Source organism: Dromaius novaehollandiae, chromosome 12, assembly GCF_036370855.1.
Source record: "Dromaius novaehollandiae isolate bDroNov1 chromosome 12, bDroNov1.hap1, whole genome shotgun sequence".
In the NCBI taxonomy this organism is placed as follows: Eukaryota; Metazoa; Chordata; class Aves; order Casuariiformes; family Dromaiidae; genus Dromaius; species Dromaius novaehollandiae.
Window position 1 is genome coordinate 390,737 of NC_088109.1, and position 66,582 is coordinate 457,318.

The window sequence follows — 66,582 nt, forward strand, 5'->3', positions numbered from 1 at the left end:
TAGACCATCAACAACATAGAGGAGCCTTATTTCCTGGTGGTAAACTGTACTGTATATTTTTGTGTACAATATTTGACTTAAAGATGAAGAAACTGAGAGAAAGGGTAGAATAGAGTAGTGGCATAGGTTAGAGAAACAGACAGCTGGAAAGAGCTTTAAATATAGTGTTCTAACTTTGTAAACATTGACAAGTGTTTCCTGTCTAAACAAGTCAATTAGTAAGAGCAGCAGACATAAAGGGAGGTATTGCACAGTTTAAATTCAAATATCATTAATTCATTTCCTTATTTATCTATCTAGATATCTCTTGATTTATTTATCAACCTATCTGCATTTCAACTTTACTCTTTTTCTTGATATGCATGTTGGAGGTAGGTAAATCCACTGTTATTTTACTCTTTTTATGGGTAATTTTGGGACATAAATATGCATGCAGTTATTATCTCATTACACTACATTTTCTACTAACACACTTGCTGAATACTTTCCAGTATGTATTTGAAGAGAGAAGGACGCATAACAAACCCTTAATGACATCTTAAGAAAAAGGACCAACTTTTCTTTCTTTGGTGAGTACAGAAATTCCAAACCAAGTAAGTCAGTGAATGTCTATTTTGCTGGGACTGTAGGTTACTGTGGATTTCTAGAGGCAAGACAATGCAGTGCAGAATCATGCTTGTACATACATGTAGAAAAAAGCTAAAGTGAGCAGGCTTTGCCACTCTTTATATAGCCAAACCCCTTTCAATTTAACCCTGTAGGAGCTTTGCAATGCACACCAAAGCATCTCCACAGCTCACATCTGCTCCTGGTATCAGTGGGAAAAGAGTTAAACAAGAGATGCTACCTTTTAGCCAGACTTCTTTTCTTTGTGGATGGCATTCTGTATGTTTTCTTCAAGCTGAATGGACTAGCTTCATCTGTTTTTTAAAAAAACAATTAATAGAATTAAGCCCTTAAAACAGTAATTAAAGAAAAAGCCTTAGGAGCTTTTACTGATTAAGTGAAGTATGGGTGGGATTAACTTCACCTGACTTTTAACCACAATTGTTTTGTTTTTCATGTTCATCAGCTGGCCCTTTGTACAGCCAGAGGGAAAATGTTATTCATTCCAGGAGTGATTGATTCATCTCACTCAAAACATCTGTCTGAGTTAAATAGAGTGAATTTGCTATTCAAAGTGCCAGTCTTTCTCCTTTCACTGTGTAGGGTGCCTAGAGGTGAGGATCATCTCCACTGCAGGGAATCTAGTCATTCTAGTCTCCTTTTTATACTTCCTGTAGAAAAATAGGCACTTTTAAGGTACTATTAATGTGACTTAAGTTAGATATCTATGTTAACATGAGAAGAACCACACCTTTAAAATGTAAATCCCTTGCTGTTGAGTATAAAGAGAGTCTATGGTGACTGGTGTCATCTATACCGTAAAAGTCCAAAAGAGTAAAATGTATTCTTCCTCTAACATTTTCTGATAATAATCATACTAGATCCATCAGTCCATCTGTCTTGTCTCTCTCTCTATGTATTTTTCCACTGTAGCTTTCAGAATCAAAGTATCTAACTGAAATACAGTTCAATTCTGCTTTTATGAAAAATAAAGCTTTTTTAAGACTGGGGCGGGGGCAATTTCCTTTCACATGGCCAGTTTTCATTCATCTAAATCAATAATTTTTTTTATAAATGTTCAGAAAATCTTTTGCATTGCAGAAGAGACGTGTTACTTTTTAGCCATCAGAATGTATTGCTATTGTAAATGATGAGAGAAAATCATTTCCAAATGCTTACTCATTTCCAATATCTTAAATGCTAACTGACATGAATCCTCTTCCAGAGAGCCCCATTTTTTTCTTAAATAGAAAGAGGGTGCAGGCAATTAGCTTTTATTTCTGTGACTAATTTCTAAATAAGTCAAAATTGGAAACACCATCCCATCTCAGCTGTTTATATTTAAGAACATGTAGGTAACAAGACTTTCTGAAAATTAATAAGTTTCCCAGCTGCAAATCACTGTACTTAAGGGAAAGAACTCAAGAACGATGCAATGATTTAAATGAGAAAAAAATAATAGATCTGTGGTAGGAAATCATGTCTCACATTGTGGAAGTCTTTTCACTTCCTGTAGTACCGTGATTCCTCTGAGATCAAGCTCATACTTGCTCTGAATCTTTCTGAGGGCCCATGCATGCAACATGTTGGATCTGATTCCACCTAAACTATGGAGTTAGTTAGCTAGTTTTTCAGAGCGGGAAATCCATGTCGGATGTGGAACCGCTAAAAATGGGAACAGGCTCAAATTTCAGTTCTGCCTCTTGATACATTGTACTTAAATTCAGGGAGACACTTGGCTGTGATGGTCTGTGTCATTCCATAACTGAGATAATTTGCTTATTCTGCATTCCAAGTTGTGAACACCTATGTACTTGTGATGCATCGCATCTGTATGCACCATTAGACATATCTCAAGTAAAGTAACTAACAATAATGATACAGACTGGGAGACTATGATGCTTGGGATTCTGATGGCTTTTTCCCTATATAACTTCCTTCATTTTACTGAAAAGGGTAATGGGGGGTGTAGTTCAGAAAAGTACCTTTGTACAGAAAATATCCCATGAGCTTTCTCTACTTTAAAACCCAAAGATCTGTGATTTTGGCAGCATCATCATGCAGAAAACCAAGATCCTCCTGCAAAACAACAATAACAACAAAAACATGTAAACAGTTCATCCCCAAACTTCCACTTGCCATAATTCAAAGTGCAGGACACAAACACATCAGTAGATATATCTCAAAGGCATTACGTAGATAAATCTCAAAGGCATTACGTTCACAGGTGCTGTACCGAAGCCATATGCAGATGAGAAAAATGTAAAACAGCGGAATTCCTGAGAACAGGAGGAACCTTTTTAATATGTAGTTCAGGGCTGGAGTTCTAAGTTTGGACTGAGGTTATAAGTTTGGAAGCAAAGCCTTGGACTAGGGCATGGAATAACTGTAATTGCTACTCTCTTCTCATGCTTGGTGATAGGCACTCCTGATTTGCAACTCTGGGTTGTCAGGAGGAAGACTGACTTCCAAAAATCAGAAAAGATTTCAGCATGCCTTCAATTTCAGGCTCACCTTGCAAGATCTCCAGCCTTGTGTGGAATCTGAAAGACCCTAGGAAGAAAACAAAATGAGCAGGAGCAGGAAGTCCCAGCTGGGCTCAGTGGGGAAATGGACCTATTTCAAACCCTTTCTGCATGCCTCCTCCAAAACCCTGCTTCCTAACCTGGACTGAAATTTCTTTCTTTCCCCCACATGGAGTATAACAAAGTTCTGTCTGTTCACATTTCCCTGCTACCTCGGAGTCAATTCATGTGATTGTTCTATGTTCTGATTCCTGCCCTAATGTCATGGGTTTTTCTCCTCTTCAGGTCACCTAGAGTAAGTGGAAAACCAAACAAATGAACCTGAGTTTGTTCTCTTGGGACTTACAAGATTCACACCTTCAAAGCTTCCTGTTCACTGTGTTCTATTTACATAACATTTTGTTAGGAAATACGACAATCATAATGGTCATAAGCACTGATCCCCACCTTCACTCTCCTGTTACTTCTTCCTCTTTCATTTAGCCCTTGCTGACATCTGTTACGCCACCACTACTGTTTCTAAAATGCTAGTGAATTTCCTTGTGAAGCGCACAGCCACTGCTCTCAGGGCCTGTATCAGTCAAATGTTCTTCATCCTTCTCTTATCTGCTAGTGAAGTGTTTATGCTATCAGCAATAGCATATGGCTAATATGTGGCCATCTGTAATCCACTGAAGTATTGAGAGGCTATGAGCAAACATTTCTGTAGTCAGCAAGTGGGGAGTGCATGGGCAATGGGTCTCATATTCAGTTCTAAACACAATGTCTGTGTTAAATACACAATTCTATGGACACACAGAAATCAAGCATTTCAGCTGTGAGCTGCCCCCTTTCCTGTCTGCTGCTTGCAGTGGGACCTTCCTCAATAAACTCATTATTCTTGTCTCTACTGTGATATTTGAGTCATGCTCCTTCCTGCTTACTGGCATCTCCTACATTTGTATCATCTCCACTGTCCTGAAGATACGGTTTGCAGAGGGGAGGCACAAAGCTTTCTCTGTGTGCAGCTCCCACCTCGTTGTAGTGGGATTACTTTACACAACTGCTCTGTTCCAATACACAAAACCTAGCTCAGTATCAGCAGTTACTCTAGATGAAGTATCCTCCACCCCATACAGCACCCAGTACCCATGCTGAATCCCATCACCTACAGCCCAAAAAATAAAGACGTGAAAACAACCTTGGGAAGAATTCTAAGGAAAATGCAATTTGTGTAACCATCGCTAAGCTGCATACTTCAAATAAATGTAACTTAAAACATGGCGTTATGAGCAAAGGACCTGTTGAGATGCACTTGTGTCTACATGAGCAGCCTGGCTTATTTGCAGGTTTGTTTTGTGCTTTTGTTCCCCACCTTGTCCTTACTGCAATTTTACTTCTTTGCTACTGGGACCTTTCTGATGTGCTACAACTAGGTCTTCCTCCAGAAGAAAAACATGGAGCACTTCATTACTTAGGTAGGTCCAGGGCCTGCTTCCTCAAGCAGCGTGGGGGAGTTTCTGCTAGGTCTAACACCTACCTATTCCAGGTTTCCAATATTCTCCCAGCTGGATTCATATTCCCAAATGCCTTTATGCTTCATGCTTCTCTGGGCAGCACAGACATTTAACACTACACTATGATAGCAGAAATGTAGAGGACTGCAAAGTAGGGAATGTGTATGGAGCAGGGAAGTTTTTTATATGACTTCTGCAGAACTCTGGGGAGGCCTGTGGGGGAACAGATGCCCAGGGCAATGACCTCCCAAAGTGGGGTGTGGTGTTCATAAGGCCAGACTCGCCTAGATTTGCCAGCCATGAGCACTACAAATGTCAGCCAACATGTTTCAGTCATTCTGAAGAACAGGCACTGCTTCTTGGAGTGAATCAGAAAAACAATTTGCATTTCACATGAGACAAGAACAACTATGTTGTCTTAGCATGGCATTTCCATCTCTCATACAGTACTTTGGAAATTTTTTCTATTCCAGGCACTTCAGCTGTCAAAAGGGAAACATGAATCTGGACTTTGCACTGGGTTCCAAAAGTACAGTAATGTGCTTGCTCCATTGTCGCAATTTTAAGTGTATGAATCCCCCTAAAATGTAGCACAGCTGGTTGAAGACGTTATCTAATAAAGCTTATCTAAGAAAAGCTGCATTTTGCCTTTGTGCGGGGGCTTTTACAGGTCACTTGTTACAGAGTGCTTCAAATCCATACAGCTAATAAATAAAAGTATAAATGACAATTTGTGTGTCCTTGACACTCTCTTCTTACATTTTCTTCTCTTAATTTTCCTATTATCTCTAATCTGCACAATATGCTTTTAATTTGATTACTGTAGTTGTTTTTTGCTGAGTCTAGATACTCTCTTTAGCGACAAAGAGAAGCAGCTAATCAGGAGAATAGTAGCTTTTGTTCCCTTATGACTCACAACATGGATCACTATCACTAAAGCGACTTCTTGATGTCACAGCTACAGCACTAAGCAACTCATATGAACTTGTTTCTCTCTCCTCTTTTTTGGAAAGTCCTGAAGTCACCAGCACTGCTGCTGAATTAATTTTGGCTCCAAATTTTTCATAAGGTTGTCTTTTTTCAGCCTTCAGAAAAGAAGGTGTACACAGAATGCCAGGGTACATCCTGGAAGACAGCAGTTCCTTCCAAAGCCCAAAGTCTGTCTTCTCCAAATAGCTAAGTAGTCAGAGAAGTTCCTGTTTAAGAGATGTTTTCAGAAGAGGGGAACTGGGCTAAACTGGAATTCTGTCACTACATTATTGTAAAATCTTTGATATAAATCATGCTTCTGCCATCAGATTTCTAGTTTATTGTTGTTGATTCTTTGTCTGAGAGCACTCAGAGGGCAATTCCTCTTAACTACGTCAGGAGGAAAGAATACCCCTTGAGTAGTTCATCTCCCTCTTTGACAGCTACAGAGGAAGCCTAGATGACTAAACTATAAAACAGGTTGTTAGGTTCAGATTAAGATGCAGCCACCTAAATACAGATGTCTCGAATGCAGGCATACACATGTAGGTATCTAAAGTCTTGACAATGGCAAACAACAGGAAAAAAAAGTAGGATACACTTCTATTCTTACATCTAGCCCCTGTTAGAGTTGGCAGAGATCTAAGACTCAATTCAGCCACCACAGTACAAGATCTACCACTTCAGGTGCCACAGGGTAGCCAAGATACCTGCATGGGTCTTGCAGATATGGTGCAGGACTTAAAAAGGGCCTTCACTTTGCTGGAGTTGCAGCTGAAGTTCTGGGCAGGATAATAAGCCTAAGTGGCAGGGACAACACTAGGTGCTCACATTCAGGCAACTGAACCCGCTCACATGGAGTCTAGAGAGCCTATCATGATGGAGTGATAGTAATTAAATAATTAATGTCCCATTTGTATATTTTCTTGGTCACTGGAAAATCTTTGCTAGTCCTTTATCTCCTGTTAGAGGTAAGTTTACAACAATATTTTCCCCAGTCCCTGTTTTAGGTCAGACTGAATGAGAAGAGAATGAGATAATTTGGCATCTAGAGACACTGAAAGGAACAATAAAAACAACTCCACTCCACACAAGTCTCTAATTTGGATATAAACTGCTTCCTTTTCTATTTGCAATTCCTAATGATTTTATTATTTATGCTTTCACCTTGAAATGTTTTCTGTTTTAGAATCACAGACATTGCCAGAGAGCTGTCTGTGTGACCACAGAATAGAAGCATACAGTCTTGGGATAATTCAGATTGGAATGACATCTGGAGGCAATCCAGGCAAACGTCTTCCACAAAGCAATGCTGACATTGAATTCAGAACAGGTTCTTTGGGGTTTTGTCCAGTTGAGTCTGAGATCCCCTAAGGACAGAGATTCCACAGTCTTTGTGGGCAGCTTGCTCCAATGCTCGACTATCACACATAGACACACCCACAGAAATGAGTCTCTCTGGTAGCTGGTTCAAACTTATGACCTTACCAGTAGCCAACCCCCAGACCCCCTGGTCCCTCCAGTAGCCAGCTCTCAGGCCCTGTGGTCTCTCCAGTATCCAACCCAGACTTACGGCCACTCCAATATTAGGCTCCCAAGCCTCTTATCCAACTCGCCAGCTAGTCCAACTTGATGTTTGCTAGTGATTACATGCTGAAATACACACACATAAAAATATGCACACGCTCCGGTCTCTCCAGTTGTGGCACCACAGACACACAGGTCCTATGACCCGTGGTCTGACTCCAGTTGCTGGAGTCTGATCTAAGTGCCTCTCCTGTTTCATGATCTACGTGGTGACTGTGGTAGCATCATTCTCACTGTTGTGCTGGTGATAGCAGACCAGCACCTCTGTATTCCTGGAGTTTGTCCAACTTGGAGACTTGCTAAAATTCTATCATCCTTTCCCAATTGCTGGCCAGGTCCCCACCTGGGGACAGGACCATCTCTATTCAACGCTGCATGACACAGGTCTAAAATTTGGCTGAAGAAAGATGGAAAGATTGAAAAAGAAGGAAAAAGAAATATATTCTGCACCTCTGTGCATTCATTGGGAAACTATAGAGAGTCTGGGCACTGTGGAACAGCTCCATAGACAGGAGCTAAGCTTCATGTCTCTTAAAGCAATAGAACATTCCATTCCGTACACCTTTACCAGTTCCTTTTTTGTTCCTCATAAGAAAGAAAAAAGGTAACCTAAAATAAAAAAACAATGATGTTGATTGTATTTTAAAAAACTAAATGAATCATACAGATTCATAAATACTACATCTGATCAACAGGACAGCTTGTCCAGATGTTGCTATCTCTATTCTAGTTCTTTGGGCTTCAGGGAGTAGAGGCTCTAGTGCAAGTTCACTCTGAATTTAAGCATTTTCCTCAGTGGGTAACTAACTACACTGTCTTTCTCCTTCTTCACTCTGGGTGTATCACCTTGCATTGTGTGCGCTATAGCCTGAGTGGATTGATTAGAAGGGCAGCTAACAGGGCAGGATGGTGGAGCTCAGGCTTCAAACAACCCTCATGACCCCAATGGTCAACATGTGACCAACAATTCTTAAAAAGTAGATCCATTGGGAGGGAACAGGTGAAAAGCAAAGCACTCACTAGTTGCCTCTGTTTAGGCTTTGAAGAGCATTAAAATTCTCATGCAGATTCCTTCACCAAAAGTATTGGGAATGAATTCCTATCTCACCAAATGATTTGCAGTGCTTCAAACTGGGCCCTAACAAGATGCACCCATGAGTGCTGAAGGAGCCGGCTGATGTCATTGCAAAGACATTCTTGATTATCTTTGAAAGATCATGGCTACTGGAGAGGTTCCTGAGGACTAGAAGAAACAAATGTCACTCTTATCTTCAAGAAAGGCAAGAAGGAGGATCCTGGCAACTACAGGCCAGTCAGCCTCCCCCTGACCCCAGAAAGGTGATGGAGCAACTCATCCTGGACACCATTTCCAGGCACATGAAGGACAGGAAGGTGATCAGGAGTACTCAGCATGCATTCACAAAGGGACAGGTCCCATAGTCCAGATAGGTAAAAGGTTTAGCATTTGTGGGGAACCAGTCCCCCAAGGCTGCCTTTGCACTGGGCTCCACAAGAGCTGTGTCAAAGATTTCTTGCATGGAAGGAAGACTGAGGAAAGTTTGCTCATCCAAGAGATGAACGGGCTTGGGTAGGAGTGGCTGACCCACCCTTTCTACAACAAGGTGAAGGGAGAACAGCTGCAGCTGGAGCCAAAGGTGCATGACTGCAGGGGAGCTTGTTGATTTTAGGGTGATGGAGTGGAAAAGGGCATGGGGCAATGAGACACAAGGTGTTGCTTGAATCTTCCGTCTCAGATCACAGCCATAGCAAAGCTCTGCCCACACAAACCTCTTCCTCTGCTTTTGCAGCAGGTTACTTGCCTAGCCTACCCACCTGCTGCCATCTCCAGCTCTGACCAGAGGCTAGGCCTGCAGATGGGCCTGTCAAGGGGAGTTTTAGTAAACAATAAAGGCAGGCTGCTCTTCAAGGGAAGGGGAGACAGGAGACTAACATGATGATAAAGCATGTAGAGGCAGTAGCCTCACCAACAGTGGTGCAGTCCCACTGTACTTGAACAAGGTGATCAGAGCAGGTCTGGTGATGGTAACCAGGTTTAGCCAAGAGTCCAGATCACCAGACAAGTCCATGATGATGAGGCAAGTCTAAGGTCAAGCCAAGAAGACAAGCCAAAGCAGGTCAGAGTGAGGATCAGGTATGAAGACAGAAACCAGGGTCAGCCACAGTCCAGTGATCATCAGGCAAGCCCACTGTGATAGGGAAGGCCCCAGAACAAGCTAGGAAGTCAGTCCACAGGTCAGGCTCAGGTTCTGGATCAGCGAGGCAGATGGCCAATGCACAGGCATGGCCGCAATGTAGCTGAAAATAACTTGGGCAGGGGTCAAGCAAGAAAGACTTAGCTTAAATGGAGCTCCAAAGTGAAGGTGGAATGCCTGCAGAGGCTTCATAGTGGAGCAGTTCTGGAGGAGCCTCAGCTGAGAATCCTCCAACTTTTTCTCAAAGAGCTCCAAGGCTTGCCAAGCCTTCTTAAACAGTTCTCTCTTATCAGTAAGTTGGATTTGAATGCAGCCAGCTAATCTGGGGTGTGGTGAGACACTGTGCTCAGGAACTTGACAAGGAGAAATGAAAGGGGAAATGCAAATTGTCCCTCATGAGCCTTCATATAGAAAAGATCTGGTTTCTCTAATCAGGCTAGAGAATGGGGACTATGATGAGCATAAGGCAGATACGGACAGAAGGATGGGTTATGAGCAAAGGGCTTAGAGGACCATCTAGAATCAAAAGCACAGAGTAAAACTATATCAGGCTCTGACTGCTGTCTCTGCTAGCCTGATTGCCATGGAACAGAAAGAGAGTCTCTGCTGATGCACTCTCCTGGACAGGTGTTCTCACAAGAGAGAAGGTCTCCTCAGACGTCTTCCTCAGGTGCTAAGAAGGAGATGGGAAAAGCACTGAAGACTGGCATAGGAGTGGGTTTTTAGGGACAAGTTCACACCAAAGGATGCAGGAGCCTTGTTCATCTTAGTTGATCCTTGAGCCTCCCTGGAGAGACCATGGAGGTGCTTTGCATATGCATTTGTGAGGTGCAATGCATACGGCCTGTGTTCCTCATCAGCCTTAGGGTGGGTTTAGAATTTCAGAGAAGCTTCCACTGAAGTCACTGCCTACAGGAGTGAGCGCTGTTGGCCACACGTGTGACTGGGGACCTTTCAGATGCCCTCAGGTTGCCCTGCTTTCTCTGCTTGCCCCTCCTGCCTTGAACTCTGAGCAGATCTCATCAGTAGATCCCTGCTCTATATGCCACCTCACATAAATGGAGGAGGCACCCACATGCATGTGGATAGCTGTGCTGAACCACAGAATTCCACTGAGTAGACAAGTAACTGGGGTTCCTGGCAGAGATTCAGACTGCTACACTAAACATGCATGACTGAAGGAGAGGGATATCATCTTGGGAATTCACAGCTAGAATAATGTAGCCACACTAGCCCCTTGAAAGAGCACATTTGAACCAAAGGTCACTGATTAGCTCTTCAGGAAGAGAAAATGTTGATATTTCAGCAATTACCATACACAGGGCTATCAGTTTGTTTACTTTAAGGGAACAAGCCAACCAGTGACATTTTTCACAATCTCTTTTAAACTATAAATATATTTGCTGCAGGAATTCTGTCCTCCCTTTCCCTTCTCATTCCATAAACATTCTCAATGTCATATATTTTTAAAGGCAAAACTTGTCTGCTGCTACAGAGTTGCCAAATCTGGCAGCCTAAGAGAGGCAAGGCTGATGCAGCTCCACGCCCCCAAGTCCAACCAGCAGTGAGGCTGCGCCTATCTCCCAATAGGCACGCAAACAAACACACATATACAATACATATATGCACATATAAACACAGACAGCCACATAAAACAACACAGACACAAACACAAGCAGCACCAATAGCCTCATTCTGTTCCCTTCTATGGCTGATCAGGATGAAGGTCCATCAGTGGGAAATATGTACATTTTTTATATATATACAGCATGGATTCCTACAGTAGCTGGGCTTAGACACTCAGTATACCCAGTAGCTGGCCCCTGGATCCCCAGTCTCCCCAGTTGTCGGCACTTGGACACGTGAGTCCCCAAGGCCCACAACTCCAATTGCTGGTACAGACCCCCTCGCTCATGGACATACACATATGCACACACACGCATACACACATGCGCGCGCGCGCGCGCACACACTGTGGATCCCTCAGTAGCTGGTCTCAGACACCCTGTCTACCCAATAGCCACCCCTGAACCCCCAGTCCTCCCAGGCGCTGGCATCTGGGCATACAAGACCTTGAGGCCTGCAGCCCCACTCCAGCTGCTGGTACAGATCCCCTTACACACACCAACACACACAGAGACACACATGCTGTGGATTGCCTCCAGTAACTGGGCTTAGACACACAGTCCATCCAATAGCTGGCCCTGGACCTTCACTCTCCCCAGTTGCCTCCTGCACAGAAACACACCTACACACAAATGGATCTCTCAGTCAATCCCCAGACCTTACAATCTCTCTGGCAGTTGGTCTAGACCCTTTGGTCTCTTCAGTAGCCTGCAGGTGCTTCACCTTCAGAGATACACACACATAGTTGGCTCTCAAGCCACTTAATCTGCTTGCTGGCTTGTCTGGCTCAATATTTGCTAGCAACCATGAACTGACGTACATACCCTCACTCCAGTTTCTGGCACCCCCAACACACAGGCTCTGTGACCCATGGTCCCACTCTAGTTGCTAGCACTTAATTTCACTCACTCTGGTCTCTCCAGTTGCTGGCACCTCAGAAAAATAGGCCCCTACAGCCCATGGTCCCACTCCAGCTGCTGGCACTTAGACCTCCACACACACACACACACACACACACACACACACACACACAGAGAGAGAGAGAGAATAGTGAGTCTCTTCACCCAGGAAAATAGTTAGAAACAGAGTTTAGCAAGAAGACATGGCAGACTGTCCTGATCAGGCACTGGGCGTGGTCAGAAAAGTGTACCGACCAGCCCTGTTCATGTGTAAGTGGCCCTTTTTATCCCTGCAGCCCTCTATTTTCCCACTCTCGTTCCTCCCCAAACTTTGATCCCTCTCTTTCTCCACCTTTAGTTCCTCCCCTATACATTCCATAATAAGTCCTGTGCAACACCCAAATGCTCATACCCACATCCCATCTGTCCCCCACCCCTTAGGCAGTAGCCCCCCTCAGTCTTTGAGGTGATCTGGATACCTGGAAAAGGGGTCTGACAGCTCTCTTGTGACAGCTCCGAGTACCCATTTCTCTGACAGGGTTTTTGGAATTTCCCCATCTGCCACTGTTTTTCTATGCTCCTCTGTGTTTGTGGAGATAAGCCTGTCATGGGCTGATCACTCTCCTGTGATGGGCCTGGGAATAGCCTGGTGACGATATTCCTCAGGTTCCCTTGTCTGCCATTGTTCCTCTGTGCTCTGATTTGTATGTGGAGTTGACCTTTTTATCACATAATCAAACATACAAAACAGATTCTGTTCCATGTTCTCTTTATCAGTTAGCAGTAGAACAAGAACAGTAGATACAAAACTAGTATGAGCTCTTTCTGCAGCCAAAGCTCTCTTGAGAGCTTTTCCAAGTGCTCCCTTGACTTCCTTGTCCTCAGACTATAGATGAGTGGATCGACCAGGGATGTGAGGACAGTGCAGAAAAAAAACAGAATACCTTGTTCAGCTGTCTCCATGGGGCTGTTCTCAGCATCATATAAAAAATAATGAGGGTCTCATAACAGTGACCGTGGTGAGGTGAGAGGAGCAGGTGGAGAAGGCTTTCTCTCTGGAAGGGATCCTTAAAATGGCACCTCTAGTACAGACATAGCATGCCACAGTGAATAGAAATGGGGAAACTATATCCAGGAAGGGCAGTATGAAAGCAATCACTGTTAACATCCTGGTGTCATCATAGGAAAGCTGTAGCAATTGGGTAAAATGACAGAAGTGGTCAATCGCATTAGGAGCACAGGACTCTACCTGTAATAAGCAGCCAGTTCTTACTGTAGATATTGGCAGTCCTCCTACCCAAGACCCAGCTGCCAACTGGAGACAGAACTTCCAATTCATGAGTCTTGCATAGAGCAGGGGTTGGCACATGACCAAGTATTGATCATAGGTCATGGCAACCAGCAAGTAACTCTCAGAAGATATATAAAAAATAGCAAAGAAATATGTTGAAAAATACACACGTACATAAGAGCAAATATAAGGATGTACAAAAATAGCAAAGAAAGATGCTGGTGGATATGAGCCCCAGAGGGGTCTGTTTTGAGCCCATGCATCTGCAGCTGTAGAGATATTTAAAGGTATTTTGCTGGCCAAAGCAACATTTTGATTCATACAAAATATGATCTTCGCTACTCCTACTTCAATCAATGACAGAGTTTTTTCAAAGGAATGGACCTAATCACACATCTTTAAATCAACAATGGATAATTACAGTGTAGCAGAGGTAGTTAAATTGAAGCCTCTAAAATTAGTACAGTTGTAATCAGAAAACAGAGACAATTTCAACATACCTCCTACTGACAAGTCAAAGGCCACCTGCGGAAAGCACAGTCATTCTGGGCTCAGTAAACAGCCACCAAACTTAGTCCTGAAGAAATGGTTGTTGCATCTATCAGTTGGTTGCTTGAAACTCAGGAAAGAATGGGAACGGGACAAAATCTGGCAACTTAGAAGCACACACAAATTGCACCAAATGAATCTTTTAGCTGGAGTTGTTTCATGAATGAGTGTCTATAAACAGATGAAAAAAGTGGATTCTTCTGCCTGGGGAGACTGGTAAACTGACATGAGTGGGCATTTTAACTTGAGTTCATTCTCCTTTCCGTTACATTGGGGCCCAGAAGTTCCACCAGTGAGGGAGAAAGGAAAACCACAGTAAAAAGTCTGTGCCTAAATATACTGAACTATCTTAGCTATGTACAAAAGACAAATCTGTTGGTGCACAGGGAGGGGAAGCCCTGGGCCTGGCTGAGGCTGGGGTTTGGGGCTGCTAGAGCTGGAAGGCACAGACCCAGCGTGCAAAGTCACACACCTGCCCCTGCCGGGGAAAACGGGGATTTGAAGCCTGTTGTTCATAGACGGCGAGTGCCTGGAATGTCTTTTCCTGCTATTTCTGTATCTAAATATGCATTTTCTTTTTCCTAGGGGGTTTTTGCTGAGAATAACTGCTGTTTCACCTCTTGCCCACTCTTCCACCAGCCAGCCACTGGCACTGTTTTAGACTCCAGCTGGAGCTGCAAAGAGGAAGTGATCTCGCTTTCCAGAGATCCCTTTCAAAGGACCAGGGACTTGATTTGGCCTTCGCTCACCCATGCAGGAGCTGCGCAGAAGGAAAGGGCCTGTGTTTGCCAGCTCTCTCTGCTCCCCACAGCCCTCGTACCCCTGTCTCTCGGGAGCTGTGCCACAGGGGGACAGCAGAGCAGGAATCAGGTATGGCAGCAACGCACTGGGTTGGTTTTGGTCTTTGAAATAAAAATTGGAGCAAGACACAACTGAGACAAGGTGACACTGGGTTAAATCAATGCATGGTTTATTTAATCCATGCTAACAGCTCTCAGAAGGATGTACCACCTCACCACCACCACCCTTTCCCAGCTTGTCCCTCAGCTCCTCTGTGGGGAAGAGCTCACTGCTGCGCCACAGGAGCTAAAAGGGGCCTGCCAGAAACCTTGTCACTGCAGCTCTTATCCCCTTGCAGTGGGTAAAGGCCGTGCCAGAAGGGGCTGCTTCTCCTCGGTGACAGCTTCACCCTTCATCCCAAGGCGTGTGCTTTCCTCTGCTGCAGCATGGCTCTTGCTAGGTGCAGCCCCTCTTCCCATCCCCTCGCTGAACATTTCCATTCACTGCATGGGAGAAAGCACTTCCACCAGGAAGGGCAAGGTGGCTGACAGGGGCAGCCCAAGCCCCTGTTTGTGGGTGGGGGGAGGCAAGGGAGCAGTGGTTGCTGTAGAGCCTGTTTGTGTTGTGTGGGAACAGAAAAGCCATTCTGGTTTTGTGCCCCCATACAACTCAGAGGAGGGAGCGTGGGGTCTGGTCCCCTCCCTCAGCTGCTTCAGTTGGGCCCCCATCACCCACTTCTGCTCTTACAAGGAATTCTTAAGGTCTTTAAGAGTATCTTAAAGTCCCTTAAAGACTCCCTTTAAGGGCAGAAGTGGGCAGCGGGGACTGGCCCCAACCTGAGTGGCTCCCTCAGCAGTGCCAGACAGACCCCGGCCAACTGGAGCAGCTGAGGGAGGGGGCCAGACCCCCCACGCTCCCTCACCTAAGTGAGTTGTGTGGGGACAGAAAATAAAGAGAGGCTTTTTCGTCCTCACACAACCCACTTACTCTGTTTTTCTGAGAGGGGTGGGAGACCAAAGAGGTGCTGGGCTTTCCCTGCCAGCCTCTTTTCTTAAGGGAAAGGGGTGGGGGGGAAGACCCAATTTTGGGGAGGGTGCCCCAAATACATCCAAGATATGGGCTCTTCCACCCCCCCCCCCCCCCCAAGAAAACAGGCCAAGTTGCGTGGGGACAAAAACTAGAGAGCCTGGCCCCTCCAACATTGCTTAACCTCTCTGGGTTTTGTCCCTGCTCCTCTCCTTTAAAAAGGAAGCAGTGAAGCAAAGTGATCAAGGGCAAAAAAGCCCAGTCTTGGGGGCTTTTTACCCCCACAGATCTCCCTTTGCCCCATGACACTAATGAAGGTTGCTCTTCCTCTGGCAGTTTTGTGTTCTCCAAAAGGGCCCCGGCCCTGGGTGTGCTGGCTGCTGGAGCTTGGTTTATTAACAAACAGATCCCATTTCCCCAATGTGAATCCTTTTGCCATTCTGGGGAGGCTGTGTTCTCCAGGCCCCAGGGTGAAGTTGCGGCTGGGTGCAGGTCTGGGCCATCTAGCTGACTTTCTGCTAACACTTCCATGGTGCAGGCTGTGCTACTGAGAAAATAAAATGCCCAGCTTCCATTTCCCCATCCTGCAGCCTTTGCTCAGGCATGCAGCCCTGCACCCAGACAGCTCTCAGGACCAAAGCAAGGACCACCAAAAAGGCACATGGGGAGAGTCTGGGGCACACCCAAAGGCAAACAGGGAGAGTCTGGCATGTGCTGAAAGGCACACCGAGGGCTCTGGGACGTGCCACAGGGGACACTGAGGACACTGGGGAGGCCAAAAGGCACACTGAGGGCCCCAGGTCGTGCCTAAAGGCACACCAAGGTCCTTGGGACACACTGAAAGACACTCAGAGGGCTCTGGGACACCCAAAAAAGCACCCAGACAGCCCCAGCGTGTGCTGAAAGGCATGCAGAGGACGCCAGGAAGCACCAAAATGTGCAGCAGGGCCCTGGGGGTGCCCTAAAAAGCACACGGAGGCACCTGGGGCACACTGAAAGGCAGTGTCAGAAAAGCTTCCCACCCAGGCAGGACTGAGCCTCCTTCTCCTGCTCGCGACCGCAAAGCCCTGCGACCCCTTCAGGCTCTCTGCTTTCTGGGGGAGCTCGGGAAGCACCGAAGGGGCCACAGCGCCCACAGCCACTTCAGGGGCCCTGAAGGCCTATGGAGTGACACACGGACAGACAGACCGATCCCTGGCTTCAACCAACTCATAAAACGAGGACTCTGGAAGGTGGCAAAATGAATACGAAAGTGTCTGGGGCAGCTGTCTCCCCCCAGCCCTAACCCCGACCCTCGGGCTTGCCTGGCCAACCGCCCCGCCAAAGCGCAGGGAACGGGCACTGGGAAGAGCCTTGCGGCAACCCGCCCCGACGCCCCGCCCCCGCGGCGCTTCCCGCCCGCCTGCCGCCGCTCTGCGCATGCCCCGGCGCGCGGCGCCCCGCGGCCGGCAGGCGACGCTGCGGCCCCGCTGGCGGCGGCAGAGGCGGAAGGAGGCGGGCGGCGGCGGCGGCGTCTCGGTACGCGGGGGGGCCGGGCCGGGCCGGGCGGGCGGGGAGGGGCCGGCGCAGCGCTGGGGCGGGGGGCAGAGCCCTCCGGGGGCAGTGCGGGTGGCATGTACTGGGGTGCTCGTGGGCCGGGGTGTCGTGTGGAGGGGTTGCGTGGTAGGTTTGGGTGCCGGCTGGGGGGCCCCGTATAGCGGGTGCAGCGCGGGTTGCTGCGTGCAGCGGGTGTGCGCAGGTTCGGGTCTCCCTGCAGGGCTGGGGTGCCGTGGGGCGGGGTGCTGTGTGGGGCGAGGTGTCCTGTCGTGTGCAGGGGTGCACAACCCCAGCGCATACATCGCTTCCCCCCATGCAGCGCCCTTTTCCCTCCTCGGTGCTGGTGAGGGGCTGGGGTGGTCTCCGTTGTGCAGCCTGTGGTGGGCACAGGGCAGGGGTGTCGAGCCCCGGCCGGATGGCCCCGGGGCAGCCAGCACCCGCAGGGTGCCGGGCAGGGAGATGGGGCTGTGCCACGGCCCTGATACCCTTGGGTGCCTGCGTGGTTCTGGATGAGCCGTGTGGGGCCTTGGTGCCCTCCGTTGCATGGCTGGCGTGGCCCAGCATCCTGGGCACAGGCTGGGCTGTGCCCAGGGCTTTGCACCCACAGGCCAGCACCCCGCTGCTGGCCCCATCCCCACATGTCAAGGTGGGTGGAAGGGCCTGCAGCGTTGGACAGACATGTCATTCACTCTGTGAAAGCAGAACTGGGAGCTGCGGTTGGCCAAGGATCATGTGCTGTTTCCTGCTGAGCTGCAGCACGACTGACTCCCCACAAGTAAGCCAGTGCAGACACCGAGGGCTCCTGGGGAGCCGGCCAGCACCAGCAGCAGCGTCGGGCAGGGTGAGCAGCCACGTGTCCTTCCACGGGGGCTAGGGAAAGGTAGGCAGTGCGGGACTGAGCCAGGCTCCTCGGTGCAGCCCATCTGCCCCACCGCAGTCTAGGTACTGGGTGGGCAAAGCATCCCGCCTTGTGAGGTGTCAGAGCCGGAAAGGGGCTAACATGACCATGGAGGGCAGGCAAGGCTGGTGGAGGAGCTTCTGCCTTGGGGCACCCAGCAGCGTCCAGGAGGTGCAAGAAATGGGGATGGCGATCAGTGGAGGAAAAAGGTGCTGGGGGGGGGTGTCCTGCCTGTCGGCTCTGAGTCAGCGTGTGCCGGGGAGACAGTGGGGACAAAGAGCATTGCTGGGGTCTTGGGGTCCAGCCATGGGGAGGGGGTGGTTATTTTGGCGCACTGAGGGGTAGGCCCTCACTCTCCCCCCATGGCGGGAAAACAGGGCACTTTGCTCAATGCCGGCTGATAAGTTACTGCACCAGTTCCTCTAGCAAACTGCCTGTGGCTTCTTTGCAAGGGGAGTGGCCTTCCCGTAGCTGCTGCATGCCGTGACAAATGGGAAGGCTGGGAAAATGGTCCCTGGGATAGGGCTGGGATAGGAGGTCATCACCCTTGGAGGGGCAAGGCCCTCCTGAGCCCCTGTGCCAAGGTGGACACAGCTGGCATGGGCTGGGTGCTGCTCACCTCGGAGGCACTGCGGTCCTCTTTTGCCCTGTGCCCAGCTTGCACCAGGGACAGCTGGGGACACACGCGTGAGGAGTTGACTGGTCACAGTCAGGTGCTTGAGCAACAGGAGTTGGTGGCACAGTTGATGGAGGAGCAAGCCTTGATCATGTGCCCACAGGGAGTGGGCATGTTGCTCCTGTACTTCTCCTGTGCCACCTGAGCTCTGTTCCCTAGCAGCCTGTCTCTCTGCCAGCTCAAGGAGGTGAGACCTGCCTAGCAGGCATGGCATAGGCATCTGGGTCCAGCCCTGGGGCTGGCACAACACGTCTCTTCCTTGGCTGGGAGGGCCAAGGGCACCACCGAGTGCCATCGTAGTGCTCTCATTTGACCTCGGACCCGCCGCTAATTCTTCCAGACCCGTCCAGCACCGCTGCAAGCTGGTGGAGAGTGGTGGCTGAGTGCCTGTGCTGAGCCCAATGGTGCAGGCAGGACTTGCTGGGCAGGATTTGCCAGGCAGGGGCAAGTTGATGTGGGCCCTGACACCACTAAGCTGTCGCCTGCTTGGTCTCCCATCAGTGAGAAGAATGGGCTCCGTGTCGGAGGAGCTTAGCCTGGTCCCCCTGCACCAGAGGCCGGAGCTGATGGAGGCCTGTGCCCAGCTGCTCGGCGAGGAGTGGGGGAAGAGCCGGGCATCACGGCTCCACTCGCTCCAGCGCTCCTCGGACGCCTTCCCCACCTGCCTCGTGCTGCTGCAGAGCTGGGGCCCCTCAGAGCTCCCCACCGCAGAGAAGAGCCCCTGCCAGCTCCTGGGCCATGTCCGTCTGTCCCGTGTGGCTGGCCACCCACATAGCCTCTTCGTGGAGAGCGTGGTGGTGCCCAAGGCACTGCGGGGCAAGGGCTACGGGAGAAAGCTGATGGAGGCCACAGAGCGGTACGCCCAGGCCCGGGGCTTTCACCGCCTGCACCTCACCACCCATGACAAACAGCACTTTTATGCCCACCTGGGCTACACCCTGGCAGAGCCGGTGCAGACCATGGCTTTCCTGAGCCCGGGCATCTCTGCAGAGGTGTTGCGGATCTTCTCTGCCCACCCCAGCCTGGCTGCCGGCACCCCTGGGATGTGGGTGCCAGTCGCCACTCAGCCTTCCCTGCCATCCACTGCGGTGCCACCCCCACCCCCGCTGCCTCCGCTGAGCTGGGTGAGGGGTGCCCCAGCCAAGAGCGGCGGGCAGAACCTCCTGAAGAGCCCCCACTGCGATGCCAAAGGCCTGCCCATCTTCTGGATGAAGAAGGACATTTGAGGCCCCAGGGCCCCAAGACAGTCATTAAAGGCAAGTGCGGGCAGAAGATGCCCATCCTGGCCTGATCGACTGCCGTTGTTTGAGGCTAGTGCCCACACCCCAAACCTGAGGTTGCCCTGGTCCCATGGCAGCTGTGGGGTGCTTGGGGGCCAGTGGGAAAAAGGCTGGATGACCCCACGGCAGCTGGTGGCCCCTGTGTCTGACCTGTTGCCAGTGGAGAGGTGGTCTTGGTGCTCAACAGGTCACCCTTCCCTGGCTGGGCAGATTAGCTCTGCCTTTGCCCTGGGCTCGGGGGCTTGACCACAGCAGGGTGCCACAAAGCCAGGTCCTCTGTGGGCCCTGTGGTCTAGACTGGTCTTCTGGGAGCTCTGCCCAGTCCCACCAGCGTCTCGGCTGTGCTGTCACGTTTGCCAGTGTGAGTGTCATTGTCCCAGCTCCACAGGCAGTGGAAACTGAGGCATGGAATGGCTCAAGAGGTGCTGGTGTCAGAGTGGGACAGGGAGCAGCAGCACAAAGTGCTGGGAGCCCATGGGCTTTTCCAGGTTTTATGTGCTGTTGGGGACAAGCTGTCTCACAGAGGCCACGTCCCCTGCAGGTCACTGCAAGGGGGAATGCTGCCCCAACCTGTCTCCTGGCACTGCAGCATCTTCGCACAGGGGAAGGGCACTGGTGGTGCTAGACTGTGGCCACGGGAGGTGGGCAAACCCTGAGTGAGAAGGTCAGCAGGGAGCCAGTCAGGCCCTTTGCTGGGGGATTAGAGCTGTCTCAGCCCTGTCACGCGGCCCCAGGCCCGATCCGCTTCCTAATCCCCATCTCTGCAGCTGCCAGCAGGCAGGCAGCTGCCTGGCGCCAGCCAGCATGGCTCCCCACGGCAGGCACAGGGCAGGAGCGTGCAGCCCTACTTCACCCTGCCTGGGCCATGGAGCGGGGGTTACCCCTTTGGTTCAAACCTTCTTTCTGAGGGCTGCTGCAGGAGTGCAGCCCCTTGGAGGAGAGCCTGGACTAGCTCATCCTGCTGCCAACTGGCAGGGGACAGGAGGGAAGAGCCGGTTATGATGCCCCTGCTGGGAGCAGGACTGGGAGCCAGGAGGGAAACTGAGGCATTAGGGTAGATGGTGAAGGGCTTGGCTGTGGCATTTGTGGCTTGCAGGGACATGCCATGGCTGCAGTGGCCAACGCACAGTTCCATCAGGACCAGGGCATGGTGGGCAGAGTTGTCCACCAACCGGGAGGGCCTTGGAGAGGTGGGGGAAGGGGGGCACATGTCTCTGGTACTGCCAGCACCCCACCATCTCATCCCATTGCTTTCCTTCTACCTGCAGGGTGCTGGGCCCCCTGGGGTGGCCCAGCATGGGGCCAGCACTGGTGCTGTGGGCCTGGTTGACACTGTGCGTGGTGAGCAGAGAGAGCCCAGCGCCCAAACCGATCGCAGGTGGCCAGCCCTTCGCTGTGGTGTGGAATGTGCCCACGGGCCGGTGCTGGCACCGCTTTGGTGTGGGCCTGCCCCTTGGCACCTACGGTATCGTGGAGAACCTGGACGGCCACTTCGCCGGCCAGAACATCACTATCTTCTACAAGAACCAGTTTGGGCTGTACCCGTACCTGTCCCGCCAGGGCATCCCCCGCAATGGGGGCATCCCCCAGCGGGTGCCTCTCCGCACCCACCTGGGCAGGGTGGCAGGTGACATCCGCCTCCGCCTGCGGCCTGCTTTCCACGGCCTGGCTGTGGTGGATTGGGAGGAGTGGAGACCCCTCTGGGCTCGCAACTGGGGGGCCAAAAGGATCTACCGGGCAGCCTCGGAGCAGTGGGTGTGGGACCGGCACCCCTATCTGCCGGCCCCACAGCGGCTCCGTCTGGCCCAGGAGGAGTTTGAGCAGGCAGCCCAGGCTATCATGGAGCAGACACTTCTGCTGGGCAAGACCCTGCGCCCAAGGGGTCTCTGGGGTTTCTACCGCTTCCCAGACTGCTTCAACAACAACTGGGTCAAGGAGGCCAACTACACAGGCCGGTGCCGGCCAGCAGAAGTGCTGCGCAACAACCGGCTCCACTGGCTCTGGGCTGCCTCAGCTGCCCTCTACCCCAGCATCTACCTGCCGCCGACGCTGCCACAGGGTCTGCGCCACCGTTACGTGCACTATCGGCTGCGCGAGGCCCTGCGCGTGGCCACCTTCGGGGCCACAGGCCTCCTGCCCATCATCGCCTACTCACGTCTCTCCTACCGCCGCTCACCCCGCTTCCTGGGGCCGGTAAGGGCCATGGCAGGCTGGGCAGGGTTGGGGCTGCGGAGAGGGCATTGGTGGCAGCATGGCAAGCTGAGGAGGGGTCTGCTCACAGCATGCGGACATGGCACTGTTGGTGGGGTGGTGGTTACGCCAAGCCTGTGCCCTGGCCATGTCTCTGCCTTGCAGGCTGATCTGGTTCACACGATCGGGGAGAGTGCGGCACTGGGGGCTGCTGGACTCGTGCTCTGGGGAGACATGTCCTACTCGCGCTCAGCTGTGAGTATCCCCATTTGCTGCCTCTGTGAGCAGGGCTGTATGTTGTCCCTCCTGGCTGGGCACCAGGGCTGGCCATGGGCGCATGGCAGACAGCAGGAGGGGGCTCAGGCATAAGATGGATGGGAAGGACATGGGATGGCCATGTCCCTGCTCAGGAGGGTGCAGGGCCCTCCAGGGAGCGGTGAGTGAAGTGACAGCAGTGTGCCCAGCTCCTGGAAGCAGGACCACAGCAAAGGGAGGACTCTCACAGCAGCCTTTCCTCTCTCAGGAGAGCTGTGCCAGCCTGCGCCACTACCTCGTGTCCACCCTGGGGCCCTATGTGGCCAATGTGACGGCAGCCACCTGGGAGTGCAGCTACAGACAGTGCCACGGGCACGGCCGCTGCGTGCGCCGGCAGCCGCACGACCTGGCCAGCTTCCTGCACCTCTCAAACCGGCTGGATGAGGGCCTGTGGGCACCCTTCCGCTGCCACTGCTACCGTGGCTGGACGGGCAAGGGCTGCACCCAGCGGGCCAAACCCAGTCCCAGCACCTCCTGTCTTGCGCCCACCCATGCCCACAGCTTCTATGGGCACAACAGCCTCCCACCGCCTGACACCTGCATCCCACGGGGCACTTGGGGCCGGTGACCACGGCTGGGGACCACTGTGGTCCCCTTCCCCAGCACACATGGTCCCATGCCCTGGTGCCTAATGCTGCCTGATGTCAAGGGCTCGTTACTTCCTTGTTAATTTAAATAAATCCTCTTGCCAGCGTGATCTTTGTGGGCAAGGCTGGGCTGGGCACAATTGCCATTGCATGCAGCACTGCTGCCAGGGAGGGGGAGGGGGGTGACCCCACTTGGCTCAGGGCTGACCCACCCATGCCTTAATGTCCCCATCCGGGCCATTCCTTGTGCCCCCTTTACACTGGGAAGGGGGACACCAGGCTCCTCCGTGGGCTCCTTGCCCTTGGCCGTGCTGGCACAGCGCTGTCTGTGACACTGATACAGCCTTTAGGCCCCCATCTCCAGGGCTATATTTATCCCCCCAGACACATTTCTCACTGTCCTATTTTAAGCGGAGCAGTTGGTGCACTGGGAACCAGTGCCCAGCTTCCAGGGGCCCCACACTGCCTTGCTGCCCACTCGCACCGCCCGGGCCAGGCTGTGCCTAGGTGCACGGCACAGGGAGCTATGCCCAGGGAGGCTGGAGAAGGTAGGCCGGGACTGGTGGGGCCCCTGGCACCCTCAGCGTGCTGGGTGGGGTGGGATGGGAGGGGTTGGGATGGGGGTAATGTCCCAATGTCCCTCTCCACCAAGGGGGTTGTGGGCAGAGATGCCTGCCCCGGGGGATAAGGCTGTCCCGGGAGGGCTACAGGCACAGTGGAGCAGGGTGGCAGCAGGGCGGGGGGGGGGGGGGGCAAGGGGCTGGCTGGCACAGCCCCAGAGGGCACCAAACCTGGGCACACAGTCCTGCCTGTCAGCTTGGGGGGGGGGGGGGGGGCGGCAGAAGCCGTGCAACAGCCCCCAGTGAAAGGCAGGGCACTGCTGTGCCTGCAGGTCACTGGGGACAGTCTGGGCTGGCGGGGGGACCTGGGCACCAGCTGTGGTCTCTGCCACCTCCCCCGGCAAAGAACTAGTCCTAAACCCAAAGTGTGCCAACCCCACATGTGACAACAACAGCCAGTGCTGGAGAGGCAGTGCAGCAGCGTATGCCAGTGGTCCCCAGCCACAAGCCACTGAGCCCAGGGAGCAGCCTGGTGTGGGCACAGTGCCACCTGGTCCTGCTCTTCAGTGGGCACAGCAGCACATGCAAGCCCTGGCTGCTGCTAAAAACCAAGCAAATATCCAGGAGAAATCCTTTCCCTCTACCTCACAGCTGCTTCCCAACACAGTGCCAACCAGCCTGGAGTCATACCTGCTCCCAAAGAGTGTCCCCTTGCCCTTTCGTGGGATGATGTGCCCAGCCCAGTGTCAGGCATTTAGACTCCCCCGGCATGGCATACACCCCGTATTATAGCTGTACACACCTCAGCATCACATGAGCCCTCTCTCAGGAACAGTGCACACAAAGAAAGCCAAGCTATGTCCCAGGCTGGCAGGGGCTAAGCCTGGCGCCAGCCTGCCCATGCCTGTGCCTGTGGGCAGCTGGGTGTCCCAGCCGGCCCAGGAGTGCTGCAGCCACATGCTGCAGTGGCCAGGCTACCTGGGCCAGATCTGGTACAATCCTGTCCCCGAGCCAAGGTCAGATTCCAGCCCCACTAACAAGGCTCTGGGATTACGGCTGCCTGCTAACCACCCTGATGACAGCACGCCATGGCCAGGGTGTATAGTCAGCATTCACCCTGTCACGGCTCTGTGCCAGGCTCCACAGCCCTTCTGGCACAGTGGATTTGTGCCAAAGAAATGCCAGGGTGGACTGTCCATGATGGTACAGCAACCAGGCTGGCACCAAAGCAGGCATCACCCACAGAGGGGAGACCAGAGCAGGCAGGGATGGACTGGTGCCCAGGGCTGGTGCCTGGGGTCATCTGGGTGCAGCTGGCAGTGCCTGTGCTCACCACCACCCCTGCTCCCTGGCAGACAGCTTGGGGAGGGCAGATGGCACCATTCCGGCAGAGCCCACCGACCCCAACAGCAGTGAGCCTGGAGACATCAGCCTGCACCCCGTGGAGTCCATCAGTGACCTGCACTGGGCCTCAGGCGGGCACAAGGGTGCTGAGGGTGAGACCTAGGCAGTCTGGGCACCAGCCCCCGCTGTGCTCCCCAGCACTGCCGGGGGCACCCCATGCCAGCAGAGACGGTCCCAGGGGAGCTGGGGGGTGGGTACTGACCTGCTCTTCTCTTCCCACTGCTGCAGGGAATGGCTCCGCTCAGTCCAGCACCCCACGCAGGCCCCGCACTCGCCCCGCACCCTGCACCGCCCCACGCCAGCCGCTCCTGCCCATACTGCGCCCTGTGCCTGCTGCCACTGCCTGCTCCTGCCTCGGCCCCTGCCACCCCCTATTCCTTGCTCTGCTGGGCATCCTGGCACTGGCTAGCCTGGTCCTCGCCACATTGGCCATCTACCTGAGTGGTATGTGGCAGCCCTGAGGGCCCACCCACACAAGGTGGGCAACCTTGGGCCTAAGCTCAGAGACATCGGTGTGCCCACTGGTGACCGCGTGCCCCAGCACCATGGTGGGGAGTCGAGCTAGGCACAGCTCCGCTTGGGGCACTGGTGGGAAGAGTGCTATGGGACACACGGCAGGGCACAGCTAGGTGCCCCATCTCCAGCACCACCCACAGGTGCCCTGTCCTCTCCCCGCAGTGCTGCAGAGCCAGTCAGTGCAGGTGCTGGTCAAGTGGCTGGAGAGCCAGGAGGAAGCCGTGCAGCAGCTGCGGGCCACCAGCGGGCAGCTCTGGGCTCACCTCAATGCCAGCGAGGAGGCTGGCGGGCACCGCTGAGCCACCCTCTGCGCCACACCAGGACTGCGAGCCCCATGGAGCCCAGCACGGCCCACATGAGGCAAGGGGCACCAAACTGCAGGGGAAGGGAGCAGGCAGCCCTGCTCCACTGACCCCCACTATTTATTACCCAACTCTGCTCATACCTGGCAGCATCCCCCCAACAAGGACACAAGGGGCAGGGCAGGGGGACCTATGGCCTCTGCCACAAGATGCCAAAGCAAGGGAAGGACCTGCAAGGACAGGCAAGAGCCCCGGAGTTGCAAAGGGGCTGGCACAGTCCAGAGGGACAGGCACACAGAGGAACACCAGCCCTGGTGACAGCCCTTCCTCTTCAAAATAACGCAGCGGGCACCCTGCAATCAGCCTTTTAATTACCTCCAGTAATCAAGTCTTATAAAATCGCCACCATAAATACATTCCGGGGTGGATGGAAACTCCTAGCTGGCGTGACCCCACTCCTACCGTACAGGGAGTCATGCCATCTGCAGCCCTTGATACTGGAGCCGTGGCAGCCCCTGCCCAGGGTTGGCAAAATGGGTGCCCCAGGGAGTGGTGCCCAGCCTGGCCCCCCAGGGAGGCAGAGGCAACGCAGGGAGGTGCCCGCTGCACCACCCCCACCCCTAATTTGTTTCCCACAAAAGGGTTATTTCATACAAAGCATGGGGCTAGAAAAGGGCTCACAGCAGTTAGCTGGCAGGGCTGGGCAGTGCCTGCCAGCCCCCAGGAACCTGTGCTACTCAGCCACCATCCTTGGGTGCCAGGCTGCTACCAGCTGCATGGGCTATGTCCAGCGTGGCAGCAAGGAACTGGGGCAGCGCTCCTGCCGCAGGCACACCAGTGGGCACAGAGAGCTGGGCCAGCCACCCCAGCTTTCTGCACCTAGCAGGGCAGAAAGCACAGCTCTCCCAGTCCGCTTGGGGCAGCGTGGGCACCCCTCCCCACTCCCACCCTGAAGAAACCTAGCTCTGTGCTCCGTAAGGCCACAGCAGGACTCTCCCCAGCCAGCTCTTCTGGCCATGATGGGCAACGCCTATACTCACACAGGACTGGGGAGGGGAGCACAAATGGGGGATCCCCCCGTAAACCTTGCTTCCCAAATGGGCTGCAGTAACCCTGTGACACCCTCTCCCACTGTGCCACATGGAGCAGCAGTCCCCCTTGGCACAGAGCAGGCACGCAGCAGCACCCCACTACCTCCCCTCTCTACTTTTCTTTTACCCTTTTCTTCTTTTTTTTTTGGTTAAAAAAATAAAAGAGGGGGCAAACCCCAGCGGGGCAGCACCAGGCATTAAATACTCTGCTGTACACGTATAAAAGCCCGAGGGCCAGGGGCAACTGCCCCTCACAGTGCTGGGTCTGCAGTCCACATGGGCCAGGGGGCACTGCCCTGCTCTGCCCATCACAGCACGTCCGCCCGCTTGTCCCGCACCCGGCTCCGGGCTTTCGTGCGGGCTTTGAAGGCAGCCGAATTGTAGAGGTGCTGGGAGGGGAGTGAAGGAGACACAGGTTAGGAGGTGACCATGTGCCCACCATCCCCACAGGGCCCACCCCAGGCTGCAGGGCACCATAGCCCCAGGTGGGTGCCAGGCCAGAGCCCACCATTTTGGAGAGCACTGCTAGGTAGTGGTGGTGCCCACCAAGCTCCGGTCTGTCTAGGAAGAGTCAGACCCCTCCAAAACAGGCAGGATAGTACCAGCGGCAGCACCAGGGGCACAGGGCCCTCCCACCCATGCACCAGAAGGTGAAAAATCAGAGCTCAGCACTGTCATCTCCATCCGAAGGGCACCCCTGGCACTGTAGGCACTGCCCCCTGCCCTCCCTACCACCCAGCCTGACAGGCACCCACCTTCTCAAAGCGGGAGACCTTGCTGGCTTTCAGAGTAGCTGCATCCAGCACCAATGGGGGCCCAAGGCCAAAGATCTCCCGTAGCAGCTCGTTGTTCTGGGGGAGGAGAGGCCCGTCAGCGCCTGCTGGCACTGTCTCTTCACCCACTTGGCACTGCCACCTGGCACCTACCTGGAGGTGGTGGCGGATGCCGGAGCCCAGCACCTCTTTGAAGGCTTGGTATGTTCGCCGACGTGCCCAGCTGTCCACATACATACACTCCAGGCCAAATCGGATGGTCTCCTCCTGATATTCCCCACTCTGGGTAGAGAGAGGAGCATCAAGAGGCATTTGGGCACCAGCCCACATTGCCATGGGCTCTGCAGGGCAGGACACAGTCCTCTCCCAAAATCCAAGGGCACTGCTAGCCCTCCCCAGCCACTGGTACCTCAATGAAACGCAGGATGTCCCGGAAGATGGAGCGTTGCTTTCGCCGGTCTGTCTTGGCCCGATACTTGTTGCTCTCGGTGGCCAGGACTTTGAGCTGGGCACGCAGGAACTCAGTGTCCTGGTGGCACAAGTCCTCCTGCCAGGAAAGAGTGGTTTGGAGGGGACAAGGCTCTGGGCACTGTCCACAGCCACTATCCCCAGGGTGGGACTGTGAGATAACCTGGGCCAGCCCCTCCACTTGAGCATGAGCTGGGGGCTCCAGGCTGGAGTATCTTGATACCCAGCCAACTGTGGCTCTTCATGCCACCAGAGTGCCAGCTCAGCCAGCAACACAGGGAGCAAGACCCCAACAGATGTCAGCTCCAGGAGCTCCCTTGCAGCTTGGCTGCCCATGCACCACGTACCCACCTCCCACCCAGCAGTGCCCAACCCTACCTCCACATCCTGGGCTAGCTCAAAGACCAGCGCGATGGTTTCTCCAGCCACGATGCGCAGCGCGATGCTGTTGCTGGACAGCAGCAAGGGCAGCTTGAGCCAGTGACTGTGGCAGGAAGGCACAAGCAGAATTAGCACCCATGAGCAGCCGGGCCTGGAGCTGCCTGGGGCCTTCTGTCTCCTTCTGTGTCCCCACACCTCAGCCAGCTGGCCCGATGCCACACACAGCCAGCTGGGGCCGCATAACCGAGCAGCCCCAGCACCAGGCCCTGAATGCCCTCACACTGGCACCCATGACTGCCTGTGCCCAGCAGCACCAGGCTCACTCACTTGTCCAAAATACTCTTGATGTGGGAGGTGGGGCAGATGGTGAGGAGGAGGGACCACGACTGGAGGGCACTGCAGTGCAGAGGGCCATGCTGCACGAGCACTGAGCTGCCCTCGCCCACACCAGGGGTGTTGAAGATGCCCTCTAAGCAGGACAGACATGACACCAGGTCCTGGAAAGAGGAAACCCCCCCATCAAAACACAGTAGCCAGAAAAACGCCAAGGCAAATCCACACGCTGCATGTGGAAGACGTGATGAGTGCAGGCACATCAAGCCCTAGGGCCCATCCTGCCCAGCAGTGCCAGGAGCCACAAAAAGCCCCAGAGGAATCAAAGACTCCTCAGTCTGGGATGCCACATCTCTGCAGTACAGGCTTCCTGCCCTGCTAAACTCCACACTGCCCGGGGAGGGGGTAGAGGGGCATCTGCCACAGCCCAGCAGGGCCAGTCCCACCAGCTCTGCCCTTGGCCACTGAGCTCCACCAAAATGGTGGCCAGGCTGGCATCATGGGCTTCAGGCAGACAGCGTGGCAGCCCCTGAGCGACCCCCCATGAGGAACGGACAGCTGCCAGGGCAGGCAACACCCCCACACAGTTACCTCTAGATCAGCAGCAGCAATGTAGCAACACATGCCCAGGGCTGTGGCACACTGGGGAGAGACGCAGGAAAAAGGTAATCAGAGAACCAGCCAACTCCAGTGCTCGTCCATGGGCATCACCACTCTTCTCCGAGGACTGATGGAGGAGCAGCTTTGGGGTGCCCTGCCCAGAGGTCCTGGGACTTTACTCACAGCTCCCAACCCCTGGCAGAGGGGGCTTCTGACCTGCTCCAATCCAGCCACCTCTCTGCAGTAATAGGAGCCCCAGAGCCAGCTGAGTGCTGCCTGCTGTCAAGGTGCCCCCCACCACCCACAAGGAAGGGAAATCTGCCTTACACTCTGCCGGGCGATAGCACTGGCTGTGCTGTCTGTCAGGATGCTGACGAGCAGGGGCTTCAAGCTGCGAAATACCTCTTCACCCTCAGGGCCAGAGCCCATCTGGAGGCAGAGGAGGGTGAGGACAGTGCCCGCCAGTGCCTGTTCCTCCCCTTTACCTGTGGGCAGCACAAGAGACCTCCCTCAGTAACCAGCCCTGACTAGTGTCCACTGACCCCCACCATGCTAGGCCACCCAAGGTGCTGGGAGCAGTCACTCCACCCTATGCCACCTCTGCTCGGGCAGTCCTGGCTCCTGCTGCTCCCCTATACCCTCAGGACCTCCAGCACCCCCAGCCTAAGCCGTGGTGCCTGCCTGTGCCCAGACCTTTCTTGAGACACTTCTCCAAGGAGTCGGTAAGCGTGAGGCGACGTTCCAGCAAGAACTCAGAGAGTGTTTTGGAGGAGAAGGCCAGACGCAGGCTCTGCAGGGCCGCCTGGCGTGTCTTGGCACTAGAAGAGATCATGTGAGATCACAAGGTGAGATGCCCCGAGGACAAGTACAGGGTTCTGCCTGTCAGGACAGGGGGCACCCATCTCCCTCGCAGCCACACAAGGGAAGGTGAGGTTCACAGGCTGGCACGGCGTGGGAAGGCTGCCACGCCAGGCGGGCCCATGGGGGCCAAGCACTGGCGAGCTCCTCACCTCTTGTCCAGGATGCTGTCCATGTACTCCTTCAACTTGTCCTCTGCTTCCTCCTCCTGGGCTTGTTCATCCACTGCCTCACTCCCTGCCAAGGCAGCCAGCTACATCACAGCATGTGCGGATGCCCCTGTGCTCAGGCTCCCACCCCTCCCTAGCATCCGGGAGCTAAAGCAGACATGTCCCCACCACCCCCTTCAAGCATAACAGGGGTGGCAACACCACATAGCAGTTGCTTCCAGTCACAGGCGGAAGCAGGAGGAGGGACGGACACAGGGCAGAGCAGCGTTTCAGGCAGCAGTGCCAGCCCCTGCCTGCGCCAGGGCTGCCTGGGGCTCACCTGTGCCCTCCTCCGCCAGGCTGGCCCCTTCGCTGGCACTGCTGTAATGACTCAGCACCTCGCTGACGGCCTCGTCGTCACTGGCCTGCGAGTCCGGCTTGGCACTGCTCTGGGCACCTGGGCGCAGGGGGAAACCCGCATCATCCCCCAGCCCCACGGTGCCCTGGCAGCCCACCGCGCCCGTCCCCGGCCACGTCCCTTCCCGAACCGCGCTCGCTGGCAGCCCAGATACGGCCGGGCGGGGCAGGGGGCCGCCGCCGCGCTGGGGAAAATCAGCAGAGCCCAACTCCGGCGCGCCCGCGCTCGCCGCCGCCGATAAGCGACCGCCTGGGCGGGCGGCGGCCGAAGCCCGTCGCCCTGCCCGGGCACGGCCGCGGCTGCGCGGGCCGCCGCCGCGCCGCGGGCCGGCTGCCGCCCGAGGGGAAACTGAGGCACGGGGCCACGGCGGGGGCCGCCCGGCCTCCATCCAGCGCTGCCACGGCCCAAACGGGCGCGGAGTCCCGCGGCAGCGTGCGGACGGCGGAGCCCCGCCGGCGGCCAGCGGTCCTCCCCCCCGCCCGCAACGGACGGGCCCCGCGCCCCGGGACGCCCCCACTCACGGCGCGCGGCGCGGCGGGAGCGCGGCATGGCCGGCGGTGCGGCGCTGCGCGAGCCCCTAGCGGGCAGGCAGGCAGGCAGCCCCGCCCCGCCGCGCCGCGCCCCGCCGCGCCGCGCCGCGCGGCCCCCTGGGAGTCGCCCGCAGCCCTGTGACACGCCGGCAGGCGAGCTGCGGCTCCCGGCGTGCCCCGCGCTGCCGGCCCGCCGCCACGGCAGGGCCGCACTACAGCTCCCGGCGTGCCCCGCGCTGCCGGCCCGCCGCCACGGCAGGCCGGACTACAGCTCCCGGCGTGCCCCGCGCTGCCGGCCCGCCGCCACGGCAGGGCCGGACTACAGCTCCCGGCGTGCCCCGCCCGCGGCCTTCATGGCCGCGCTGCTGGGGAGGCGCCGGCACACACGGAGGCGGGGCAAAGGCTGCAGGCTGCCGTCCCCTTACGCTGCCCCCTAACTGCCCCTGCCCCTCTCCCCCTCACCCCTTATCCTGCCCCCTTAACCTATACCCCTCTCTGCCCCTGCCCCCTTACCCTGCCCCCTTGCTGCTCCTGCCCCCTTACCCTGCCTCCTCTCTGCCCCTGCCCCCCCTGTCCCCTCTCTGCCCCTGCCTGCTGCCCCTGCCCCTTTCCCTGCCCCTTTCATCTGCCTCTGCCTCTGCCCCTGCCTGCTGCCCCTGCCCCTTTCCCTGCCCCTTTCATCTGCCTCTGCCCCTGCCTGCTGCCCCTGCCCCTTTACCTGCCCCTTTCATCTGCCTCTGCCCCCTGCCTCTGCCCCCTGCCCCTCTCCCCACTCCTGCCCTCTCCCCTTGCCCTCTCCCTCTGCCCCCTGCCCCTGCCTGAGTTTTAGTTCCTGGATTTCAGATTTGGATCTCCCCAGTGCCCCAGAAAGCCAGAAAGGGAAAGCCAGGTCAGATCAGGGCAGAGCTGGGCTCTGCACCGAGCACCCACCCCAGCATCACCTGTCGGTGCCCCCTTGCCTTGCGGCCCCTTGGGCAAGGGCCACGCTGGGGACGGGGACGGGTGCCTGGAGCAGCCCACGCAGCACAGTACTTTCATTTCCGGCAGAGAGGAAGCAAATTGCCAGCAGCCAAAAAGAAAACTCAGAATCGAAACTTGGCAACTCGCCAGAGCCTCCAGAGCTGATGCTTAAGGTAGCATGGGCAGGAGTGCCCAGGGCAGCCAGGTCCCAGGCCCACAGTGGCACCAGGGCCTGCCCGTTCCCACGGTTGCGGTGACATTGGCGACTGATGTCCCACTGCCTGCGGTGCCACCATGGCCTTCAGTGACACGGGCACCAGCCACGTCCCAGTACCTCTGGTGACACCAGTACCTCCAGTGACACTAGAGCCAGCCACGTCTCAGTGCCTCCGGTGACACCAGTGCCTCTGGTGACACTGGAGCCAGCCAAGTCCCAGTGCTGGCCGTGCCGCAGCCCAGGCACTTGGTCCGGTCAGGCCACAGCACAGGAGCCCCCAGCACGGGCACAGGCTTGGGGTGCCCCCATGGTGTGCCATGGGCTCTCCTGACAGCTGGAGCATGGAGAGGGGGCACCGAGCCACCAGAGACACCCTAGACTGTAAGGCTCGCTGGCACTCCCAGTTCCAGCGTCTTCCTGAGCCTGCAGGCAGTTGCCCATGGTGCCACTGCCCTGCGGCTGGATCCCTGCAGTGATGGAGGCAGTGCGCAGCCCCCATGTGTCCCCTGCCAGCCCCTGTGGTGGTGGCCAGCAGGAACAGCCCTGGGGACGTCGTGCACAGCAGCTATTTGGGGCCCCAGCCCCAGACATGCACCCCTACCCTCCCCCCCCCTCCCCCGAGTGTCCTGGGGGTGGTGCTGAGGGATCTCCAGGCACAGGGTCCTGGAGATGTGTCTGGGGATATCTAATATCTACATAACCTGCAGCTCTGGGTGGCTGGGGAAGAGGCAAAGCCCCAAGGCCAGGGCCACCTTAAGTTCGCAGCTGTGATGCCATTGGAGCGGAGGGTGAAAAGAATCAGGAGCAGCTGCAGGCAGAAGGGCTGTGTGCCCCCACAAACACCATGCCCACATTGCCAGCACCTGGTTTGGTGCTGGGCTGGCATCCCTGATCCTGCTGGACGCATTTTCCCCCTGCCATGCCCACCCAGCACCCTTGTTCCTTCCCATGAGGTCATCCCCAAACTCCCCCTTTGCTGCTTGGTACTGTCCCTAAAGCCAGGGCAGTACAAAGGCTTTCCAAGTCATTTATTTCCGGCATGATAGGTGGTGCATGGATACAGCAGTGTGGGCTGGTGCCCAGGCAATGCTCAGGAGCGCAAGGGAGCAGGAAAGGGGGGGCGCCGGGGGCCTGCGCCCCCGCGAAGACGCAGGAGCAGGTAGATGACGCTCTTGCTCTGAATGCCATAGTGCCCCAGTGTGTGTCGATCCTCCAGCTCCCTGGAGCCAAACGTCAGGCGCTGCTGGTCTGCGGAAACGCCCCGCAGGGTGCAGATCTGTTCCTTGAGTTGCCGGACAGTGTCAGTGGGCCGCACCGTGTAGGTGGTTGTGCAGTTCTTGTCATCCTTCACCAGGACCTGCATCTCCTGGGTCTCAGTGTGCAGCAGCATCAGTGTGGTGCTGCAGAAGATTTCACAGGTGGCCAGGGTTTTGCTGTCCTGCAGGATGCAGAGAGCCTGGCCTGGCTTCTGCTGGCCCAGGCGCTGCTGGTATGGAGGGATGCTCCACTGCTGCGCAATCTCTTCCTTCAGGTTCAAGATGGTGGTGTCCAGGCTAACAGTCCTGGTCAGACTCTTGCCTGTCAGCGCCCTTATCTCCACTGTCACAGGCCGGGCCGGCTGTGGGGGGAGAGAGCAGGTGGGTGAGGGCAATGGGGGCATGGTCTGGGGACTGCAATGCCCTTGGGCATGGGCAACCCTACCTGCACATCCCAGGGCTGGACAGAGGCGACACAAGGCAGAAGACAACAGCAACGGGCAGCTTCATTTGCCACTACCTCCCAATTCTTGCCTTTGCCCAGGATTCCCGTCGGGTCAGCGGGGTCCAGGATCACGGGTCTGTGAAAACACGCACAGGCCCTGCTGTTAGTGCCATGCCAGAGCGGATGGAGGCCTGGGCACACTGCAGTGGTGCCCATGGCCCCTACCCAAATGCCAGCTCCACTTGGGAGCAGCACCTGGGGCTGCAGTGCAAGGCAGTGCCTGTGGCACAGGTGGCACATGCAGTGCCTGGGCTGGGGGCTCTCACCGTGAGCTGAGCAGCAGTTTCTTCACATGGGTGCCCACCTGGCTGTCCTGGAGAGAGTAATACTTTTCCCAGTAGATGATGATCTCCTGGTGCCGGTGCAGCAGCTGCAGCACCGTGCGGAAGCCCACAGCCATGTCGAAGCCCTCGCTGGCATCCGTGCCCTGCTCCCATGCATAGATGGTCAGCAGTTCCAGGGCGTACTTGGGGGGCAGTTGTGTGTTGGGGTACCGTGGCTTCAGGACCTGGGAAGGAGATGGGAGCAGGTGAGATCTGGCAGGCACAGGCACCCTGGGATGTGGGATGGCTCCCAGGACGCCTATGCAGGCACAGCAAGGCTGGGCAGCCCCTCACCTCCTTGTACCAGTACTTGACTAGGCGCAGTAGGTTCTTGAGCTTGGCAGGGCAACGCTTCACAAACTTCTTCTGCAGTTCAGTGAAGCAGGGGGAGAATTCGCCAGGGCCACTGTGTGCATTCAGGAGCCTAATGTACACATCATCAGCCGGCTTGGCATCGTTGGTCACCTGCCCTGTAGGGTGAGAGGGAGCTGCAAGAGCCATCCCAGCATTGCTGCCCCCCCCAGTCCCACACCTGCCAGGTGCAGACCCCTACCCAAGGCATCATAGGCAGGCAGGACGTCTACTTCAATTGACTCCGGGTACAACTTGGACGAGAGAGTGAGGCTGAGGGAGCGTGGGGGTGAGTCAGGGGGGCCCTTGCGCTGGGGCTTGCTGATGTCCACAGTGAACGTCAGTGTCTGTCTGCAGCATTCGAGCCTCTCCTCGATGAGGGTGAGGATTTCGGCTCGCCTGTGCAGCTGCTCCTGGTAGCTGGAGAAGCAGCTGAGGAAGAGCACCACATCGGCGTCAGAGTTGTTCTTCAGGGCTGTGCCCTTGCCTGCTGAGCCACCCTGCAGAGGGACATAGCACCCGCTCAGCACTGCTGCCCTGCAGGCACAAGGCACGGGGGGAGGACCCATGCCATTCAAGGAAGCTGCCAAGGGAAACTGAGGCAGAGCACAAGCTGAACGTGCAGGGCAGGGGGGAGGGTGGTACTCAGCACCCTGCCAGGGAGAGAGCCCCGGGGGGGGGGGGGGTGAGAGGGGCTGGCATGGCAGGGCTCATGGTACCCAGAGGGCCCCTTCCAGGCAGCATTCACCTTGACAGTCTTGTGGACGCGGATGTCCTCGAAGCACTGCTCCTTGAAGAAATCGCAGATCTGCTTCACTGTCTGCTTCACCTGTGTGCGGAAAGTGGTGCTGGGCTCCAGGGTACTGGCGATCCAGGTGTCCAGTTCACGGGCAGTCACACTCCCCAGCCCATCCATGGCTGGCACTTGCCCCAGTAGCATCCTCCTTCCGAGTCTCTGGTCCTCTCCTGCCTGCAGCTGTCTTTAAACCCTGTCAGGCCGCCGCTCTGATTGCGTCACAGCGAGGAACTTAAGGTAGCCCCAGCCTCGGAGTTTCGCTTCTTCCCTGGCCACACAGAGCCAAGAAACGCTGCTAGATACTCCCATCCCAGGCCCTTGTGCTAGGAGATCTCCCAGCACCAACCCCAGGACACTCGGGGGGGGGGGGGGGCAGGGTAGGGTAGGGGTGCATGTCTGGGGCTGGGGCCCCAAATAGCTGCTGTGCACGACGTCCCCAGGGCTGTTCCTGCTGGCCACCACCACAGGGGCTGGCAGGGGACACATGGGGGCTGCGCACTGCCTCCATCACTGCAGGGATCCAGCCGCAGGGCAGTGGCACCATGGGCAACTGCCTGCAGGCTCAGGAAGACGCTGGAACTGGGAGTGCCAGCGAGCCTTACAGTCTAGGGTGTCTCTGGTGGCTCGGTGCCCCCTCTCCATGCTCCAGCTGTCAGGAGAGCCCATGGCACACCATGGGGGCACCCCAAGCCTGTGCCCGTGCTGGGGGCTCCTGTGCTGTGGCCTGACCGGACCAAGTGCCTGGGCTGCGGCACGGCCAGCACTGGGACTTGGCTGGCTCCAGTGTCACCAGAGGCACTGGTGTCACCGGAGGCACTGAGACGTGGCTGGCTCTAGTGTCACTGGAGGTACTGGTGTCACCAGAGGTACTGGGACGTGGCTGGTGCCCGTGTCACTGAAGGCCATGGTGGCACCGCAGGCAGTGGGACATCAGTCGCCAATGTCACCGCAACCGTGGGAACGGGCAGGCCCTGGTGCCACTGTGGGCCTGGGACCTGGCTGCCCTGGGCACTCCTGCCCATGCTACCTTAAGCATCAGCTCTGGAGGCTCTGGCGAGTTGCCAAGTTTCGATTCTGAGTTTTCTTTTTGGCTGCTGGCAATTTGCTTCCTCTCTGCCGGAAATGAAAGTACTGTGCTGCGTGGGCTGCTCCAGGCACCCGGCCACAACCCTAGCGTGGCCCTTGCCCAAGGGGCCACAAGGCAAGGGGGCACCGACGGGTGATGCTGGGGTGGGTGCCCGGTGCAGAGCCCAGCTCTGCCCTGATCTGACCTGGCTTTCCCTTTCTGGCTTTCTGGGGCACTGGGGAGATCCAAATCTGAAATCCAGGAACTAAAACTCAGGCAGGGGCAGGGGGCAGAGGGAGAGGGCAAGGGGAGAGGGCAGGAGTGGGGAGAGGGCGGGGGGGGAGAGGGGCAGGAGCAGGGGGAGCTGGGGGACAGAGGCAGGTGAAATGGGCAGAGATGGGGCAGGGTAAGGGGGTGCTGGAGATGGTGGTGCCACAGGGGCCTTGTAGTTTGGGGTGTCTCTGGTGGCTCAGTGCCCTCTCTCCATGCCCAAGCTGCCAGCGGGGCCCATGGCACACCATGGGGGCACCCCAAGCTAAGTGGGGCCTCAAGGAGTCTGGGGGTGCCCTGCCTGGGCCAGCACCTGCCTGTGCTCATGCCGGGGGCTCTTGTGCTGTGGTCAGCCATCCCAGGGGCATTGGCATGGTCAGCACTGGGACCTGGCTGCCTCCAGTGCCACCGGAGGCACTGGGGTCACTGGACGCACAGGGACCCAGCAGACCCCGGGCTCCCCTTCTGGCCCTCCTTTAAGCAGTGGCTCTGGCGATGCCCTGGGAAAACACTCAGTTTCAATTTCAGTCTTGTGGAAACAGAAGTGTAGCGGGTGCTGGTCTGGGCAGCCCTGCTGGGCAGGCAGTGGGGGAAAGGCCCCGAGGGGCATTTCCTGTGGGGGGCAGCCTTCGGGGGGCACTTTTTTGGGGGGGGCTGGGCACACTCTGGACACGGGGCTGAATCCTCTGCTTTATTGTGTTCCATTAGTACAAGCCCAGGGGCTCGGTGGTACTCCCTCGCAGCCATGCCCAGGGTGCTGGGCCCCCCCCACCCCCAGGCTCCTCTCCTCCTGGCCCAGCCGCCCCGCAGGGCCCATCACCCCGGGCAACGCCTTGTCCCTGCTCACGGCGGGGCACCAATCCCTTGGGTGCCTCTTTGCCTTGCACAGGCGCCTGCGAAGGCTGAGCCAGGCGTGCCCAGGTCCCTCATGTCCTCTCCTGGGCCCCTCCCCACCCCGTGCACCCTGGAAGCCCCGTGGCACCCTGCTGCCCCATCCTGCTCTGGCCACGGGCACCTCTGACCATGCCCGCGGGGTGCAGCCAGGCCGTGCCCGCCCCCGCGCCCCCGGGTGGGTTTACATTCATCAGTAACAGTCGTTAATAAATACGTCAGTGGTTCTGTGGTGCCCAGGCTCGGTCGCCCGTGGGTGCTTGGAGCTGGTGGTCACGGGGGCACAGGGGCCCCCGGCCTGGCCACACAGGCAGCCCAGAGCAGCTACCGGAGATCTTCAGGCTGGCTGCTCTCCTCGCCCTGCAACTGGAGCCCCCGCGGGTCCCCTCACCCCCGGCACCGTTCGGCTCCGGAGTGGCCCGCGGCCTGGCTGGTGCCAGCGCTGGGGCCCTGCCTCCGCACGCCCGGCCCAGGGCCCCGCTCCTAGGCAGAGCCCGGCGCCCGGGGCCAGCCCCAGTGTCACCAGGGCGACGCGTTGCGGGGGCCCCGTTCGGCCCGCGGCGCCTCATGCGTGCGCCGGCTGCGGGCTTTGCGCGGCTCCTCGCCCTGCCTCCACTTGGGGGGCCTGGCCTTGGCGCTCAGCGGAGGGGGCAGCAGGGGCCTCCTCCGGGCCAGGGGGCTCCCACGGCTCCAGAGCCGCTCGCACGCCTTGTCCATGGCCCCCAGGGGCGGGTGGTCCACCAGCTGGAGGAAGTCCTGGTACCAGACCTTGCGGCCGGGTGGCCCCGCAGGGTCGGTGGCACCGGCGGATGCCAGCCCTGGGGCCTGCTGGGCGCTGATCACCTCCAGCAAGAGCTGCAGCAAGGGCTGGGTGAAGCCGTGCTCGGTGGCGTGGCAGAGGTAGAGGCCGGCATCAGCGCGCTGCACGCTGCGGAGCAGGATGCCCCGCTCCGTCCGCACCACCCGCTCGTCCAGCTGCACCTGCGGGCACCGAGGGGCACATGGGGTATCAGGGAGTGGGACAGCCCAGCGCAGCCAGGCCCTTGGGGCCGGCTGTGCACGGGGGCCCGTGCTGGGGCAGACCTACCTCTCGCTTGGGGGCATCGCTGGCACGCTGGTATGTCCAGAGCACTCGGGCTTGCAGGGACTTGGGCACACACTCCAGGAAGGCACTACTGCCCTCTACCCCATACAGCTTCTTCTGGGGCACGCTGCCCAGCTGGGGATCTGCGGGGACACGGCCTGGCAGTCAGCACCGAGCGCAAGCCTCCTGCCACTGCACCTGTGCGGGGCCAGCGGGGCTGGCCACTTTTCGGCAAGGCCCCAACTCACCTTCAGAGCAGAGCATGTTGGGGTCACCGTTGCGGACGTCCTGCCGGCGGAAACGCCTGTGGGAGATGGGGCGAGTGAGGGATGGGCAGCAGCAGAGTGGGTGCCCCTCACCAGGGCATCAGGGCACATCACCAGCTGCCTGAGGGCAGCAGGGGCAGGCCAGTCCCCAGTGTGCTGCCTACCTTTTGGTGTTGGGCACGTAGCGGGTGCAGGAGTTGCCGTCCCATGCGCAGTAGGGGTCCCGGGCCAGACAGCACTCTGCGCAGGCTTTGCCATAGATGCTGCAGCGGTGCAGGGGCAGCTGGGCCACAGCTGTGGCTGAGCCAGTGTAGAGCTGTTGCTGCAAGAAGAAAGGGAGCCAGAGCATCGCCACATAAGGACAACAACTTGGGCACAGCCACAGCAGGACACGGGGACATGTCATGTGGAGCCGGTGGTCACAGAGCCCTGCTCCCCCTTACCCGCTTTGAGGAGATCTGCAGGCTGGTGATAGGGGATGAGTCCTGCCAAGAGAGCAAGGGCATAGGTCAGGGACAGCTGTGGTTGGCGTAGGGCACAGCCATGCCCAGGGGCACCAGGTGAGAACCCAGGTGTCTGGGCTCCCAGAGCACCCAGGCAGCATCCATGTCAGAGTGGGGATGAAGCTGGCCTGGCACAGCCCTGTGGGTCCGCAGAGCGGCCTGGCACAGAGTGAGGGCAGCACACACGATACATGGGAGGCTCCCGGGGGCACTAGGGACTGCAGAGCCAGGCCAGGTGCCCTGACAGCCATCCCCAGGTGCTGAGGCAGCCACAGGCTGTGCCCCTCACCTGGAAGATCTGAAGCTCCTCCAGCAGCAATTCCTCCATGTTGTGCCAGCTCTCCTTGGGCACCGAGACCACCTTCAGCACCGTTCCCACATCTGTGGGGAGGAACGGGGTGAGGCTGGGGATCCCAGGGGACACAACTCCTGTGGTCAGGGCGGCCCCAAACCCTCGGACCCCCCAGCCAAGGAGGCGCCACATGCCTGTGCCAATGAAGAGGACGTCGTAGTGGCCATCAGCAGCTGTGACCCGGTCCACAGCGATGCGGGTGAAAGTGTGGGGCGTGTTGGCCTGGAGGAAGAGGGGGCGCTGGCCGTGAGGTAGCACCGGGTTGTACATGAGTGGATGGTGCCGGGCGAACTGGATCACCTCATCCGGGAAGTCCTTGGTGGAGCTGAAGGTGCCGAATGTTTTGCTAGGGCACTGCAGGGAGGCAGAGCCAGGTGAGCAGGGGTTCTTGCTTCCAGTGCCCCCTGTGGGACCCCTGGGCACCCCCAGACTCCCCACTCGCCCCGTACCACGTACCATACCCGGGCGGGGGTACGGCACACGAGCCTGGTACGACACCCACTGGTAGTTGGGGCCCTCTTTGTGCGCAAAGGGCCCCAGGAAAGCCCGGCGGATGTCAGCCATGGTATAGACACAGACGGCTGAGCCCTGGAAAACGGAGCTGGTGAGAGAGAGACATGGTGACGTGAGAGGCAAAGGGGCCGGTGGGTACCATCAGCGCGTGAAAGATTGGGGGCTGCGCTTTACCTGGAGGTAGAGAAGATGGCATAGACCAGGGGGTTGCGCTTGTCCCTTGTTTGCAGCAGGAAGACGTCACCTGCGAGCAGGCACAGGGGCAGGGGCAGTGTGAGCACTGCCTCCGCACACCAGAGCTGCCTGGCTGCCCTGGCACCCACAGGCACCCTGGCAAGCCCTGGGTGCATGCTGCATCCTGTGCTGCCCTGTGCCCTGGCAGGGCTCAGTCCTGGGGACTGCGAGCCCTGGCTGGGGGTCAGACCATCCCTGTTGGCACTCACGGAGCTCGTCGAAGTGGGTGTCTGCACCATCAGTGCCTGGCACAGAGCACACCAGTCGGGCCTTCAGGAACGTCGTCCACTTGTTCACCAGGCTCCGCTGCCCACCCACGTCATTCTGCCAAGCAAGGGAGGGCACTCAAAGTAAGCGGTGCTGGGCTGGCACCCACAGTCCCGCACGCTCCGGCAAGCTGCTGTGCCAGGCTGGCCGCTGCGCCAGGCTGCCCACCTCACTCATGGGGCCTGAGGAAGTCTCACCCTGCAGATCTGGCCAATGCGGGCAAAGCTGGTCTTGCCCAGCCCCTGCTGCCTTTCCACTGCCGTCTCGCGGAAGAAGAAGTAGATCTTGTCATCATCAGGGTTCTCGCTCTCAGGCACCCAAAAAACATCTACGAACTTGGGCTCTGGGGGCAAAGGGCAGGGGTCAGGGGTGCCACGGCTGGTGCCCATGCTGGGCACAGGGCTGGGCATCTTAGGCACCCACGGGCACAGGCAGCCCCATCACAAAGACACCCTCCAGGGGGACTGGCCAGGTCCCAGGAGGACATGGACCCCCATGTCCAGCTGTGCAGCACGTGAGTGGCAAGGATGGGATCCCACCACCCCTTCCAGTGGGCACGCACTGTCCACAGGGGGGCAGCACACACCACAAAGTGCCCTGGGCAGCACTCATGCTCACCCCAGGGCCCTCCGGGTAGGATGTGCACTGCTCGGGGACACGTACAGGTGAGAGCAGCAGACTTGTTGCCCGTTTGACTCTGCAGGGCTGGCGATGCCTCACCGTGGGCCCCAGCTGGGGCGCCTGCGGCCCCGTGCCCTCCCACTCCCCATGTGCTGGCACTAACCGTTGAGCCAGCGGGAGTCGTGCTGCTCGGTGCGGATGGATGGGCGCGAGCCCAGGCTGCGGAAGATGGTAAAGTCACGACCCATCAGATCGGTGGCCACCCCGGAGTAGAGCTCCTCACCTGGCGGGCACCAAGGGGAAGTGTTAAAAAGGCCCCTGTGCCTGCCTGGGTCCCAGCTGGGCACCCTGCGCTTGGATGACCTCTCCCCAGCACTGGGGCTCGGCCCCCTCTTACCCACTAGAACGGAGGCAGCTGCATGCCGAGGGTCATACGGACTCTTCCCCTTGCCATCCTCAGCACGCCGCAGGTCCAGTTTGAAGACAGAGTCCTGGGGGTACAGATGGGTCAGAGGCAGGCGGGCAGCCAGGGGACACCAGGGGCTGGTACGACCATGTCCCATGCCAAGCACTGGCCTACCTCTGTGTGCTGGCCGACCTCCACAAAAGCACAGGTGGGGTGGAAGGCACCCGTGCCACAGGCATACAGATGGGTCCGGTTGAAGGAGTGCAGGATCTTCACGAAGTTCATGCACTCGGTCTGGGGAAGAAGGGCACGGGAGGTGGCACTGAGCAGGCACCCATGCCAGGCACCTGCTCCTGCAGCCCCGCAGCACCCCAAGCTCGCCCTCAATCTCTGGCTGAGCCTCAGTTTCCCGAGCTGCTCTGTGACAGAGGAGCCTGGCAAGCTGCTCCTCATCCCTTGCTGCTGCCCCATTTCTGCACAGCCTGCCAGGCACTCACATTGATGTCCTTGCCGGCCCAGTTACACTCTTCCCTCCACTCCACAGGCGCTGGCCAGTAGATCTGCAGGAGAGAGGGAGGATGCTTATAACACCCAGCTCTGGAGACATGCAGCCCCCCAATCCTCTCACCCTGGCTAAGATCTGCCAAACTCATGTCATGTCTCAGCCTGGATGCTGCCTCCACACCGTGCTCCTCTTCCCCAAGGGCGAGCTGGCCTGGGGAGTCTCCCAGATGCAGGCCTCGAGTGTGTCAGGCCTCAGCAGCGATGCCAGCACTGGAGACAGTTCATCTTGCTGTCCCCAGTGGAGGACAGCTGGGCCATGTCATACCATCTCATGGCTGCCGCTGCCCACATTGCCTGGTATGCCAGCAATGTGGCCACCCCGCGCCCGGCCCCGTTACCTTCCTGTCCTGCTGGCTGATGTTGTCGAGGCTCAGTGACACCAGGTGGTTCTTGGCCCCCACAAAGAGGCGACCGCGCTCCTCGTCCAGCAGCAGCACGTCATAGCAGCACGAGCGCTCCAGCTCATAGATGCGCAGCCCGTGGCGGGCCTGCAGCTCTGTGGGGCGAAGAGCGCCCTGCTCAGCCCTGCCCTGCCGTGACGCCCCCTCCCAGCAAGCCAGGCATCACCCAGAGTCGGGCAGGCAGAGAACCAGGAGTCCTGCTCCTTTCCCACGCTCTAACCGCTCTGCAGTCACTGGGTCCCCCTCCCAGAAAGGGAGAGGGAAGAGTGCTCTGCAGACACCAGGCAGGGATGCTGCTCCCACCGCAGGCGGTTTTCCCGGTTTCTCTGACCCACCCAGGGCACAAACAAGCTGGTAGTGTGGGGCAGACATGGCTGAGTGCAAATCCCAGACTTCACAGTGCAGGAGCGCAAGCGGGGCAGGGGTTCCTTTGGGGCGCCTGTGAAAGACTCTGTGCCCTGCCGCATCCCCCTGCCGTGCCGTCCCCTCCCCCAAACCCGTCCCACCAGCTTTACCAGGTTAGCCGCCCCCATACCGGCCCACCATCAATCTCCACACAACAGGCAGCTCTGGGGAGAAAGGGCCTTTTCTCTGCCCCACGGAGCTAATCCCTCCACAGCAGCAGGAACAAATGGCCCTTTGTAAAGGGCTGAAGAGGAGAGCACTCGCCAGGGACCCAGCTACCCGCTGGCCGGCCCAGCTACCTGCTAGCCAGCCACCTTGGGGTGTCCCGGGACAAAGTGCCCAGCCCGGCTCACCACCCCATGCCCCAGAGCTGGTGCCTACATGGAGCCAGAGGCTGGTGATCACAGGCCTTCCTGGTGCTTATGGGATGCATGTGTCTGTGCCCCGGCTCTGCACGCTGGGGGAGGCCATGCGCCTGTGGCGTGACCAGCTGGGAGCCGCGGGCACACGGCGCAGGGTCCCTGGCTGGCGTGTCATCCCTGGCTGGCACAGCACAGCCATTCTGTGGGCCACGGGAGCCAGCAAGAGTGGGACAGAGCTGGAGAGCGCAGCCACAGGGCATTTCAGGGATGCCCAGGAGCAAGTGTCCAAGCTGGGAACACGAAAGCAAATGCACTAGAGCAGGCTTGGGTGCAGGCGTTCCCCCCAAAAGCAGGCATCCCTCAGGGAACCAATATCAGGTGAGTAACGGGGCAGCCCCATACCGATGTCCAGCAACCCCCCGGAGCACTGGCACCTCAGGGCTGGGGGGAGGCCACGATGCCGGGCCTTTGCATCCCTCCAGCATGTCCTCCTGGGCCACCTGCATGCTGTGCCCACCCGTCCCCCCACAGCCCTGCACACATCTCCTGGGACTGGCTGGGGCACCGCCAGATGCTGCCGCAGCACCCAGGCACCAGCCCCAAATCTGCTCCCTGGCCATCCCAGCCCTGTGCACAGTGTGGCTCCAGCACATCCCCACGGCCCTGCCCTGTCCCAGCCCGTGGGGTCGCCTGCACTCACCTGGGAAGGTCAGTTTGAGGCGGGGGGTGGCAGGGGGTGGCGGGCGCCCAGTGCCCACAGCAGGACTGCACAGCAGCAGGAGCAGCGCGCGGATCATGGCCGGTGCCTGGCTCGGCGAGCGCCGCGCTCGCAGCCCCCCGACGGCTGCAAGGCAAAGAAGCGAGACCGTCAGCTCGGATTACAGCCCCCTCCTCCCCGCGGCGCAGCACAGCACCGCGCGGCACGCCGGGGCCCCTCCGCAAAGTCTCGCCCACAGTGCACAGCTGGCACCGGCAGCCCTGACCAAAAACCCTCCCTGCCTACTGCCAGCGAGGGTCCTTCCCTGCACAGGGAGCCTGGACAGCCCCAGGCACTGTCACCGGTGCAGCCTTGGCATGGCATGGGGCACCCACCGCAGTAGGATCTGGGCAAGGGGACCCACCATGGCTGGGCTTCACCCGGGAAGGTCAGATGGGGACACAAGGCAGCTGCCCTTCTCCCCAGGCACCATCATTTTTAAGCCTCTAATCCCAACCCAAATACAAAGGGCTCCGTGAGCACTGCTCCCGCCTATGGGGAAACTGAGGCAGGCCTGGCTGAGCAGCATGCCCAGCTCTCCCTGCGTCTATGGCACAGAGCTGTACCTGGAGGAGAGTGCTGGGCTCTGCTTGTTCGTGCCCCTGAGCCACAGACAGAGCTGCCCCAGGAGCATGGGCAAGCATCAGGGTTCAGGCCAACTGAATACACCTGCCTGGCCACACAGCAGGCTTCTGACCACTGGGCAAACCGGCCAGCATGTGGGCCACCCATCTTGTGCCTCAGTTTCCCCTGCTGCTGCAGCTCCAACCAGCAGGCTACCTGCCCTCCTTCTACCACTCAGCAGGGGAAAGCCAGCTGCAAGCAGGAGCCACATTTGGGGTGGAGGCTCTGACCGGATGCTGGGCCAAGTAGGTGCCCACATCCCCCAGCAGATGCCCGGCTAGAGGGACGATGGGACGCCCCATGGCCATGGCACGTGCAGATCCGGACACGTCCGCCTGCTGCGGCCCACTGCCCAGCACAACCAGCCAGGGCTTGCCCCGCAATCCCACGGGCAGAGGCAGGGCCCAGAGCAGCTCCCACCCAGCCTGAGTAGGTCCAGCGGTGGCCAGCACCTAACACAGTAGGGATTGCTGTGGCAGGGAGCCACGGCCGCCCCGAAGGTGCACGCATGGTCCTACCTGCTCGCGGCAGTGGGCACGGGGCCAGGGCAGCTCCAAGCCCAGCGCTGGGGCACAGTGCAGAGCGCTGAGCAGAACGGCGCTATTTAACTGCCTCACTGGCCCATGCCAGACACTAATGGCATTTGCAGACCCAAAGGAGCCACGATAACGCAGAGGGTGGAGAGAGCCCACAAAAACTCAGCCAGGGAGAACCGCTGGCTCCGCCACCTCAGCCAGCGCCGCGCCAGCATTGCCCACCAAGCTGCTGGCCCAGCAAGCGACTCCCAGCACCTCGGCGGGCACAGCGCTGCTGTGGGGCAGCTCGCTCCTCCCACCTGCCTCCCCAGCACCTGCCGGCAGCGCTGGCGCAAGGCCCACGGAGGGGCCAGAGCAAGCTGCCCGCAGCCCCCTCGCTGCCCCACGCTCTGCTTCGGGAACGCCGGCACGGGGGCCTCCATCCCCCCATCCTGGCAGAGCGCCCAGCCCCTTCTGCTTAGCAGCCAGGCCTCTCCCCAGCCACCTGGGGGGATGACCAGCACCCTGAGCCCCCGGCACCCTGAGCCCCCGGCACCTCCCCAGAGGCAGCCGCGTTTTGGCAAAGGCCAATTTCTGCAAACGGAGGTCCCAACTGTATGTGTACGCCGGGAGTCTCCGAGCCCTCTGGGTCCCCGCTACTCACCGTGGCCGGCCGTGCTGCAACTGGGGAGGGAGACGCGTGCTCTCGCCCTGCCGCCGGTGGTGCTACGGGCCGAGCGCTGCCGTGGGGAGGGAGACACGCAGGCAGACCACTGCCGCCGCTCACTGCGCGCTGGAGAGGCTGTAAAAGTTTATGACACGGATCGGGTGACAGGCAAAACAGGAGTCAGCTGGTAAGGCAATAACCCTGCCGGCTCCGGCTCTGGCTCTGGCTCCGGCCATCCCTCCGGGGGGTGGGGAGGGGGAAGTAGCCGGGAGGAGCCGGCAGAGCTAAGTCACCAGCTCGGCTTTGGGATGAGTTTTCCGATCTCAGCATGGGCTCCCCACGGGCTGGGGCTGGTGTAGGTGCAGGCCAGCGATGCCAGCTTAGAGAGATCCCCGGTGTTGGCCCGAGGACACCCCCAATGCCAGACCAGAGCCCCCCTACCACCAGCCTGGGGAGAGCCCTAATGCCGGCCCGGAGATCCTCAACACCCGCCCAGGGAGACCCCCATTGCCGGCCCAGGGACCCGGCCGCAGCCCCAGCCCCGGCTCCGGCAGGGAGCCCTTGGGGGGACGCTGCGGGGACCCCCCACTGCCCGGCGCAGCAGGACCCACCTAGCGTCGGGGCTCGGCTCGGCTCGGCTCGGCTCGGCTCGGCCCCGCTCCGCCCCCCGCGTCCACACGGCCCCAGCGGGGCGGGGCGGCCCCGGGAGCGCGGGCTCGTGTGCGAACACGCCCTGGACACACACACGCACCCGGTACGCACAGCGCTGCGTACCCGTGGCCCTGCCTGGTACTGCCGTGCACCACGGCATGCTCCGCTGTCACACCCACCACACACGTGCGCGCGCACACACACGCGATTGCATGCTGCACCAACACACTCATCACACACACACACAGCTGCACCTGCAGCAACGCGCCTGTCACAGCTGCACGCTGCGCCACAGCCAGTGCCACGCATCCGCCTCGCACGCGTACAACCACGCGCTGCATCAGCACGTGGCACGCACGCACAACTGAATGCACACTGGACTTGCACATACAGCCAAATGCTGCAGCACAACCAGTGCCACACACAGCCACACGCAGCCACACGCAGAGCCGACACATCTGTAACACACTCACATGGGGCGCTGTCTCCCGCACGCTGCCCCATAGCACAAACACACGTGCACATACGCACAACTGCATGCAGCGCCACGGCCAGCTGCACCGTCCCCATCCCACTCTCCCAGTGACATCTCTACGCTGCCACCCCATGTGGCACCCAGTGACACCCCGTGTGTGCCATCTGCCCGCACACAGGCCAGGAAGGCCCTGCTGGCCCTCTGCACCCTGGCAGTGTCTGCCAATGGGAGTGGGAGCTGAGCACGCCATGCTCAGGACACAAGTGGTGGGGCTAGTGCATCGCTCGGGGGTGAGCCACACCGAGCAGGTGGCTAGGGCTGGGTGCCCTGCTGCCAGGAGCCGGGTGCTCAGGGGGCACTGCGGGGCCACGTGCAGGGGCGGCGGGGGACCCTGACGCCACTCGCCGCTCAGCTGCGGGCCAGATGTCTGGCTCAGGCCCAGCCCGGAGCAAACAAAATTCCTCCGCTGCCTCCCATTTTCCAGGCAGCGCTGCCAAAAATAGCAAGTGCCGAGCGGTGCCGGCAACAGGGCCACGCGTGCCTCCTCCGGCGGGACTGAGGGGAGGACAGGCTGCCTGGGAGGCCACACCCTCCTATGCTGTCCCCTGTCCCTTGTTGCTGTCCTTGCCCAGTCCAGGCAGGCAGGTCGCGCGAGAGGGGAGGCAGCAGGTACAGGCAGGCGGCAGGCATAAGGGGCAAGCAACAGATGCCGGCAGGGGTGGTTGCAGGCAGGCCAGCAGCAGGTGCAGGCAGGCAGTGGGCTCAGGCAGTGGGTGCAGACACGCAGTGGGTGCAGGCCGGCCAGCAGTGGGTGCAGGCCAGCAGCTGGTGCAGACAGGCAACGGCTGCAGGCTGGCAGTGGGCACAGGCAGGCCAGCAGCAAGTGCAGGCTGGCAGTGGGTGCACACAGGCAGTGGGTGCAGGCAGGCAGCAGGTGAAGGCAGGCTGGCAGCGGGTGCAGGCAGGCAGCAGGTGCAGGCAGACAGAGGGTGCATGTGGGCCATTAGCAAGTGCAGGCAGTGGGTCCAGACCAGCAGCGGGTGCAGGCAGTGGGTCCAGGTGGGCTGGCAGCGGGTGCAGGCACTAGGTGCAAGCGAGCTGCAAGCGCAGGCAGTTTGGCAGTGGGGAGGAGGGCCCGGCAAGGCCTGGGGGACACAGGTGGCTGCCTGCCCCAACAGGTCATGAGGACCCAGCAGGGGAGTACCCACAGGGCAGGGCATCTGGCGCAGTGCCATTCAGGCTTGCCTGCTGCAGCAGGAGCTCACCAGCCAGCCCGTGGGCATGTAACCTTCTCACTGCCGGCACCGAGCACCCCAGCCTTCTGGAAGGGCAGCAGCAGGCTCTACTCCAGCACCCTGTTTTCCTCCGGGTCACGCTGTGCTGCCTAGTGCTGGCCTGAGTTCACTGCAGAAGCGCTGGGATGGTCCCAACCCCACAAGAGAGGTGCCCCGCTCACCCTGTGCGAGCACCCAGGGGTGTTGCACCAGGCAGACATCTCTGCAATTCCCCCAGAGCAGGAGGAGGAGGGGATGCCCCACTCCAGCCCGAGACCATGCCAGGCCCCAAATCAGGCGTCCTGGCCCCTAGAGTACCCTCCTCATCTTCATGGCACTGCTCAGGACAGGGGGAGACCTCAGGGCCTGGGAGTCTCAGGGAAAGGACAGGGGCCAGGGACGAGGGGGACAGCGTGGGCAGGGAGCTGCTGGCCAGTTTGCAGCTGATCTGGCAGAGCAGGAGTTATTTTGCCAGGAAGACTTTGCCCAAGCAGCCAAGACACCATGGGACTTTGGGCCAGGCATAGGGTGTCCCTCCCCGAGCTCCTTGGCAGCAGAAACAGTGACTGCTCCACCACGGCACACAGGGAAATCAGTGCCGGGCACAGCCCTGGGGCCCTGCCAGTGAGCATCCCCATCAAGACCATCTCTACCATTACCTCCCGCCTGCAGCAAGGTGTTGCCGGTGCCGGCTGCAGTCATGTGACAGCAGGGGTCTGGGTGCCAGGTGCATCACTGGGGCAGCAGGTCTCAGAAGGCTGAACCCCAGGGACGTGGGGCTGGCTCTGGAGCCTGGCTCTCCAAAGCTTCCCTTTGCTAATCACCGCCTCGGGTTGACAGGAGAACCCAGTCATCTGGGTCGTGCCCTGCCCAAGCCCACCTGGAAACAGGACAGGTTGGGGCTGGGGTGCTTCTGTGTGTGGGGCGCAGCCTTGGAGAAGGTTGCATTCACCCTCTGGTGCCCTGGAAGGGGCCGCACAGGGAAACAAGCTCTCAGAAAGGTGGTAGATGGAGACCCCTTGCATCTTCGAGGGACCCTTCAGGACATCCCATCAGTGGAGCCAGCACAGAGTCCAGAGAAAATGGCTGGCCCTGACCCCATGTTGCACACCCCACCACTACTCCCCACTCTGCTCCTGCAGCCGCCCCAACACCCTCATCTGGGCACATTGAACCCCTGCATGTGGCCATGGTCCTGCTCTCCTTTTGGACCTTTTTGCCACACTACCTGACTTGTGGCCTCTCCTTGCCAAATCCAACATATGAACCTCAGCCCAGCAACTGGCTGCATCACTTCCCGGCATGGCCTGGGACCCTCCCTGCCTCTTGGGATCCCAGATCTCTGGCCAGGGATCCTGGCCACAGGAAACAGCACAGAAGACCCCTGGCGCAAGAAGAGGTGGCTTGGGTGCTTTACAGGGTGCAGCAATGCAGTGGGGCTTCGCCACCGTGCCTGGGATCTCCCTTCGCCAGAGACAAAAATACTAGCTATTTACCAGCTTTGCTAGCCAACTTCCCTGGACCAGGAAGTCAAGTAGTGTCAGGACCCACCCAAGCCCCTGTCCCAGTGTGGCCTCATCAACATTCTCGGCCAAATGGACCAAGCTGCGTGTTGCACCATGCCAGCACCCAAATGGGGCCTGGGCATCCAAAGGGAGCTGGTGGCCCAAGCTGTGCCAGACACCGCCCATTTTAGCAGGATAAACAAGGAGTTGCTGTGCCCGGGAATGTTCCCTGGCATCATCTGAGTCACTGGGAGAGCTGCAGCCTCCGGCTGGGCTCTCAGCTGGCTGCTTGCACAGAAACCATTCCCTGTGCCTCAGTTTCCCTCTGTCAAGTGAAGTTTGGAAAGCGCTTTCAACCCATCCTGCAATTGCACAGCCAAGACCTTTCCATCACCCTCTGGTTGCAGGACTGGTCCCAGCCCACCAGCACCAAAGCTGCCCTGGGATGGGGCAGGGCCCTGCCATCCCAGCACCCCCTGCGGGAGCTGGGAATGTGGCAAGGCAGCCCCAGGAATGGTGCTGCTGGGGGTGTCAGCGCGACCCAAGGCTGGGAGCCCTTCACGAGCCTTGCCAGGAGCTGCCTCCAGCTGGAGAAGTCATTAGGCGTCATAAGAGCCGAGTTTCCATCCCAGAAAAACAGCGCGGGAGCTGCCAAAGCAGCTGGGTAGTGCTGGAGGAGGCAGGCAGGGAGGGATACTCCTCTCACTGCTACTGCACCCCAGGGCCCGCCACGTCACCCGAAGGACACGCGTTCCTATGCCGGCTCTTCGCAGAGCATGGCGGGGCCGGGGCAGCTGCCGTGGTGAGGCCCCGGGGATGCAGCCGTGCCAACACGAAGCAGCCATGCCAGACGCGGCGGTCCTTCTCTGGGAGAGCTGCGTGTGCTTCTGGCAGGCCCCCGAGGCCACGCACTCCTCCATTGCTGACAGTTTCCAGAAGAGGCTGGACTGCCGCCTGGTTTAGATATTGCCTCCATCATCCTGCTACATAGATTTGTTCCAGGAGCTTCACTTGGGCTCTGCCTACCTTAAAGTTACCCCTGCAGTGCATTACCCTTGCTCAGCTGCCACACAGCAACGCCACTAGCAGCCTGACTGCATTTGGCCCTTGTCACTGTTAGAGCTCGTTTCCAAGCCCAGAGAGAGGGAAACGGTGGCTCGGCACCAAAGCCAGGCAGCCCTGGTCCGAAGCAGGGCCGAGTCTTGCAGCCCGTCACCACTGGGTTGTGCGATGTGGGGGGCTGCACCGAGGCCAGGCTTGGCAGGCTGCGTGCCCAGGATGGAGGAGGCCTGGCTCCCTGCCAGCTCCAGGGGTGAAACGCAGTGCAGCGGTGGCACAGCTGGCAGCGGGGCTGTGCCAGGGGCTGCGGCGCAGAGCAGGTGTGGACACCTCCGCTCTTTGATCTCTCTCAGCCGCAGGCCAGATCCGCGCACGGGACTGCTGTTTCTTCCAACTCTACCTCGGCTCTTCCGGCTCCAATAACCATCAGATGCCTCCACCGGCAGCGTCTGAGCCCCAAGGGGCATTTGCGGTAGGAAACGACTCCTTTCCACCCCCCCACACCTCCGGGGGGCTGCGAGGTGGCAGGCAGTGGCAAAGGGCTCCTGGACCACCTGCACTGCAGAGCGAGCCCATTGTGTCCCATGGGGGAACTGGGACCAGCAGTTTCTCAGAGAGCCCCCCATGGGTGCAGGGAGAGAGACAGGCCGGGCTGAGGTCTCCATTAGCTACCAGGATGGGGACAATCATGCATCCCGTCCCCAGGCATCCGTGAAGGAGCGCCTTGAGGGAAGGTCCTGATGATGCTGCAGGGACCCCTGGCTATAGGGGGTCCCAAAGTGAGGAGGCTGCAGACTGGTCTCCTGTCCCCCTTGGGTGTTACAGAGGCCTCGTGGAGGTGGTGTCACCTTTACAGCAGGGCTGTCACAGCTGGGGTGGGGGCTGGCCGAGCCTCAATGGGACGAGGTGACTTGCGTTGTGCCAGCTGGTGCCATGGGTGTCCTAGTGCCACCCTGTGTGGGTCAGGCTTGGCGCAGCTCCATCCCACTAGCCAATCAGGCTTGAAAGGGAGTGAGTCCAGACTCCCCCACAAGGCCGTGTTTCAGAAGACCCTGGCTTGTATGTGCCCCGATGAACGAATGAAACGGTGGGGATGGGAGAGAAATAACCCCTGATTTCACCTTGCCTGGACTGCGTCTGTGCTCGGACCTGAGGCTTAGGCTGACAGAAAACTTCTTCCTCCTCCTTGTCCTCCTCATCCCGCCCAGCACAGAGGCCTGCTGCAGGACAGCATGGCCCTTGTTCTGGAGGGGAAGGAGGAATGGTGCTGCCCACTGAAAGCATCCTGGCAACCTGAGCAAGAGGAGCAGGGGCTTAAGTCCCACTTTCATGGCTGCGGAGCTGCTGGTGGGGGCTTGGAGGGGGGTTAGCAAGGGGCTAACAGTTCTCTGAGCCCTGGCATGTTCCCCAGAGACATACAGCCTCGTCTGTCCATCTCTCCTCCCCACCCTTCGTGAACCAGGGAAACTCATTAATTATCCGCAACACTGCTTTTCAGATGGGGTTTTGTCTCTCAACAAAATAGGGCTGCCCCCAGCCAGCCCCCAGCAAAGGGGCTTTGTCTGTCTTCAGTGTGGGGAGGAGAGGCCAGTGCAGGACAGTGCATCTCGGCAGAGCACCCTTCAATCCATGTCACATCCCTGGGAACAGATGCCACAAGAGCCTGAGGAAGGCTGCTTTGCACCTTGCACGCAGCGCACAATGCTGCCAACTTCCCTTCGTGGCTGTCACCCCTGCCTGGTGGAAAGACCCCAGCCAAAACTCACCACTGGTTGGGTCTGCCAGCACAGGGAGGCCACCAGCTGAGGGAGTGAGGGGTGTCTCAAACCCTCAAACACAACATCCAACCCCAAATGCTTGCATTCTGCAAGGCAACATCATGCCCCCCCCCACCCTCCCCTTCTTTTGGGGCTGGGTGGCCAGCTCTGACCTCTCCCAGCACCTCTGAGCCACAGGGGCCCTTGGCCATGGCTTGGGGAAGCTGTCGTGGGAGGTGCAGGGATGGAGGAGCCTGGCTGGGGGACAGAGAGGATGCAAAACTGAACACTTTGATTTTCTCTGGCCCTGACCCAACTGTTCTGCTGGAATGCAGTCAGTCCCTCATGTCACATCTAAGGGGGGACAACATCTGGATGGTGCCAGATGCAGGCACCACTAGTCTGCAGGAAGCCCAGGCAAAAATCCTGCATGTGCATGAGAGCTGAGGCTCACCCATGAGACCCCATGCCAGCCCAGCAAGAGCCAGCACACACCTCCCTTTGCCTAGGGACCCTGCACATCTGCCTGCAGCTCTGCACAGCTGTGCAGGGAGCCATGTCCCTGACTGCCTCAGGTTTGCAATTCAGCCCTCGTGTGGGAAATGGGCACATCAGGCTCCCAGACTGATGCCTGGCCCAGCCAGATCACCACCTTCTCTTGGCGTGACCAGGTCTGGGCTTCAAAAACCAAGTCACAGTACCTCAGAGAGGGTGGGATGCTTTGTTGTGCAGTGGCTACCCAGCCTCTTCTGGGTCTGATTTCAGCTTCCAGGACACAGCCAGGCTGACATGTCTGGGTGGCCTGATTACCTTTCATCCTGACAGAGCAGGGCATGTGCAAGCCCAAACTGTGCCAGAGAACAAGTGCAACAGAGAAGGGGAGTGGGAGGATTGAGACAAGAAAGGCAAATAAATAGGGAGGGAAGGACTAAAGGGGAGCCAGATACATGAGAGCAGAGAGGGGACACAATCCATGCTCCCTGCTGGTGCATTCAGCCGCCGTCAGCCAAAAGATGTGTTTTGTGTAGCGGGGTGGCCGGATGGCCTTTGCTAGTGCTCCTGGAAACACTGCTTGTTCCCTGGGGGGAGAAAAGGGAGCAGAGGGAGGGGAGGCATCCTGCCATGGGGCTGGGGCTCCTCTTGCCCCCATGCGCTTGTGGACAAGACCTGGGGATGTCCCCCTTGAGCTGGGGTCCCTGGGGACCCCCAGGCTGTGCTGTCTGGCACCGGGCATCCCAAAAGGCCCCCTATACCCTGTGATGGCTTTGGGACTCCTTTGGGACGTGGTGAGGACAGGGAGCACCCCAGAATGCTGTGTGTGAGTCTGGCTGCCTCCACACCCCATCTCCAACACGGGGTCGCTCACCGGCTGCCTGTGTGGCAGGTCAGCTCTTTCATCTCCAGCCAGGCTGGCTCCCACGTCCCAAACCTCAGCTCTCCACTGTACCCCGGGGCTTTTCCACCGAAGCGAGGCAAGCCCTGTTATGCGATAAACAGCATAGGGATCTCTCCCATCACTGCTTTGATCCCCAGCCCCGGGTGATGGCACTCACCTCTTCCCTCTGGCCTGTTCATGGCCTCATTTCTAGCATGTCAGTGCAAGACTCGCTTAGCCATCCATGGAGACAGTCAAGTGGCTGGGTGTCCTCCCAACATTTGTCATTGGGCTGGGGCAGCACGGCTGCCATAGGCTGGCGTCAGGCCTCAGCTTGTTGCCACAACCTGGGCACGAGGGGTGATGGAAGACAGGGTGCCCCAGGGACACGGGAGGCCACGCAGGCTGTCCCATGGCCATCTGGGTGCCACCCAGGCATATCTCTTGCTCTCGGATGGCCCAACAGGCATTTAGTCCCTCACTCTGCCGCCAAGGGGCTGTACCTGCCGGCATCGTGTGGAGGCACGCACACACCAACCCTGCCAACCGGAGACCTTGGATAGTGTAAACATAGCTGTATCCTTGTAGCATGGCACAGCAGTGATGTCCCAGCCAGGTACCAGCCTGGGACTCTGCACCGTGACCATACAACTGTGTGAATACACCTGCGCTGGCCGCCATCTCTGACACGTCCCACTCCCTGCACCGCACCCTGCAGCCACATCCCCAAGCATAAAACCCCATCCACGCAATCAACACAACCAAGCAAGACCCCAGTGACAGGGACCTGCAGAGCCTGCTCCCCGCATGGCCCCTGTGCATTCCTGCTGGGATTAGGTACTGGCTCCAGGCAGCTCCATGCCAGTGTAACCCAGCTAATCCTTTCTTAATTGTCTTCACCCCGACCATGCTGTGCTGGGCTGCCCAGGGGGATGTGGGGTACTGGGTGCAACCCAGTACCTGGGCATGTGTGGGCTAGCTCGCCATAGGGCCAGGCTGTGGTGTTGCCAGGCGAACCTTTGGCATGGGGACAAAGGAGGTCACCTCCACCCTCCCTGCACAGCACAATGACCTTCCGCAAAGAGGCGAGTCAGAGCGCCTCATGCTGAAGGGATCCTGACCTGCTGCCTGGAGAGGACTGTTCACCATCAGCTTTGCCTCTTGGCACCTCAGAGTAAGTGGCCCACGGTGTGTGGGACCCCAGCAGCTGAGCTGCTGGGTGTGAATGCAGAACAGGCTGATGCTAGCAAAGAAATTTTCTCCAGCAGCAGAGAGCAGCCCTGAGCTGGGTAGCTGATCATCCCACATAGGTCTGGAGCAGGACAGCCAGCTGCAGAGGGAGCTCCCCTCCCAAAGGGACCATGCTGCAAGGAGCCTGGCGAGGCCAGCACTCAAGAAGGGGAGGGAGAAGCAATTTGGATCCCATCAGGGAAGGTAACTAAGCCAACACACGCTCAAAAGGGACTGGATCTCTCCAGGAAGCCAGTGCATGCAGAGGGGCCATGTCTTGTGTTCGGAGCACATCAAAAACTGCTGGCCTCAGAGGCACTGCTGGAGAAGGAAAAACTCTTAGCGCCCTGGGGAGGCCTGGGGGATGCTTGTGTATGGGTGCTGTGGTCTGTGCCTGGCTCCAAGGGAGTCCTGGCTGGCGAGCCAGTGGCCACAACCGCCCTCAGCCCCTGTGGCCTGCCGGGGAACAGCACAGACACAGAGAAGAAACAACCCAGCAAACTGGAGCAAGTGTCACAGTGACCTTGGCAGCATCTCCCACATGGGACGCTGTCCCTGAGGGCAGCCCAGGTCATCCCAAAACCCAGCTCAGGGACAGCAGGGCACCACCAGGATGCATGGGGACAATATTTTGCAAACAAAGCAGCAATACTGCAGGGAGGGGTGGGTGCAGGATAGTCTCAGGGGCCACCCATTCTCTTGTTGCAAACCCAGCTCCAAGGCTCAGAAAGCTACCAGCAAAGGCAAAGGTGCAACACCCCCTCCCCCGCCAATATTACAGCTTCCCCCAGGCTCCCTCAGGAATTAGTGGGACACGAGGCAGGGCTAAACCTAGCCTGCATCACCTCTTAAGGGATTTCAGTGGGGCTTTAAGCCGATCAGAAGCATTCCAGTGGGCCAGGAGCCGAGGCATGGTGGATGTGGTGCTCGGAGGGCCACTTGGCTCCCCCAGACCTGCTCCCGCTCACTGACTCTCTGCCTGGCTTTCAGAGGCATATGGAGAAGCCTGGATCCCAGATTGTCCCCATGCCAGGTCCGGACTCTGCACCACCATAACCCCGAGGGTACACTGGGACTCTCTGGGGACACGAGTGTCCCCTTCCAGCTGTGCACCAGTGTAGGAGCCATCACTGCTCTTGCCAAATCGCCCTGTGGCCCCTAGCTCCGTCAGTCCCTTCCGGGCCAGCACATTCAGGGGTCTCCTGTCCCCTTCCCAGATGGCACCCCCAGCTCCGGGGCTCAGGGATCTCAGCTCTGCTCCCTGAGCCTCCACATGATCCCCTGTGTGTGCCAGGTGCTGCATCCCGCCTCTCATGCTACCTGCAGAGGTATCCCATGGCAGAGGTACCACTGTCACCCGAGGTCCTGCAGGTGCCTGCACACCCAGGAGTTGTCACTGCCCTTCACCAGCAAGGCTGTAACACCTGGTGGTTGTGACACGGGTCCTGCTGGCTCAGCCCTCCCCCCATCTCTGCAGCAGAGATGCTAGACGTGCCCCTCCATGCACTGCCCCATGCTACTCCTCCGGCCAGAGGCTTGTCTCTGCCCTGCCCTGCACCACCCTGGCTTTTGGCTCCTCCAGGCTTTAAAAATAGCAAGCTGCTGTCCCAGCACCCCTCCCTGCCACCGACGGGTAATTTTAGCCAGGGTGTGTCTTCCCGGGAAGCACACTGGCCCTTCCATCTGCTCCTGCTGGCCACAGCAGCCCCACGGCACATCCAGGCCCAGGGCTGATGTCAGCCCCTCGCTGCCCACTTGTTCCACTCTGCCCTGTTCTGTGCCCGGGAGCTCAGCCTTGTCGTGGCCACCTCAGGCACAGCGTGATGCCCAGGGACGTGAGGGTGTCAGTGGTGAGGGTAGGGGCGGTGGGGATAGGCCTGTGGGTGCTCCAGACGCTCCCTGAGCCTGTCTGTCCGGGGCATCACGATCTGGTGGGACTGCTTGGCAGAGCCGTGCTCAGCACAGCCTGGGAGTGTTGAGGATCTACCATCCGGCTCTGGAATGAGAGCGAAGATGAGCAGGGAGGGTTTGTGCACCTGTGTGGGGGCAGCAGGCTCCTTCCCCTCTAATTCTCACGACACTAAGCAGTACAGGACACGTGCTGGGAAGGAAAGCCCTGTTCCTGTGCTGTGCTTGCCCCAGAGGCAGCTGCACTATGCCGGGAAGGCAGCCCTGCTCCCCAAGCTGGCCACCTGGAAGAGCGCAGCATCCCTCCACTGCTCCCAAAGCATCCACTAACACCCAGCAGTGGCTCCAGCTCCTAACCGGGTGGCCCTCAGCACCCTGACCTGCCCTTCCTCCTCCTGCCCTCATTCCCCCCATCACAACAGCTACTTCAAATCCCCTCCCACGGTGCTCCCGCAGAGCCGCCGTGGCTGGGAATGACTCGAGCGGCCCGTGAGGGAGCATAATGTGCCTATTGACGGGCAAGCTGGCGGCCTGAGAGCAGACACAATAGGGCCTTGTGTGTGATGGAGCTCCCTGCTTGCCAGAGCATCCAGCGCCCGGCGTGGGGCTCCTTTCTTCCCCTGAATAGCTCAGATCCCCCCTTGATGCCAAGGAGGGCATGCCATGCCCAGGGCCAAGCCAGCAAGCACGGCCGCGGGTGTGGGAATCACAGGCGCTCAGGCAGCCCCTCTTCTGTAAATCAGGGCCTGGGGAGAGGTCCCCGAAGCATCACAGTGCCTGCCCCAGCCAGGTGCTGCTGGGACATGGCCTGGGGGCTTCCCACTCAGCTGTAGGGCAAAGGGAGAGCCGGCCACAGCAAGCACCAACTCCTCCAGTGCAGCCTGGCGATGCCCCTGCCCCCCTAGTGGCAGCCCCAAAACAAGATGCTCCCATCGCTGGTTAGCATGGCATGCTGCCAGCCTCCCAGGCAGGCCCGTCAAGCTGCCCCAGTGCCCGCCGAGGCAAGTCAGGGATCCTTGCCATGTTGGGGACCCATGGGATGCTCAGCCTCCCCCCAGCCCTTCCCACCCCCTTGGCCCCCTCAGCAGGGCAACTAGGATGCCTGGCACAGCCCAAGCCCTGCTCCCAGGCTGGCACCATGCTAGGGCTGCCCCAGTGCCCGCGGCTGCCGGCTCACCTGCTGTGGTGTGCAGGCTCTGCCAGCTCTCGCCTGCCTCCTCGCCTGGCGGGTGAGCTCATGCAGTGGCTGCCTTTTGCTCTTTAAACTCCAAATCACCAGTGCCCGGCGCAAGTCCCAGCAGCGGGGGCGGAGGGAGGGGACAAAAAGCCCCAGTCCATGCTCCTGAGACCCAGCACCAACAAAAGGCCACTGTGTGCTGCGTCCTCCCCATGCACAGACTGACCTCCCTGCACTCGGGGTGTGAGAGGGACCTCAGGGCTCCCCAGGGCACCAGCCACCTCCTCAGCCCAAGATGGCACAGCAGGAGGGCAGGAGATGAATACCAAATCCAAACAGATGGACCCAGCCATGTCCTTGGCCCAGAACACAGCAGCTGGGCAAATGTTGACCTTCCTATTGCACCTGTCCACTTCCCCTCCCATCCATCCACCCAGGAAGCGTCCAGACAGACCCTGGGACTTATCCCTTCCCTCTGGACCCTTTTTCTTGCTAATGGGATGCTGGGAGCAGGATGAAGGCTGGCCACCTCCATCGCCTGGCTCCCCTGCTCTATTAAAGCCCGGCCTAGTAGCATCCCAGCTGTGCTGGAGCAAGATGGAGATGTGGTTGCCTCAATGCTGTCTGTGCCTGGGGAGCGGGGGGGGGGGGGGGGGGGTGTCTATGCCCACCCTCCTGCCACAGCCCACCGGGACCCCCAGAGCTCAGCTCCAGTGAGGACGTGGGACCGGTTCACTGGCTTCAAAGTGCCCATGGTCCAAAGGCCAGAGGCAGCTTGTGTGGCCTCATTAGCCTGGGGTAAATGTGTAACCAGCTCTTTCCCTGGTTGGGGCGGTTTGAGCCACACAACACCTCCAGTCCCTCTCATGTGCACCCACAGCAGCTCGGACATGCCAAGGGATGCTTGTTCCAAGAGCCAGGGAGACCAGACGGAGAGGTTCAAAGCCAGCCCAGATCCCCTGCACCTCACATCCAGCACCAGCTCAGCAGTAATAGCTGCCTTCCCTCTTAGTGCAAGGTGAATACACCTTCAGCCATCCACAACTCCTCTGGTGCTTTTGGGGATGAGTCTGCCAGGACTCCAGTATCCTCCTGGGTCCAAATCACTTGCCTGCTCCCTTTCCACAGCCAAGTGCTCACACAGCTCCGAGGAGCCTTTGGTCAGCCCCATCTGCTGCTCAGCAGGGCCAGACCAATACGTTCAAGGTGGTGCTCCCGGCCAGCTCAGAGCTCTCCTGGAGGGTGCCCAGCTCTTCCCTGCAGCCCCTGTTGCCACACAGACAGTGCAGCCAGTCGGGGCCTGCATTTCTCTGAGCAGGCTGTCACCCTGCAAGATGTTATCCATGCCCTGCATTTTGGAGGTGATGGTGGTGGCTCTGGCACAGTGTAAGCCTGGGGGCAAGCTGGGGTGTGCAATGTCCTGCCAAGATCCTTTTGACACCAGTCTCACTGGGGAGAAGAAAGGCCTGTGTTGTGGCCGGACACGCCACGGTGACTTCAGTGCTCAAAGAAGAGTGGCCCTGCCAGAGTGGACAGTGTGCCAGGCTTCTGCTGTCAGAGCCAGGGCAAGATGGAAAAAGTGCATCCCTGGAGCAGGGACACTGACCCTTCGTCCACATGTCCCTCAGTCCTGCTCCAGCGACCACCAGCCTCGGAAAGAGCACAGAGCCCCACAGCAACCCAGCTGCTGTTTTCCACCTCCCTATGTGCAGAGCAGGCTGTTCACAGGGTGCAACACACAGAGCAGTTGGTGCGAAGGGCCAGCCCTGAACTCAAAAGCTGAAGGCTTGGGGACAAAGAGGGATGAGGTGGTCTGGGGTCTTGCCCCTTCCAACTGCACCTCCTGGGGATGCAGCCCAGGGTGTCCTGGCAAGCCAATGCAGCACTTTGCCTCCCCGCAGGCATACCGTGCAGGCAGCCAGGGTATGTCTGCCCACTCTTCCAGGTATTTACTGCTTGCTCCACCTGGCCAGCCCCATGAGGATCAGCTGGACATGGCTGCCTGCTTCGCGGGGGAATGGGCCCTCTCCAGCTATCCCCCTGGCAGCTACCTGTCCATGCCAGGACTCACTTGTCCAAAGAGTTTCCTCAAAGAGAAGGGTCCCAGAGGGCAGACATGGCACCAAAGTATCTCAGTCAGGCTCGCTGACTCCAGCAGAGCCCTGCCATGGGAGGAGATGGTAGCCAGGCCCTGCTCCCGTTCAGCTCCTCATCTTGTGCTCCCAAGGGTGATGGTTCCTATGGATCCCAGAGTGGGATGGGATGCCTTCAGGCTGTGAGGGCTGCACCCAAGGGCTGCCCGGCAGCCCAGCCCTTGTTATGTGCCCTTTCGTCCCGTGCTCTGGGCCCCAGGGTGCTCTGAGGTTTGCCTGGCAGTGGGCTCAGAGACTGAGCTGCCTTTGTCTGCCCCAGTGGCTCCCATCCAAGAGAGCGCTCCAGCCTGAGCATCACTCCCCCAAACCAATAGGCCCTTGGGAGTGGCCTTGGCTTCACAACAGGGCCCATTGTGGGACCATCCCCTCCTCCCAGTCGTGCCGGGGACCATGTCCCCAATTCCAGTAAGCCCTCAAGAGCCTGCAAGCAAAAGAATTGAGCAGGCCAACTTGGAAAGGCCTCAGCCTTGGCCAGTCTTTGACCTCCCAAGGGAGCCACTACCATGTTTGGCAAGGAGAGACATTCAGGGGAAGGCCATGGAAACATGTGTGCCACTCCACAGCCAGCCTCTTCCCTGTGCTGGCTACAGGCAGTGTCACCACAGGGCAGGTGAGGGGTACATACACACAACTAAGGTGTTGTATATGCACCAAGGTGATGGGCTGTGCAGTGCTGTGCAACTCTGAGTTGTGCTGCATCGTGCTGCTGTGCCGTACAGTGCAGTGCAATGCTGTGGTATGCTGTGCAGTGCTGTGGTGTGCTGGGCTGTTGTGCACTGCATGTGTTGTGCCATGCTGCAGTGCTGTGCAGTGCCATGCTGTACATTGCAGTGCTGTGCAATGCTGACATATGCTGCGCAGTACTGTGGTGTGCAGAGCTTTGCTGTGCCATGATGAGCCGTGCTGTGCAGTGCAGTATTATGCCGTGCTGTGCAGTGCGATGCTGTGCTGTGTGGTGCTGTGCAGTCCTGAGTACCTGCAACTATGGCTGGCTCCACTGGGAGTGGAGGCTCTTGGCAAGCTGCAGGCACTCCAAAGCAGAGGAGCTCCTGAGTACTTTGCAGCTCATTGCTTTTGAGCAGTGGCGATGTGAACTGGCTGGCTGCCCAAGCCCTGGCTTGCATGTGAGTTTTCCTGCCCACCCTAGCCTGTGGGGAGATCTCCAGCAGTAGGTTTTGTTGCAGGGTGCTGTGCACAGAGCTTGCCCCGTTGCTGCCTGCCCTGCCTCTGCCCTGACTTTTCCAGACATCTCCCTATGAAACCCTCCAGCTGTACTGTGCAGGACCTGCACCTCTCTGCACCCAGGGCCAGGCTGGTATGTGCATCCCCAAGGAGAACAGAGCAGAGTGGGGCCAGAGAGATGTCTTTGCCTGGCTGTTATGCAAGCAAGCAGGGTGATGATGAGGCAGAAAGGGGGCTGATTTTCCAAAAAACAGGCTGTTTTTTTCTCCTCCCCTTTACTCCAGGGAGTTCTCTGAGGACATCCATGATGAAATGGTCTGTCTGCTCCCATCACTTTAGGTACAGGTGACCCACCGTGGGCAGGTGCAGGGTGACATGGCCACCCTCGCCCTGGGAAAAGCCAGAGAGACCAGTGGGCCCCCTGGGCAGGTGGGTGCCCTGAGCCAGGGTGCTGGGCGCAGCACCTGGGACGCCTGCGGAAGGGAGCCCGCGAAGGCCCAGCCTGCCACCTTGCGGAGGGAGAGCAGTGGACCCCGGCCCCCGTCTGCACTCTTCCTTGCGACTTGGCCTGATCCTCCCCGCTGTGCCAACGTGCCTAGCTGCGGGGATGGGCAGGACAGGCAACATCAGGTGCTGGCTCCCTGGCTGGAAGCCAGGGCAGGGGGGACCCCCAGGTCCAGGCACTGCCCCGCTTTCCTCCCAGGCAGCATCATGCACTCAGCTCCTGCCTCTGCAGCCTTCCCCCTCCAGGCATGCCAGTCCTACTGGTGGCATGGCTAGGCTCTCCTGCCAACCTGCCCAGGGCACCCATCCTGGCAGGCAGGGAGAGGCAGGGGTATACGGGACCAAGGCAGGGGCTGGGAACATGCTGAGGCTGGCAGGAAATATCCCCACCAGAAACCGGCTTGTTCTTTTTTTTTTTTTTTTTTTCTGCTGAGTGTGAACGTCTTCCCAGCGATTTCCCTGAACCCCTGGCAAAGCTATCGACACTGCCAAAGCTGTCTGGAAACAATGCAGCAAGAAGACACAGGCCCACAAAGGAGGTGATACCAGGTCTAAACATGGCAAGGGAGCAGCGTCCAGCTTTGCACGCCTCTACCCACATCTCTGCACCAAAGCTGAACTGAGAGCGAGTGACTCACATCTCTGCAGCCTGTCCTGTGCTTCATTCCCAGCCCCAAGCTCTACCAACTTCTTCACTGTGCCATGAAGCCAGAGCTTCTTCCTTGCACCCTTCCCGACGCCATCAGCACATCTGCTCCCAGCCAACGGACCTGCCACCCATGACAACCCACTCACGTGGTCCTTGCCAGCCAGTGCATTGGAGCCAGTGACTATGTTGAAGCCATCCGAGACCCTCACGACCTGAAGTGAAATCATTGCCCCATTCACTGAGAGCGAAAACACACTGAAAATAGGTGTCAGACACTGGGAGAAGGGCCCAGAGAGACGGGGATGTCACCAACCTTGGAGATGTTCAGGCTTGACTGGATAAGGACCCAAGCAGCCTGATCTAGCTTTCACGATCCTCCTAGATCCCAGAAAAAAAAAGAGCCTGTCCTCATGTTTAGGTCCCTGGAAGACTCCCCAAAATGTGCTCTACTGGCCTCCCCACGCACTGTGTCATTTTTCCCATCCTTTCCTCTTCAGCTTTGTACATCCAGATTAAAGTGGTTTTTTTTCTGCTGGAATTGGATACACAAGCTGGCATGGATGGTGTGCAAATTGCCTGCTTCGGGGAGCACAGCTGGAGCAGCGGGGTTCAGGCTGGATTCGGGAAGAGGATTGTCTGACATCTCCCTTCTGCAGCTTCAGCTTGCCAGGGTGAGCGGAGCAAATGCGCTGAGACACTGCCCTGCTCGCTGATGAAAGCTATAACCAGATAACGGAGAAGTCGATGCTGGCCATGCCCTGCTGCTTCAACCCACGCGCTGAGCGCTGCATGCTTGCTCCGCCCACAGAGGATACATCTGCGTGAAGGTTAGCAGGCATGGAGTAGCCGAAAGTGAACGCCAAGGCACGTCTCACATGCGCAGCCGTCCAGTGAACCACGCTGCTGAGCTGAGCAGCACTTTCTGGTCCTTCGTAGCTCAACCACGGACCCTGGCGGCTCAGAGCAACCAGTACTATCATTCCAGGCACAGAGCTCTGTCTTCGCAGGAGGATGCCCAGCAATTTTAAGGTGTCTGCAGTGGGGTCCTTGGAGCCAGGGATGTCTTGAAAAGCCCTGAGCGGCAAGTATCTCAGGATCCTCCTCTGCTTGCTGCACATTTGGCAAGCAGTGTGGGGAAAGCAGATTTGCAGCAGGGTTAATTGCCTATTTCCTGCCCTCAATGGGAGGAGAGGGGATGTGCCGGCTCAGAAAGGCTCTTCTCTTCTTTCCAAGCCAATTATTGCAGTGCAACAGATAGTCTCCCAGGAAAGTCTGCCGAGATGTTCGCAAAGTGAAACTCTCCATGCAAGCAGATCCAAGCCATTTTTTCTTGCATTTCCTTTAAAGAGCCGTTTGCTGCCTGCCCGGTTTCCCCCAGCAGTTCGGCTGGCCTGGCAGGGGAATGGCCGCTCTCATTGCTTGCCTCCAGGAGCACCTGCAGGAGCATCACAAGGAGCATTTCTCATCTGCAGTAATCCCTCAGGTTGCTCTGTAAATCCCTCTCAGCTTGACACGACTTAATGCTGGGTTTTACAGGTGTAATTCCCTGTAATTGTATTAATTATCATGATAGGAGACAGAGGAGGTTAAAGAGTCACCAGAGAGAGCAGCAGTGGCTCCACTGAGCTCCCACTCTCCCTGGGAGAAGCCAAGTCCGCCCTGGTACGGAAAGATGTGGGTGTACAGTCTCCTCGAGGTCATGATGATGGGTCACTGCAACCGTCCCTTCCTTGCCTGGATTTTCTCCCTGTGGAAGTGCGTCCCGCAGAAGGACAGTGAACACAGCCCCCTCTTTCCATGCATTAGTGCAAACAGGATAAACCAATTACAGCTCCTCCCTCAGTACAGTACATTGAATTAAATGTAGCCACAGAGCACAAGCCCTTGGCACCGGCGCAGGGGGCTTGGGCGGCTGTTAGCCAGGGTGCACGGATGCTGGAAGCCAGCTGGGGGCCTTTGCCCGGGGTGTGCGGGAGCCAACCCAGCACTGAGCTGCTAGCACTCATGCCAGGGGGCTGGGGTGCTCTGGTGGGACCCTGGACCCCTGGTCCCTGAGGGGGCAAGCAGGGATCAGCCCAGGGCTGGGCCCCCTTATGTAGCGGGAACCAGGGCAGTGGGCATGGGGGGGTATATGGGTTCTGGGGGACAACACGGGCCTTGAGGGGGCCATGGGTGATGGGGTGGCATGGGCCTTGGGAGGGACATGGGACTTGTGTGGGGAGTGAACTTTCAGGGGGACATGGGTCTTGGGGGACACATGAGCCTTGGGGGGATGTGGATCTTAGGAGGAGCAAGAGCAGCCTGGGGGGGGGCACACAGGCTTAGGGGGGAGCATGGGCCTTGGAGAGCGGACCTTGGAGGAGCTGCAGGCCTAGAGGGTGGACATGGGCCTCTGGAGGGGGCACATAGACCTTGGGAGGTGCCCTGGACCTTGGGAGCGGGACACTGGGGGGGACACAGGTCTTGGAGGTACAGACCTTGGTGGGTGAGCACGGACTCTGGCCTTGTAGGGGGCATGGGTTCTGGGGGGCTGGGCTTGTGGGGGAGACATGGGCATCTGGGGGCGGGGTGGGCCTGGGAGCTCACAGGGCGAGGTCTGGGGGGTGGGGATAGCCCTGGAGCAGGCACAGGGCTGGCCTGGCTGGCCGGAAACGTCGTGTCGCCAGCAGCCATGAGAGGGCAGTCGGGCCTCGCGCGGCTGGGGCTGCCGCATGGCGGCCGGACCCTGGCGTGGGCATGCATGGAGCGGGCACTGCTCTCCCCACAGCTGCAGCAAGGAAGCTCCTTGGCGCCCGGATGGCTGTATTTTGCCTTTTTTGCGTTCATTCTCTTTGGTCTTTTTTAACCGCAGGGGCTGAAGTGCTGCACACCAGGGACGCTAGCCCCCACCATGCTCGCTCAGATGGGAGCCCCCCCGCTAAAGAGACTTTTCCAGCCTTTCTTTTAACCAGATGCCGTGGCGGGGGCAGCACTTTCTCATCAGGGTTCAGTTTCCCCTCTGCCAGCTCGCACCCTCACACATTTGCCTTTCTCCATTTCACCCAGAACAAGGAGTTTAGTTTCCTGGCACAGGCG

General features: G+C 58.5%; 6 protein-coding genes across 13 annotated transcripts; 3 read left to right on the plus strand and 3 right to left on the minus strand.

Annotated features, from left to right (window-relative positions):
- The first annotated feature begins 16,971 nt into the window (after positions 1 to 16,971).
- HYAL3 (hyaluronidase 3) lies at positions 16,972 to 23,159 on the plus strand. Of its 4 annotated transcripts, XM_064518566.1 has the most exons (5): positions 16,972 to 17,085; positions 17,806 to 17,944; positions 21,226 to 22,150; positions 22,313 to 22,402; positions 22,671 to 23,159. In XM_064518566.1, exons 3-5 carry the CDS (start codon positions 21,254 to 21,256, stop codon positions 23,028 to 23,030), a joined length of 1,347 nt encoding a protein of 448 aa, XP_064374636.1. In that variant the 5' UTR covers positions 16,972 to 17,085; positions 17,806 to 17,944; positions 21,226 to 21,253; the 3' UTR covers positions 23,031 to 23,159. The 4 variants fall into 4 exon arrangements, with proteins under 4 accessions (XP_064374636.1, XP_064374634.1, XP_064374635.1 ...); XM_064518564.1 differs by having other exon boundaries at positions 21,226 to 22,402; XM_064518565.1 differs by lacking the exon at positions 17,806 to 17,944 and having other exon boundaries at positions 17,015 to 17,085; positions 21,226 to 22,402.
- Positions 19,187 to 19,903, plus strand: NAA80 (N-alpha-acetyltransferase 80, NatH catalytic subunit). Its single transcript, XM_026110608.2, has one exon. It carries the CDS (start codon positions 19,187 to 19,189, stop codon positions 19,901 to 19,903), a length of 717 nt encoding a protein of 238 aa, XP_025966393.1.
- Positions 23,160 to 24,509: 1,350 nt separating the features above from the next.
- Positions 24,510 to 26,060, plus strand: LSMEM2 (leucine rich single-pass membrane protein 2). Its single transcript, XM_064518528.1, has 4 exons — positions 24,510 to 24,625; positions 24,819 to 25,105; positions 25,242 to 25,457; positions 25,692 to 26,060. Exons 1-4 carry the CDS (start codon positions 24,510 to 24,512, stop codon positions 25,826 to 25,828), a joined length of 756 nt encoding a protein of 251 aa, XP_064374598.1. The 3' UTR covers positions 25,829 to 26,060.
- A 120-nt stretch (positions 26,061 to 26,180) lies between these two features.
- Positions 26,181 to 32,507, minus strand: IFRD2 (interferon related developmental regulator 2). 4 transcript variants are annotated; one of them, XM_064518567.1, is made up of 12 exons: positions 32,374 to 32,506; positions 30,825 to 30,941; positions 30,488 to 30,572; positions 30,171 to 30,295; positions 29,805 to 29,962; positions 29,469 to 29,519; positions 28,872 to 29,041; positions 28,542 to 28,647; positions 28,105 to 28,242; positions 27,849 to 27,977; positions 27,678 to 27,773; positions 26,181 to 27,311 (listed from the first exon to the last, which is right to left on the minus strand). In XM_064518567.1, exons 1-12 carry the CDS (start codon positions 32,468 to 32,470, stop codon positions 27,231 to 27,233), a joined length of 1,353 nt encoding a protein of 450 aa, XP_064374637.1. In that variant the 5' UTR covers positions 32,471 to 32,506; the 3' UTR covers positions 26,181 to 27,230. The 4 variants fall into 4 exon arrangements, with proteins under 4 accessions (XP_064374637.1, XP_025966388.2, XP_064374639.1 ...); XM_026110603.2 differs by having other exon boundaries at positions 32,363 to 32,488; XM_064518569.1 differs by lacking the exon at positions 32,374 to 32,506 and adding an exon at positions 31,424 to 31,530.
- Positions 32,508 to 33,620: 1,113 nt separating this feature from the next.
- Positions 33,621 to 36,051, minus strand: LOC112989421 (2'-5'-oligoadenylate synthase 1-like). The gene is made up of 6 exons (XM_026110576.2): positions 35,793 to 36,051; positions 35,247 to 35,544; positions 34,988 to 35,163; positions 34,637 to 34,878; positions 34,311 to 34,446; positions 33,621 to 34,227 (listed from the first exon to the last, which is right to left on the minus strand). Exons 1-6 carry the CDS (start codon positions 35,982 to 35,984, stop codon positions 33,700 to 33,702), a joined length of 1,572 nt encoding a protein of 523 aa, XP_025966361.2. The 5' UTR covers positions 35,985 to 36,051; the 3' UTR covers positions 33,621 to 33,699.
- A 1,803-nt stretch (positions 36,052 to 37,854) lies between these two features.
- SEMA3B (semaphorin 3B) lies at positions 37,855 to 47,426 on the minus strand. Of its 2 annotated transcripts, XM_026110599.2 has the most exons (19): positions 47,220 to 47,426; positions 46,606 to 46,743; positions 44,746 to 44,889; positions 43,216 to 43,373; positions 42,811 to 42,873; positions 42,488 to 42,607; positions 42,305 to 42,398; positions 42,071 to 42,190; positions 41,484 to 41,629; positions 41,229 to 41,343; positions 40,960 to 41,029; positions 40,729 to 40,873; positions 40,407 to 40,626; positions 40,210 to 40,301; positions 39,861 to 39,902; positions 39,582 to 39,739; positions 39,400 to 39,455; positions 39,155 to 39,294; positions 37,855 to 39,048 (listed from the first exon to the last, which is right to left on the minus strand). In XM_026110599.2, exons 3-19 carry the CDS (start codon positions 44,840 to 44,842, stop codon positions 38,587 to 38,589), a joined length of 2,298 nt encoding a protein of 765 aa, XP_025966384.2. In that variant the 5' UTR covers positions 44,843 to 44,889; positions 46,606 to 46,743; positions 47,220 to 47,426; the 3' UTR covers positions 37,855 to 38,586. The 2 variants fall into 2 exon arrangements, with proteins under 2 accessions (XP_025966384.2, XP_025966385.2); XM_026110600.2 differs by lacking the exons at positions 44,746 to 44,889; positions 46,606 to 46,743; positions 47,220 to 47,426 and having other exon boundaries at positions 42,811 to 43,087; positions 43,216 to 43,355.
- Positions 47,427 to 66,582: the final 19,156 nt, after the last annotated feature.

Bases quoted from the DNA above. Each gene is read 5' to 3' on its own strand.
- NAA80 (XM_026110608.2), top strand. From the start codon at position 19,187: ATGGGCTCCGTGTCGGAGGAGCTTAGCCTGGTCCCCCTGCACCAGAGG.
- HYAL3 (XM_064518564.1), top strand. From the start codon at position 21,254: ATGGGGCCAGCACTGGTGCTGTGGGCCTGGTTGACACTGTGCGTGGTG. The intron at 22,403-22,670 runs GTGAGTATCCCC...TTCCTCTCTCAG, and splicing joins TGTCCTACTCGCGCTCAGCT to GAGAGCTGTGCCAGCCTGCG.
- LSMEM2 (XM_064518528.1), top strand. From the start codon at position 24,510: ATGCCTGTGCCTGTGGGCAGCTGGGTGTCCCAGCCGGCCCAGGAGTGC. The intron at 25,106-25,241 runs GTGAGACCTAGG...CCACTGCTGCAG, and splicing joins CGGGCACAAGGGTGCTGAGG to GGAATGGCTCCGCTCAGTCC. The intron at 25,458-25,691 runs GTATGTGGCAGC...CTCTCCCCGCAG, and splicing joins ATTGGCCATCTACCTGAGTG to TGCTGCAGAGCCAGTCAGTG.
- IFRD2 (XM_064518567.1), bottom strand. From the start codon at position 32,470: ATGAAAGTACTGTGCTGCGTGGGCTGCTCCAGGCACCCGTCCCCGTCC. The intron at 30,942-32,373 runs GTGATGCTGGGG...CCCTGCGCCCAG, and splicing joins AGGCAAGGGGGCACCGACAG to GTGCCCAGAGCAGTGCCAAG. The intron at 28,243-28,541 runs GTAGGGTTGGGC...CTTTCCTGGCAG, and splicing joins AGCTAGCCCAGGATGTGGAG to GAGGACTTGTGCCACCAGGA.
- LOC112989421 (XM_026110576.2), bottom strand. From the start codon at position 35,984: ATGCTACTGGGGCAAGTGCCAGCCATGGATGGGCTGGGGAGTGTGACT. The intron at 35,545-35,792 runs GTGAATGCTGCC...GTCCCTCTGCAG, and splicing joins GCGTCCACAAGACTGTCAAG to GGTGGCTCAGCAGGCAAGGG. The intron at 35,164-35,246 runs GTAGGGGTCTGC...CTCACCCTACAG, and splicing joins GCCTGCCTATGATGCCTTGG to GGCAGGTGACCAACGATGCC.
- SEMA3B (XM_026110599.2), bottom strand. From the start codon at position 44,842: ATGATCCGCGCGCTGCTCCTGCTGCTGTGCAGTCCTGCTGTGGGCACT. The intron at 41,344-41,483 runs GTGAGACTTCCT...CTTGCTTGGCAG, and splicing joins GCATTGGCCAGATCTGCAGG to AATGACGTGGGTGGGCAGCG. The intron at 39,295-39,399 runs GTGAGTTGGGGC...GTGTCCCCGCAG, and splicing joins CAACATGCTCTGCTCTGAAG to ATCCCCAGCTGGGCAGCGTG.